The sequence below is a fragment of the Zingiber officinale genome, chromosome 10B (genome assembly GCF_018446385.1).
Source record: "Zingiber officinale cultivar Zhangliang chromosome 10B, Zo_v1.1, whole genome shotgun sequence".
Lineage (NCBI taxonomy): Eukaryota > Viridiplantae > Streptophyta > Magnoliopsida > Zingiberales > Zingiberaceae > Zingiber > Zingiber officinale.
The window spans coordinates 46,183,495-46,255,583 of NC_056005.1; positions in this window are offsets into that span (position 1 = coordinate 46,183,495).

Consider the following 72,089-nt stretch of genomic DNA (forward strand, 5'->3'; position numbering starts at 1 on the left):
GATCAGCCGATCGATCCAGATTATCACCCGAGCACAGTAGCAGTCTGGATCAATCCATGGATCGATCCAACAAAGAGCAATCGACCCAGTTCAGTCTGGATCGATTGGGAAGTTCAGTTTCGACCAAGAAACTTAGCAGATCAGCTTCTAGTCCATAGGGGATGTAGGATACACCTTGTATCCCTTAGATTACATCCTTCAATACATGTAGAACCAAGAATAGTTATCAGTTAGCAACTAAAATTTAAATTAGATCAGTTTTCCGCACAGTTAGCTCAGCATAACTGTAGTGATCGGCCTTACAGCCTAGTAGTAGAAGGCGGGTCGTTACAGAGTGGTATCAGAGCAGTGTTCCATACTTCCTACACACACATCAGCATTGTACCTACAGCTTCCAAGTAAGAATACCTCTACTTTAATTATGTCTTGCTTTCATGTTTATGGATAATTATAGCATGCTTATATATGATAGCTTTAACATGTTTATAGTAGCTAGTTAAACATGATAGTAGAAATTCTATAAGCATGATTGTATCAGTTATGTATGTCCTCTATGTCTTTAGAAATGGCACGAGGACGCCCAGCTAGAAGGGCACCAGCCACTGAGCCCCAGCATTAGGCAGGTAGTTCAGTGCCTCCCCCAAACCTTATAGCACTAGTGGCTCAGTTACAGCAGCAGCTAGCAGAACAACAACAGGAAATAACCACCTTAAAGGCTAGTCAGCAGAACACTCCCACTGCCACCCCGGAGCCAAACTTGGCAACACCAGTAGTCTTAGAGGTTCCACCAGTCCAGCCTACAACACCAGTAGCCCCAGCAGCAGTAGAGGCAAAGAGAGAAGCCTATTTGATCCAGTGGCAGAGAGTCAAGCCAGAGAACTTCTCAGGCACCAGTGAACCATGGGATGCACAAGCCTGGTTCAAAACACTGGAGAGTACGATGGAGCTTCTGGACTGGCCAGAACACGAGAAGGTGAAGTGCGCCTCCTTCTGTCTGACAGGAGATGCACGCATGTGGTGGGAGAGAATCAGAGCGAAGCGCCCAGTAAATCAGATGACATGGGTAGACTTCGAGAAAGAATTCTTTGAGTAGTTCTTTCACACGCGGGTCACAAACCGCCATTACGACGAGTTCACCGAGTTTCGCCAGGGCAACCTCTCAGTAGAGGAAGCCGTGAAGAAATTCAACAGATTGGCTCGTCTATGCCCTGAATTAGTCAGCACATAAAGGGAACGAATCCGGTTGATGCTCAAGATGCTGAGGTCGGAAATAGCAATGAACGTGACTGGTGGCGTTCATAGGCCACAAACCACAGAAGAGTTAGTGAGCAGTGCTCTAATCACTGAGCATTACCAGAATAGTATCAAGCAGCAGAAGCAAGTCCTCTCAGAAGCTAAAGGTCAAGGAGGCTCAGGCACTCAGAAACAGCAGGGTCACAGCTCTCATGGCTCTAACTGGAAAGGGAACTCCAGCAACAAGCGCAAACCAGGGAGTTACCTAAAAGGAGGGCCAGCCAGCAAGCAGCCCAGTCATCCAAAGTGTGCTACTTGTGGGAAATTCCACCCTGGAGTTTGTCGTAAGGGCACACGAGGATGCTTCGAATGCGGACAAGAAGGGCATATGGCCAAGCAGTGTCCGAACAAGGCCAGCTTTCCTCCACCACCGCCGATTCAGTATGGAGGCCAGCCAGTATAGTTACATCATATGCAGGCCGCTTTAGATGGTCCACACATCAGTCAGGGCAGATTAGAAGCCCCTCCAGCTACGACCAATGCGAGGATTTACTCACTCACCAGAGAGGACGTAGCAAATGCCTCGACAGTTGTCACAGGTCAGATTAGTATTTTACAGCAAAGTACAACTGTCTTATTCGATACGGGGGCAACCCATTCATATATATCCAGGGCATTTGCTGAGAGGTTAGCAAGACCTCCAGAGGTACTCAGTAGTCAGTTCCTGACGACCTTACCTTCAGGAGAAATCATGGCATCCACGCACTGGCTCAGAGCAGTGCCGGTCATTATAGCAGACAGAGAGCTCTTTTACGACCTGATAGTGCTTAATATGATCGACTACGATGTCATTTTCGGGATGGACTTCTTGATCAGATACGGCACCTCCATCGAGTGTCGTAAATAGAAAGTCATATTCCAACCTGAAGCAGAAGCACAGTTCGAATTCGTCGGAGAACCCAGGAGAAAAGCCAAGAAGTTTCTCTCAGCTATGAAGGCACAGAGGTTGATGGATTCAGGGTGTACGGGATTTCTAGCACACGTAGTCAGTACCAGTCAGGACAAGGACCAACCGCTAGCAGAGGTCCGAGTCGTATGTGACTACCCAGCAGTCTTCCCTGAAGAGTTACCAGGATTAGCACCAGACAGGGAGATTGAATTTGAGATAGAGCTCATTCCCGGTACCAATCCGATTTCTAAAGCGCCTTATCGCATGGCTCCAGCAGAGCTAAAAGAACTTCATGAGCAACTACAGGAACTGCTTGACAAAGGCTTCATACGCCCTAGTCACTCACCATGGGGAGCACCTATATTGTTCGTGAAGAAGAAAGACGGGAGCATGCACCTGTGTATAGACTACCGGGCACTGAACCAAGTCACAATCAAGAACAGGTATCCTCTTCCCAGAATAGATGACCTGTTCGATCAGCTAAAGGGAGCAGCAGTGTTCTCTAAGATAGACCTCAGATCAGGTTATCATCAGGTGAAGGTCAAAGAAGGGGACATATCGAAAACAGCATTCAAGACTAGATACGGACATTACGAGTTCGTAGTCATGCCCTTTGGCGTGACAAATGCTCCTGCTACTTTCATGGATCTTATGAACAGGGTATTCAGGGAATATTTAGATAAGTTCGTTATCGTGTTCATCGATGACATTCTTATCTATTCCAGAACTCAGGAAGAACATGTAGAGCACCTGAAAATAGTATTGCAGATCCTTCAGCAGAATCAGCTGTACGCCAAGTTCACAAAATGTGAATTTTGGCTAGATCAGGTGTCCTTCCTGGGTCACATCATCTCAAAGGATGGTATCATGGTAGACCCTAGTAAAATAGAAGCTGTGAGTAACTGGAAAAGACCCAAGAACACCAGTGAGATCAGAAGCTTTTTGGGACTAGCAGGTTATTACAGAAAATTCGTAGAGGACTTCTCCAGGATAACCTCCCCACTGACAGCTCTCACCAGAAAGAACAGAAAGTTTCAGTGGACCGAGGACAGTGAGAACAGTTTCAGCGAGCTAAAAAAGAGATTGACCAGTGCACCTATTCTAGCTCTACCAGAGAACACAGACAGCTTTGACATTTATAGTGATGCCTCTAAGTTGGGACTAGGAGCAGTGCCGATGCAAAATGGCAAGGTGATCGCCTACGCCTCCAGACAACTCAAGGATTATGAGAGGAATTACCCCACTCATGACCTTGAGCTTGCAGCAGTGGTGTTCGCTCTCAAGATTTGGAGACATTACTTGTATGGAGCTCAGTGTAGGGTGTATACAGATCATCAGAGTCTGAAGTACTTCTTCACTCAGAATGATCTGAATATGCGACAGCGCAGATGGCTAGAGCTGGTCAAAGACTACGATATAGACATCCTCTACCACCCAGGAAAAGCAAATAGGGTAGCAGACGCCCTCAGCAGGAAGTCCAGCGCTACCCTGTTATCTCTAGCAGCTATGTCACCGCCCCTACAGAAGGAGATCTCAGATTTCGGTCTCGAACTCATAGTCGGACAGCTCTCTGTCATGACATTAGAGTCTACCTTGCTTGGTGACATCCAGACAGCTCAGGAGCAGGATCCTGAAATTCAGAGAATCAAGCAAGGTTTAGCAGAATCAGAAAGTGGAGAGTTCAGAATATCAGATAGCGGGGTACTATATTTCGGTGACAGGCTATGTGTTCCAGATCAGGAGGAACTACAGAAGAAAATCCTAGACGAGGCTCACAAGACTCCCTATGCGATGCATCCAGGCTCCACCAAAATGTAACAGGACTTGAAGAAACGTTTTTGGTGGGCTGGGATGAAGAGAGACATCGCTCGATATGTCAGCACCTGCCTAACCTGTCAGAGGGTTAAGGCAGAACATCAGAGACCAGGAGGAGTTTTGCAGCCCATTCAGATACCAGAATGGAAGTGGGAAGACATTTCTATGGATTTCATCGTGGGATTACCCAGAACCACGAATGGTTTTGATACCATTTGGGTAATAGTCGACAGATTGACTAAATCAGCCCACTTCTTAGCTATCAGGATATCCTACTCCATGGAACAGCTAGCTCAGTTGTATCTCAAGGAGATCGTTAGATTACATGGAGTCCCACAAACCATTATTTCAGACAGGGACAGTAGGTTCACATCACACTTCTGGGAGTGTGTACAGTCAGCTTTGGGCATGAAGTTAAAATTCAGCACAGCTTTCCATCCTCAGACAGATGGACAGACAGAGCGAGTAAATCAGGTACTCGAAGATATGCTCCGAGCATGTGCCCTAGATTTCAAAGGAAGTTGGTGCAAATATCTGAGTCTAGCAGAATTTGCATACAACAACAGCTATCAGGCCACTATCGGTATGGCACCTTATGAGGCTCTCTATGGGCGGAGGTGTAGATCTCCAATCTGCTGGTATGAGAGTGGTGAACAGAAAGAGCTAGAACTTCAGACATATCTAGTGGCAGATACCACAGCAGCTATACAGCAGATCCGCCAGAGGATAGAAACAGCTCAGAGTCGCCAGAAAAGCTATGCTGATATATGGCGCAGACCTTTAGAGTTTTCAGTTGGGGATACAGTGTTCCTCAGAGTAGCTCCCATGAAGGGAGTAATGCGTTTTGGGAAGAAGGGCAAGCTAAGTCCCAGATACGTGGGACCATACCTTATCAGCAGAAGAGTGGGCAAGGTCGCATATGAGCTAGAGCTACCCCAGGAAATGTCAGCTGTCCACAATGTATTTCATGTCTCTATGCTGAAGAAGCATATCCCAGATGCCACCCAAGGGATTGAGCCCCAGTCGGTACAGATCCGCGAAGACCTCAGCTATGACAGTCGGCCTATTCAGATAATAGACCGAGCAGTTAAGAAATTGCGGAACAAGGAGGTACCATTAGTCAAGGTTATTTGGCACAGTCACACAGCAGAAGAGGCAGACAGAAGTACCCAGAATTGTACTAAGTTCGAGGATGAACTTTTTATAAGGTATAGGGGATTGTAACGCCCGAAAATTCTCAGAACTATTTTAGAAATATTCTATGATTTTTATAGAATTTTAGGATATTTTTACAGAATTTTTAGAGTAGCGGAAGTAGCAAAAATAAATAGAAAACGAAAATGGCCTACGCGGGAATTGAACCCGAGATCTATGGTTTACGAATAATTCTAGTAACCAGTTGAACCCAGCAAGGCCGTGCTGAAAGGAAAGGGAGACAATTTTATTTAAGTTAGAGTTGGGCCGAAATTACCACTTAATATAAATAGGAAATTATTAAGTGGGGTTTTATTTTGATCGGGATTCCTTCTCCTCAAACCCTCACCGACGCCACCTCTTCCTCTCCTCCCTCTCTCGGCGCCAACCACTAGCAAGGCTAGGGTTCCGTCCCAAGGGTCCCAAGGGCACATTCCGTCGATGACTTCGACACGAGGACGCTCCCCTCCGCGAGAGGAACGTGTAGACACGAGAAGATCGTCGAAAGGATCGTCTCCTCCGGAGATCTAGCGATTAGATTTGTAAGAAATCTAGCACAGGAGGTAAGAAACCCCTCACCTGCAGTATAAGTAGCTTCCATTTGGTTTTCTATGCATTAGTTTAGTCATATGCAATTTTTTCGACACATAGGGTGTATTTAACCCTCCTCGCAGGTTTAGGGATTTAGTGAGTACCTTTAGATGGGCCGGGCACGTCTTTCCCCCTTCAGTTGGAGGTTTTAGATGTTGTCGGGTGCCTAGAGGTAGTCTCCCTAATAGAGGGGAGAGTTTAAGCACACTAGATGTTCGATTAAATGATTAGCTCAGTAAAATGCAACTTATGCATTTTTAATAGCTCAGTAAATGCAATAGAAGCATTTAAAATAGCTTAGTTAGCCTTACTACAACTTTCGTGGGACTACGGTCCAATGGGTGGGCTCCCACAGTCGCCTCTAGGTTCAGACAACCTAGCACTAGGTTCAGCTAACTTAGTAACAGCAAGATAAGTAAATTCAGCTATATCGGTATTTTATTTTCAGTGGCACTGTACTGGACCAGATGTCCATTGGGTTGGGCTCCCACAGTCGTCCCTAGGTTCAGATAACCTAGTAAACCCTGCTAAATTCGGGACTTGCAAACCCGGGTCTAGTTAGGGATGCGCGCACAGCAAGTACAGTTGCCAGGCCCAAACAGCAACATGATTACTATTTTCACTTATTATGATAATAGCTTTCAAACTCGTAATCTAATTATGTGATTATAGTTTAAGATCAGCACTAGCTCAGTTTTAGCTCAGTTTCAATTTCAGTTTCAGCCTAGTTTTTCTAAGTTGATACTATGAGATAACTCCATGCTTAGATTTATTATGTATGCCATGTTTTAGCAAATTCAGTTCATGTTTTTAAATAGCATTCTTTAAAAGCATGTTTTGCATCGTTGCATGTTTTAGTGAGGTAGTTGGTTTCTTACTAAGCTTTAAGCTTACAGATTCTATTTCCCTTATATTGCAGATAAAGGTAAGGGAAAGATGGACTAGCAGAGGAAGCTGGAGGTCAATGCAGAGATGGTGTGTGTGGCAGGGACCTGGAATGAAGATCCTTAGGGAGTTTAGCAAATTAAGAACTGAGTTTCTTTCTTAAGACACTTTTCGGCATTTCTAGTGGTTTAAGTGCTATGAATTAATAAACCTTGCACTATGTCATGTTAGAATGCTAGTTATTAGATATTAGAATGTTTTCCATGCATTGTATAATTGTTGTGTGAGATTTTGGCACGAACTAGTGCAGAAATCAGAGTTTCAGTGCGAAATCAGAAACTCCGATCGATCCATGGATCGATCTGGGGTCCTCGATCGATCCATGGATCGATTGAGGGATGATTCCGCGAACAGAAGGCTTCTGGATCGATCAGCCGATCGATCCAGTCACATTCTGTCACGAACAGAAGGCCTCTGGATCGATCGGTCGATCGATCCAAGCTATTCCTCGCGAACAGAAAGGTTTTTGATCGATCATTGGATCGATTGACTAGGTTGGATCGATCAGCCGATCGATCCAAATAAAGTCCCGTGCACAGAAGCACGCTGGATCGATCACTGGATCGATCAGCCGATCGATCCAGATTATCACCCGAGCACAGTAGCAGTCTGGATCGATCCATGGATCGATCCAACAGAGAGCAATCGACCCAGTTCATTCTGGATCGATTGGGAAGTTCAGTTTCGACCAAGAAACTTAGCAGATCAGCTTCTAGTCCATAGGGGATGTAGGATACACCTTTTATCCCTTAGATTACATCCTTCAGTACATGTAGAACCAAGAATAGTTATCAGTTAGCAACTAAAATTTAAATTAGATCAGTTTTCCGCACAGTTAGCTCAGCATAACTGTAGTGATCGGTCTTACGGCCTAGTAGTAGAAGGCGGGTCGTTACAATATCCAACATAACACTCTATAACAACACTTCGGTCTAACCTCACAAGCGTATAGTCATGAGTCTAAATAACATACAATCGTCTAGCACAATATTTTCTACCCTACACTATAGTATGATCTGACTAACAATAAGCACAAACCATATATAAAAATCTAACATGAAGAATCATGATACTACATAGATATAAAATGGATCATCTCTAAGGTCATGCAATACAATGTCAAGCTCAAGAGATAATATGAATAAAGTCAAGATATGCAACTACATGCTACCTAATCAATATATTAACAGATATAATCATGCAGTAAGATTAAAGATCTAAAGAAGTTAAAATAAGAACTACCCACCTCAACTATAGAATATCCTATCGATCCTCGAGTCAAAAGGTCTGCCTCGAGCTTGAATCCTGCAAGTATAAGATATGAAGGCAAATCTAAGCACTAGTGTAATCCTAATCATAAAGTCTAATCAGTTTATCAACTTCATTGATTAGTTCATAACAACAACAACAACAACAACCAAGCTTTTTCCCACTAGGTAGGGTCAGCTGTATGAATCCTTTTACGCCATTGAGCTCTATCTTCTATTATATCATCATCTATATTTAAATAAATTTTATCCTGTTTTATTGTTGCTAACCAAGTTTTTTTTGGTCTTCCTCTTCCTCGTTTGATATGCATGTTTATCATAGTTTCACATCGCCTAACTGGAGCATTTATTGGTCGTCTAAATACATGTTCGTACCATCTTAAACGTGTCTCTCGGAGTTTTTCCTCAATAGATGCAACTCTGACTTTCTCTCTAATACTCTCATTTCTTATTTTGTCCATCTTCGTATGTCCACACATCCACCCTAACATCCTCATCTCTGCAACTCTCATCTTCTGCTCATGTGCTAGAGTCATAGCCCAACATTCAACTCCATATAACATAGCAGGTCGAACTGCGGTTTTATAGAACTTACCTTTAAGTTTAAGAGGTACTTTACGGTCACATAGAACACTCGACGCTCCCCTCCATTTCACCCATCCTGCTTGTATTTTATGTAAGACATCTCTCTCAATCCCTCCATCATTTTGTAAAAATGATCCTAAATATTTAAATCTCTTGGTTCCGGGTAACTCGTCCTCTCCTATCTTAACAATTGTTTCATTACTTCTAATATTACTAAACTTAAATTCCATATATTCTGTCTTTAATCTACTAAGCTTAAAACCTTTCCCTTCTAGTGTTTCCCTCCAAGATTCTAGCTTAGCATTTACTCCTTCATGTGTCTCATCTACCAAAATAATATCATCTGCAAACAACATGCACCATGGTACTGTGTCTTGAATGTGCGCAGTGAGTTCGTCCATAATTAGTGTAAAAAGATAGGGACTTAGAGTTGATCCTTGATGTAACCCTATCTTTATTGGAAATGCTTCAGTTACTCCCCCTGAAGTCTTTACTCTGGTCGTTACATCCTCATACATATCCTTAATTAGTTCAATATATGTTACGCTAACACCTCTCTTTTCTAAAATTCTCCATATAATTTCTCTTGGGACTCTATCATAAGCTTTTTCTAAGTCAATGAATACCTTGTGTAGATCTTGTTTTTGCTCCTGATATTTTTCAATTAATTGTCTAAGAAGATGTATAGCCTCTATTGTCGACTTTCCAGGCATGAACCCAAATTGATTTTCTGTCACTGTGGTCTCCTTCCTTAATCTTTTTTCTATTACTTTTTCTCAAAGTTTCATAGTATGACTCATTAGTTTAATACCCCTATAGTTTACACAATTTTGTATGTCTCCCTTATTCTTATATAAGGGAATTAGAGTACTTATCCTCCATTGATCATGCATTTTTTTCATTTTCAATATCATGTTAAATAATTTTGTAAGTCATTCAATAGCTTGTTTCCCTAAGCACTTCCATATCTCTATCGGAATATTATCTGGTCCAACGGCTTTTCCATTATGCATCTCATTTAAAGTTTGTTTTACTTCTTAAGTTTGAATTCTACGATAAAAATTAAAATTTCTATCCTCATTTGACCTAATTAAATTATCTAAGTTAAGTTGGTCACCTAAACCTTCATTAAAAAGTTGATGAAAATACCGCTTCCACCGCTCTTTTATTTCTCCATTATTTACTAATACTCTATTACATTCATCTTTAATACATTTTATTTGGCTAAGATCTCTTGTTTTTCTTTCTCTCACTTTAGCTATTCTATAAATGTCTCTTTCCCCTTCTTTTGTATCCAATTTTTGATATAACCATTCAAAAGTTTCATTTTTTGCTTCACTCACTACTTTCTTAGCTTCTTTCTTGGCTATTGTATATTTTTTCAAGTTTTTCTCATTCTTACAAATATATAATTCCTTATAAGCTATTCGTTTTTCCTTCACTTTCTCTTCTACTTTCTCATTCCACCACCAAGATTCTTTATTTAGTGGTGCATGTCCCTTTGACTCACCGAGTACACTCTTAGCTACTATTTTCAACTTTGATACAATCTTATTGTTGGATTTTTCGGGCTGCAAAAATTACTTTTTTTGTGTTGCGGAAACCCCGAAACCCCATGCCACGGATCCGTGCAAAGATTAAAATTTCATATACATGTTTCTAAGCCTAGATCTACTTTAGATCTACAAGATTAAGAGGTTTACCCTTGATGCGAAGCCCTTCACTTAATCCCGCTCGTCCAAAGTTCGCCGAATCTCGAGAGTGTCAAAATAGACACTCCTCTATGTGTATCCACACAAGCAAGAGATGGAGAGACCAAACAAAAGGTGTGCTAGCACCTTTTTAGGGTTCGGCCAAGGGAGGAGAGGGAGAGAAGAGAAGAGCTTGAGGAAGAAGATGACTTGAATGAAAAATCAATTCAAGGTTGTAACTCCTCTAAAGTGGTCGGCCACCTTTCAAAAAGGTTTATATACTCCATGGAATTTCAAGAGTCAAAAACTCTTGATCTCCCTCATGAAGTGGCACACACATGTGCTAGCCTTGATGATGTGGCACATCACCATTAGCCACTTAATGCCAACTCACCAATGAGGTGGCAAATGGTCAAGTCAAACTTGACCCTTCATCTTCCTCTCAAGTCAAGTCAAACTTGACCACTTCTCTCCCTTAGTTGATCTAATATAACCATTGGTTCAAGTCAATTTTAATTTAATGAATCTCTATTCATTGAATTAAATTATTTAAATGAGTCTAAGTCTAAATTAAACACATGAACCAAATTGAGTCCAACTCAATTAGCCTAATTTGGATTACTCTTAATCCAATTTGGTTCATCACTTGAACATAAGCCTTTAGGTTCATCAAATGAACCTAATCTCCATCTAATTGCCCTATGTGTGTGACTCTATAGGTTCTTATAACGTTGGCAATGCTCCTAACCTCATTTAGAAGCATAAGTAATGAGCAGTATCTAGCAACACATCATTACTACCCAAGTTATAAGAATGTTGAGATCCAACATCACCTTGTGACTACTAATTGTGACTCCTCACAATATATGACAAGTGTCCTTCTATCCTTGACATCTAGATTAATCAATGTGAGGCATAGACTGTGTCATCCTCTAATCAATCTAAATCTTGAATCCCAAGTAGACTCACTCAATCAAATGAGCTCAATATCTCATATTGACTCATTTGGGCATGGTCATGCACTTTGTGGTCTCACTCTATCAAGAATATCGATGTCACCCCCGTCATATAGGAGGGATAGATCCCATCTACATCACTCACATCCCTCTGCATAATTTGTTACATACCCAGTAATCGCCTTTATAGTCTACCCAGTTACGGGTGATGTTTGACGAAGCCAAAGTACGTAACTCCTTATGTAGGGAACCATGGTGACTTCAGGTCCAAGGACTAGTAGTCATACTAATAGCCACATGAGAAAGTATATGACACTCATATAACGATCCATGATACTTTCTCATGGCGGGTCATTCAGTATACATTCTCCAATGCATACCCATGTGTCAACTTGATATCTCTATATCCATGACTTGTGAGATCAAGTCATCGAGTTGACCTACATGCTATTCTCATCACATTAACATTGTCCCTGAATGTTAATACATGACTAGGAATGATTAAGAGTAGTGTTCCCTATATCATCTCACTATCGATTCAACCAATCGATTGATATAGGTAAGAACCTTCTACTCAAGGACGCTATTATACTTAGTTATTTGACACCAATACAAGTAAGTATAATAACCAAAAATAAATGTCTTTATTTATATACAAGAATATGATACAACAATCATCAAATGATTGGCTCTAGGGCTCTAACTAACACTTATCCCATGTTGTATTAGAGTCATCATATATTTCACCTAATGCTTGTACTTCTACCTTCTCCTTAAATATATGTTGCTTCCCATCCTTTAACTTCCACCACTTAATTATAGGAATTGTATATATTTTATTTCTATATACTATGTTTGAGGCATATATCCAACACTACTATCCTATGTTGGGTAGTTAAGCTTTCTCCAGAGATGACTTTATTTACAAATCTTTCTATCCTTTTTCCTAACCATAAGAAAGTCAATTTGAGATTTATTATTCCCACTTTTGAATGTGACTAAGTGTTCTTCTCTTTTCTTAAAAAACGTATTAGCTAATATAAGGTCATATGCTATCGCAAAATCTAATATAGTTTTCCCTTCCTCATTCCTCATTCCAAATCCATAACTCCCATGTACTCTCTCATATTCCTCATTTTTCACTCCGACATGCCTATTTAGATCACCTCCTATTAAAATCATTTCATTTGGTGGAATATTTTGTAATATTTCATCTAAGTTCTCCCAAAATCTTGATTTGGTAGCTTTATCTAATCCTACTTGTGGTGCATATACGCTAATTATGTTCATAGTTTCTTTTGTCACTATTATTTTAAGAGTTATAATTCTATCTCCTTTTCTAACTACTCCTACAACCTCATCCTTTAACAACCTATCTACAATAATACCCACTCCATTTCTTGCTTTACTCTTTCTAGTGTACCATAACTTAATACCCGAGTTCTCTATCATCTTTACCTTCTCACATGCCCATTTTGTCTCTTGTACATACAAAATACTAATTTTTCTCCTAATCATCATATCTACTACCTCCATTGATTTACTAGTGAGAGTTCCTATGTTCCATATTCCAAATCTTTGATTATTAGTTTTCCTATCATATTTGTTCTTATCTAACCAATGGTGTGAGAACTCTTGCTTATTTAACACTACATCCAAGTTCTCATGGAGATGTAGCGGTCCTTGCTGAGACGTTACAGTCGGACCTTGTAACGCGAACTCTTGCATATTTATCACTACACTCGAGTTCTGGAGATGTAGCGGTCCTTGCCGAAACGTTACAGTCGGACCTTGCAACACGTTCCTTCCGGGGAACAACCTAGCATTAGCACAATAGTTTAATGGATTCATTCATTGAATATTTGTCATAGTTTGACGCTGGCTGGCAACCTAATGCAACCCTCCTCCTTTATCCGGACTTGGGACCGGCCATGACCGGTCATCATGGGCGGAGTTCATTGATTAGTTCATATGTTAATATATTAATCCCTTATAGTCAATCAATAATTCCATTAAGTATCAAGTTAATTAAGTAAATCAATAACTCGATTAGTTCCTAACTAATATTAACTCATTTATCCCATTAATAATTCAATTAATTATCAATCCTACTGATCACTAATTTATCACTAAAATTGAGAAATCTAGTAATTAAACTTATCGTTAATTAATCAATTAGATCTATTAATTATTATCTACTCAATAATTAATCAATGTAAATAATTAAGGTTACCCTTGGTTTTTGGCTCCCTCGTCGGTGAAGAGTTTTTTGCGGCAGGTGATCACTGGAGATGCCAAGGTCGGGTGTCGACAGATCCGAGTAGGCGGCTCATGGTGGTAGCAGCTAGCGGTGCCACGATGCACCGGTGATTTGAAAGGGTGCCCAACTACTATCCGTAGTAGTTGTGCACAACAAGGGAGGAAGGGAGGAGGGCGCCTAGCATCTAGGCAGTGTAAAGGATGTAAGGATCTTGAGTACAAAACAACACAAGCGCAGCATAATAAATAACAAGATCTTTCTAGAAGATCCTGAAGGATCGAAAGATACGATCGAGGGGGGGGGGGGGAGGGGGAGGTGAATATCGCATGTTAAAAACTTTTCTTTTGCTTGTAAAATAAATCAGAATAAGCAGTGGAAATCACAATGAAAACAATATAGATGACACAGTTGGTTACTTGGTTCGGAGCCTAGGTCAACTCCTCCAAGATTCGTTGTAAAATACGATGCCTAAATAATAATTAAATAATAAGGTTTAATAGGCTAATAGCCTTAATGAAATTTTTAGGCTACCACTCGATCCCCTCCCTCTGCCCTAGCGACGACCTAGTTCCGCGGCTACCACTCAATCGACCGCAGTTATCCTTGTCGGGTCACGCCACTCCGATCACCTGACACAGGCGCCCTTCACATGAGTCCAAATCGGCAATGTTGCATCCACCGCTGTTGCAAGGGTCAAGCCATTGGTTTCCCTAGGTTTTAATCCACCACAACCTCCTTCTTTCATGCCCTAGCATCACCACCTCCATGCCATCACCGGCCGTGGTGTGAGCCATCGCATCTCAATTTTCTCCGATCTTCATCGCCGACCTGCTTTCCTCCTAGAGCCGACACCGCCAGTTATTGCAGACCACTGTCGATCAAGAGAGGGATGCCACTGTTTTACCTCTAACGGTTGCCAAGAAGCCATCATTGGTGCTGAATGGAAGAGCAGGACAACCATCAAGAGGATATCTCTATTTCCCCATTGTTGCATCTAGGATCTTCATAGAGCTGATGCAGATTTGAGTGGGGAGCTCCTTGTTCGTCGTAGATACACTTCAGAACTCCACCGAGCGGCTGTGAATCAAATTAGGATAACAAAACTAAACCTAAGTAGATAGTGAGTAGTGCTTAATTGTTAATCTTGGATCTAATTATGGTTTTGAGTTGGTTAATCTACACTTAGTTGTTAGTTGGGATTGATTTGGTGATGCAGTAGATTTAGAATTCGATAAAATGTTGATGAAGGAGATTTGATTTCATGGTATACGGTGGTTTGGTTAGCTAGCGGATTGGTTGATTTAGAGGAGTACATGATTGTATCAGAATCAATAGATTGATATTATGATTAGTGGTGATGGGATGGATTCATACAGTTCCTTGTTGGCGGCATTAAATAGGTTTTAATTAAGGATTCATGGATGAGAGTAATTGAAGTAATTAATGATCGATTTGAATAGGGTTTTTACTGTGGGATTAGATTTTTGATTTAGCTAGTTGTTGCTTATCTGATTAGCTAAATTGTACATCACGTAATTTGCAGGACGTTGATTCGAGACGAGCGTCATGACGTGGGTTTTAGTTTTATACGATCGACAGATAAAGGCGAGTATTTCTTGCTTTATCTCTTTACCACATTGATCTTGGTGCATGAGCTAAATGTTCAGATAGTTACTATGTTCATCTTGACTCCACTCTTATTTTTTTCCTACATTTGATACTTCCACTCAATCTTTGAGCTACTTGTTTCTGTATCTATACAGTCTCTCATTGCTATCTATGATATTTAGCATATACCAACCACCAGATAATAGATACTGGATATATAGATACCAGATACCATGTTTACTTGCTTTGACTACTATTTATTCATGTTTCTTATTGAGCATGCTGGCTTCATATAGCATACCTCTTTCTGTTTATATATATATATATATATATATATATATATATATATATATATATATATATATATATATATATATATGATGATTGCTATATTTTTTGCATCATGTCATTGCATTCATGCCAGCGACCATGTCTCCCTTGTGGCTGAGATGGTCGTTGGCTAGAGCCGCACGCTCGGCCACTCATGGTAGTGGTAGCTGGAGCGTGCCGCTTATCCTGACGTGCTCCCACTTGCTCACTCATGGGTAGTGATAGCTGGAGTTGCGAGTAGCAGGGATCCCCGCCGTAGATGTAGCTAGTTAGCTACTATGTAAATGTCCCCTCGGCTACTCGAGAGTAGTGGTAGCTGGAGTGGTGTACAGTCTGTCATTGTCCCAGCCTCTCGACCATACAGGGGTTATGGTACAGAGGGGTGGGCGGGAGTGACCAACCGTGCATATGTTGTTATTATTATACCTGCTGATGTTGTTGCTTACTTATGCTACTATTGTTTATTTATGTTGTTGTTGCTTACTTATGCTGATATGCTCACATAGGTTGAGATATATACCTGAGGTATGGGTTTAGACACTGGTTTGCTTATTGGTAATATATATACCTCACATGTTACCCATGTAGTTATGAGCAGTACTGTAGCAGGTCTTTGCTACACCTGACCTTCTATTACTAGCCTAGGATATAGTTTCAGGTATGGACACTTATATAATATCACTGTTGTATCTGCTATTTTCCCGACGAGAGTGTATACCTTTGTATCTCTAGTTCTTTATTATGTTCATACACTATCTATCTATTACCTATTGAGTCTTAGTACTCACCACCCCGTAAACTGATTTATTTCGCCAGGTAGCAGGTAAAGGATTTATGGAGTCGCCTAGAGATCTTGTCCGCCAGTCCCATGTCACATCGATCTTCTCCTTTCATTAGTGTTTCCTTTCCTATTATTGGTTTTGTACTTGTTCTTATATTTGTGTATTCTTGTTGACCTCTGTAAGTGTACGGAAATGTCGTAACTAATAATAAAAGATATTGAATCCACAGGAACTGGAATAAGCACTAAAGATGTCTCAAAGCGAGTTAGTTAAACAACCAATCAATTGATTTACAAAGTCTAAGTGTAACTATAAAATGTAAACAAAGAAATGAAAGAATAAGAAACAAGAATAAGGGCAATGATAAAGGTATGTTCTAGGAGTTTTGGTTTCTTTGTAATGTTATTCAATGTAATGATCTACCAAATCTTATTTCTCAAATGTCCATCATTTGTAGAAGGTTGCCGGTTCCCTCTTGCAATAGACAACCGGCCTAGGACTGAAATGTTAGTTAGAGCCCTAGAGCCAATCATTTGATGATTGTTGTATGGACTCATTGTATCATATTTCTTATGTATATAAAGGCATTTGTTTATGGTTATTATACTTACTTGTATTGGTGCTAAATAACTAAGTATAATAGCTTCCTTAAGTAGAAGGTTCTTACCTATATCAATCGATTGGTTGAATCGATAGTGAGATGATATAGGGGGCACTACTCTTAATCATTCCTAGTCAAGTATTAACATTCAGGGACAATGTTAATGCGACGAGACTAGCATGTAGGTCAACTTGATGACTTGATCTCACAAGTCATGGATATAGAGATATCAAGTTGACACATGGGTATGTATTGGAAAATGTATACTGAATGACCCGCCATGAGAAAGTCTCATGGATCGTTATATGAGTGTCATATACTTTCTCAAGTGACTATTAGTATGACTATTAGTCCTTGGACCTGAAGTCACCATGGCTCCCTACATAAGGAGTTACATACTTTAACTTCGTCAAACGTCACTCGTAACTGGGTGACTATAAAGGCGATTACTGGGTATGTAACAAATTATGCAGAGGGATGTGAGTGATGTAGATGGGATCTATCCCTCCTATATAACGGGAGTAACATCATTATTCTTGATAGACTGAGACCACTAAGTGCATGGTCATGCCCAAATGAGTCAATATGAGATGTTGAGCTCATTTGATTGAGTGAGTCTACTTGGAGTTCAAGATTTAGATTGATTAGAGGTTGACACAGTCTATGCCTCACATTGATCAATCTAGATGTCTAGGATAGAAGGACATTGTCACATATTGTGAAGAGTCACAATTAGTAGTCACAAGGTGATATTGGATCTCAACATTCTTGTAACTTGGGTAGTAATGATGTGTTGCAAAGATACCGCTCATTACTTATGCTTCTAAATGGATTTAGGAGCATTGCCAACATTACAAGAACCTATAGGGTCACACACAAAGGGCAATTAGATGGAGATTAGGTTTACATGATGAACCAAGAGGATTAGGTTCATGTGATAAACCAAATTAGATTAAGAGTAATCCAAAGTAAACTAATTGAGTTGGACTCAATTTGGTTCATGTGTTAAATGAGTCTAATTTGGACTTAGACTCATTGAGCCAATTTAATTCAATGAATAGAGATTCATTAAATTAAAAATTAACTTGAACCAATGGTTAGATTTGATCAACCATGGGAGAGAAGTGGTCAAGTTTGACTTGACTTGAGAGGAAGATGAAAGGTCAACTTTGACTTGACCATTGCCACTTCATTTGTGAGTTGGCATTGAGTTGGCTAATTATGATGTGCCACATCATCAAGGCTAGCACATGTGTGTGCCACCTCATGAGGGAGATCAAGAGTTGTGACTCTTGATATCCCATGGAGGTTTAAAAGCCTTCCTTGAAGTGGCCGGCCACATTACACTCTTGTGTGAGTTTCATTTTGGTTTTGTAACCTCCTTCTTCCTCCTCTCATCTTCTTCTCCCTCTCCTCCAGCTTGGTCGGACCTTCAAAGGTGCTAGCACACCTTTTGTCTGGTTTTTCTCCACCTAATCGTTCGTGTGGATACGTATAGAGGAGTGTCCACTTGAACACTCTCGAGATCCGGCAAACTTGGACGAGCGGGATAAGCGAAGGGCTTCGCATCAAGGGTAATCTCTCTACCATGTAGATCTAGAGCAGATCTAGGTTTAGAAACTCGTACACGTAATGTTTTTGAAATTATTTTCTTCGCACAGATCCGGTGGCATAGGATTTCGAGGTTTCCACAACGTAAAAAGTGATTTTTACGGCTCGAAAATCCCAACAGTGGTATCAGAGCCACGTGCGAAGCGTGTGTGAGTTTCGTTTGTATTTTTATGAAAAACTACATATCTATAACTTTCTGTAAGTTTATGATTTTTATGTATTTTATGTTGGACCTCGTGGTAGTTTTGATGTGATCAACCAAGTTGGTTAGGTCCTACGTTGTGTTTGATCCTTGTGTCTAGTGTGCAGGAACTTAGGAGCACAGGAAGTCGAGCAGAAAACGTAGCTAGAGAGAAGGACGGCACGGGAAAGGAGCCGACGGGCTCGGTGCGTCCGAAGGACGAGAGAGCTGCGAAAGAGTACTCTGGTGGGCGTGAAGAGCGTGTGCAGCGTTCGAGGGACGTTAAGCCGGGACGGAAGGCTGCTCGAGGAGAAGGTCGAGAATTGGGTTCGGGTGAGCCCTATTCTGGTTGGCCGCAATCACCCAAAAGATCGGAGCATTAGAAGCCAACGCAAAAGAGCTGGAAAAGAAGCTATGCTGGATAAACAACTCAAGGCGCCTTCAAGCTGCCTTGAAGGTGCCTTCAGCTTGAAGGCACCTTCAAGGCTGATGAAGGCGCCTTAAGCCTGGTCGAACAGACCATTTGCGCAGCGGATAAAGTTTTATCCGCTGACCGAGCTGGAGGCGCCTTAAACCTTGTTGAAGGCGTCTTGGACCCTCGGGATAGGATTTCTAGGACCTATATAAAGGCTCCTGGAGCTAGGAAATAATCAACAACTCAAGCATCCAACTTGTAATCAATTCCTAGCAACTAAGTGAGCGTTCTAAGTGTAAAAAGACTTCTCCACCTACAGTAAAGGAGATTCTGCTAGTGGAGCTTTTCATCGCCCTGGATTAACAACCTCCTTAGTTGTAACCAGGTTAAATTCTGTTTTACTTTATTTTCCTGTTTTATTTGTATAGTTGCTATTTATTGAGTTGAAATCCGAGGAGGGTATATTTTATTTTTGTTTTCAGCAATTCACCCCCCTCTTGCCGGCCTCCGCTGCACCAACAATTGGTATTAGAGCCTGATCGCCTCAGAAGGACTAACTGCCAACTGAAGCACTACGATCAAGATGATGGCCGGAGTGAACATCCATCCCCTGAAGTTCGACGGAGACTTCGCCACATGGAAGCTCAAAATGGAGGTTTTTTTTAAAACTAAATTTGACATTCTTTTAATAATGAAATATGGCTATGCAGTTCCGAAAGATAAGGAGGAAAACACCTGGACAAAAAAGGAACAAGCAGATTTCGTCGCCAACGGAAAGGCTGAGTTCCACGTACTCAGCGTTCTGCCGCCTCAGGAGGTAAATCGGATTGGAAGCTATGACTCCGCGAAAGATCTCTGGGAAAAATTCCTGGAGCTTCACGAAGGTACCTCGGATGCAAAGCTAGCGAGGCGCGACATCCTCCGGACCCAGTTGACGAACCTCCGGATGAACTAAGGCAAGAAGGTAGCGCAACTCCAAGCAAGGATCAAAGAGATGATAACTCAACTCAACAACCTTGGAGAAGAAGTAACGAACTGGGACTCGATCCGGTACACGCTCAATGCCTTTTCGAGAACTCCCGATTGGGCTTCCTTAGTAGATGCGTACTACATCTCTAAGGATTTCGAGGTAAGTATCTTAGAACAATTGTTTTCGATTTTTGAACTTCACGAATCTCGAGTTGCAGAGCCCACTGGAGTAGAGAAAATCAGTCAGAACATTACCCTAAAGGTAAAAGTAAACGGTTCTGACTCTGAAGCCTCGGTCAACGAATCTGAACCGACACTACTGGTAAGACGCTTCAATAAGTTTTTCAGTACTAATAAATTTAAATCGCAGAGGCATCATCGAAAGAAGAGGACGGTTCGTTGCTACAACTGCAACGAAGAGGGGCACATCAAAGATGACTGCCCAAAACTAAAGAGAAAGGAGAAAGAAAAGGAAAAGTCAAAATACAAGAAACCAGAACCCTCCAAGCACAAGAACCCGAAAGCTACTTGATCAGATTCGTCATCCTCTGAGTCAGACATCGAAGAATTCTCGGGGTTAGCACTAATGGTGAACCATCAACCGGAAGAAGACTCAAGCTCAGACATGAGCATGGATGAAGGGGGAGGTTCATCAGAAGAGGAAAGCTACAATAAAGGGGGAGCATCACCGAGTCAGGTAAGTAAGGTACGCAATTTAACCCCAACTCAGTCTTTTCGCTTTATTAAAGCACTTTGTAAAGAGTTAGATCAATTAGAAAAAGAAAATGAGCATTTAAAATTAGAAAATGCAAAGTTGAAAAATGAAATTGAAAGTTTGAAACATGATGCATGCTTAAATAAATTTTCAAACTCAAAATTAAGAATTTATGGAAAATTAAACTGGTACATTAGAAGCCATCAGGGTCAACTTAGAAAAGTGCCCAAAATTTATGTACCCACTAAATATCTGATTAATCCAGTAGGAAGGAACCTTTATTGGGTTCCAAAATCTGTGCTAAATTAATTTCTTTTAAGTTAAAAGCTTTAAAGAGAGAAAATTAAACATTTTCTTTATGAAGGCTTTGTCTAAGGAAGTGGTTGTTGCTCCAATAACCAAGAAGGCCTAGAGCCTTGCCACGACCTGGAAGCTGAAATATTGAAATAAAATGTTTAATTAACTTTCTGAAAAAGCATTAAAAACTAGAATTAAATAATGCTTTGAAAGTTTATCAAACATTTTTTAAATAAACAAAAATTTTCTTTTACTTAGAAATTTTTCTTGAAAATTCTAACTTAAAATTTTTTTTCATTTTAGTTATAAATTTTTTCCTGGAGAAATTCTAAAAAACTTCATTTGGCTTAGAAATTTTTGGGAACATTCAAAAAAAAATATTCATTTTTGCTTAGAAAATTTTTCTAAAAATTCAATTTAACTTAGAAATTCTTTCTAAAAATTCATTTTTGCTCAGAATTTTTTCTACCTTAATAATTTGCTTAATATTCTCTTATTGGTACCCCATTTTTTGTTGTGATCAAAGAGGGAGAGAAAGGTACAAGTTTAGGGGGAGTTAGGAAAATTAAAAATTTTTAACATTTTTTACTAAAGTGTGTTGCAATTTTATTTATTGCAAACTTATGCTTAATTATGTTAGTTTAGTAATTTCCTTTAAAATTACTATTTATGTCTATTTTAACCCTAACTTGAACTTGGGTTGATGCACATCAAAAAGGGGGAGATTGTTGGACCCCGTGGTAGTTTTGATGTGATCAACCAATTTGGTTAGGTCCTGTATTGTGTTTGATCCCTGTGTCTGAGTGTGCAGGAACTTAGGAGCACAGGAAGCCGAGCAGAAGACGCAGCTAGCAAGAAGGATGGCACGGGAAAGGAGCCGACGGGCTCGGTGTGTCCGAAGGACGAGAGAGCTGCGGAAGAGTACTCCGGTGGGCGTGAAGAGCGTGCGCGGCGTTCGAGGGACGTTAAGCCGGGGCAGAAGGCTGCTCGAGGAGAAGGCCGGGAATTGGGTTCGGGTGAGCCTTATTCCGGTTGGCCGCAATCACCTAAAAGATCGAAGCATCGGAAGCCAACGCAAAAGAGCTGGAAAAGAAGCTGTGCTGGATAAACAGCTCAAGGCGCCTTCAAGCTGCCTTGAAGGCGCCTTCAGCTTGAAGGCGCCTTCAAGGCTGATGAAGGCGCCTTAAGCCTGGTCAAACAGACCGTTTGGACAGCGGATAAAGTTTTATCCGCTGACCGAGCTGGAGGCACCTTAAACCTTGTTGAAGGCGCCTTGGACCCTCGGGATAGGATTTCCAGGACATATATAAAGGCTCTGGAGCTAGGAAATAATCAACAACTCAAGCATCCAACTTGTAATCAATTCCTAGCAACTAAGTGAGTGTTCTAAGTGTAAAAAGGCTTCTCCGCCTACAGTAAAGGAGATTCTACTAGTGGAGCTTTTCATCGCCCTGGATTAACAACCTCCTTGGTTTTAACCAGGTTAAATTCTGTTTTACTTTACTTTCCTGTTTTATTTGTATAGTTGCTATTTATTGAGTTGAAATCCGAGGAGGGTATATTTTATTTTTGTTTTCAACAATTCACCCCCTCTTGCCGGCCTCCGCTGCACCAACATTTTATGGGTATTTTTCTTATAGAAGCGAAGCAACAAGTGTTTGGACACTTGTAGGCTTCGACGACCGAGAAAAACCTTCCAAAACGGCAAGGTCTCGCCCAAACAAATTTATTTTTGTTTGGGACAGTGACTTAAGGTGCTGTAGGATCGCTTAGGAATACTCACAATGGTTATATCGCAAGTAGGGGTGTTGCCCCTAACCCCGCAAGGGGCTTTGTTTCGCGGTTGCGCCCGAAAATCGCTAATCGGGACCGTCGGGAAGTTGCGACTCATTAAATCGTAAAAATATTAGAAAAATTACAAAAATTTATGGAAATCACATAATTTAGAATTATGTATTATTTTTTGATGGTCATAGCCCAAAGAACCCAATTTGATTGGAAATATATGCTGTAATTCATAATATGGCCTGCGCGCCATTTTGTGTGTTTGCGCGTGTTGTACTTGATTCGCGACCTGCGCATCGTGCTCTTCTATTTATATTCCTGTTGTAAAATATTTTTAGACTTGAATATAACTCGAGTTTTACCTTTTTGTAATGTACAAAATGAGGCGGTGGAAGGTCCACTCGAGGAGGAGTTACGAGGAGGGTGCGAGCAACACATGGCGGTCAAAGGGAGGAGCTTGGAGAAGCTATTGACCCTAGGTTGACCAACCGATCTTCTCATTGGCTTGAGAAGATCATAGTAGGGCCATGACTAATCACAAAATTTAATTAATTGCTTGTGTGTGTGTATGTGATGCATGCTAGATTTGTAATTAATTAGTGCCTTAACGATTAGATTCGATCTAAATCGCGTACTTGATACACATCGTCGATTAGATTAGATCTCAATCGCGTTAACTCAAAATGTCTACCATGCCATGATACCCATCACTACCTCGATCACATGTTGTTGTTGAATCTGCCAAAGCAGAGCAACGCATATTATCTTGGTAGGGTGCGGAGGGACAATCTTGGTTCCGCCTATCAACGCATGGGTGAGTACAACTCAATTAGATTGAGTAACTAGTTAACTCAATAGGATCTAGTTTAACTATAGACATTTTTCCAATGGTTGGTAGATAGGTCAAAATCACATTTATATTAATTCTTGGGTACTTTAGCCAAAGCTAACTCAAGTTTTAATATATATGCGGATCTTGATCCTATAAACAAGAGTTACATAGAGATGTAATTGGTAATTAGTTACCTACCAATCATACTATGTCTTGGGCAATTTAGCCAAAGCTAACTCAGGGCGTAGTATGATGTGGATATTGTCCCACATGAATTATAGTTGGTTAGAATCTAGTAGGTGTGGTTTGACCACTTCCATGACTTGATTCTACAAAAGTTCTATAATTAAGTGGGAGCATCATTTAATTAAAGGCCTAATTAGATGATTAATTGGAATATGATATTTATTTTCTGCATGTTTCTGTTGTAGATTATCATGTCGTCAAACATGAACTCCTTCTCCCTGTGTTCTGTCCTCGATAAGGACAAGCTCAATGGAGCTAACTTCCTGGACTGGTACAGGAACCTGAGAATAGTTCTCACTCAGGAAAGAAAATTGTACGTCCTGGAGCAGCCCATTCCCGAGGCACCTCCTGCCACTGCCACGCGAGCTGATCGAGATGCTTACAAGAAGCATCAAGATGACGCATTAGATGTGTCATGTCTTATACTCGCGACCATGAACACTGAGCTTCAGAAGCAACACGAGTTGATGGGCACTTATGATATGGTTAAACATCTTCGTCAATTATATCAAGGACAAGCGATGCACGAGAGATTCGAGATCTCTAAGGCACTATTTCAGTGCAAGATGCAAGATGGGACTCCCGTAGGCTCATATGTACTCAAAATGATTGGGTACATAGAAAACCTACAGAGGTTGGGATTCCCACTTGGCCAAGAGCTGGTCACTGACCTGATCTTGCAATCCTTGCCAGATAGCTATAGTCAATTCGTTCTAAATTATAACATGAACAAAATTGACAAGTCATTGCCCGAGCTACTTATCATGTTAAGAACTGCTGAGCTCAACCTTAAGAAGGTTAAGCCCAATTCCATTCTGATGGTACAAAAGCATAAGGGCAAGGGCAAGCCCAAAGGTAAGGGAAAGTCCCAAGCTAAGGGTAAAGGCAAGGCACTGAAACCCAAAGGAGGGGTTGCCAAGGATGCTACCTGCTTCCACTGCGGTCAGACCGGGCACTGGAAGAGGAATTGCAAAGTGTACCTGGAAGATCTTAAGAAGAAGAGAAGTGAGACTTCTACTTCAGGTATATATGTTATAGAAGTCAATCTATCTATTTCTTCATCATGGGTATTAGATACCGGATGTGCTTCTCACATTTGTACTAATGTGCAGGCGCTGAGAAGTAGCAGGGCATTGACGAAGGGCGAGGTGGACCTATGAGTAGACAATGGAGCACGAGTTGCTGCAGTTGCTGTAGGAACTTATTCTCTATCTCTGCCCTCTGGGCTTGTATTAGAATTAGATGAATGTTGTTATGTGCCTGCTTTGACTAAGAACATTATATTAGTTTCTTGTTTAGACAAGAAAGGCTTTTCATTTATAATAAAGAACAAATGTTGTTCAGTTTATTTAAATGATATGTTTTATTGTAGTGCACCTCTGATGAACGGACTCTATATTCTAGACCTTGAGAACCCTATCTATAACATAAGTACCAAGAGGATCAAGTCAAATGACATAAACCAAACCTATATCCGGCACTGTCGCTTAGGTCATATAAATGACAAACGCTTATCCCAGCTCCATAAAGATAGTTTGCTGGACTCATTTGATTTTAAATCTTATGAGACATGCGAGTCATGCCTACTGGGCAAGATGACCAAGACTCTCTTTAGTGGACACAGCGAGAGAGCGACTGACTTGTTAGGACTTATACATAGTGATGTATATAGCCCTTTCAACTCACTCCTCCTGGAACACCACTGTGGAATGGTGTATCCGAAAGGAGGAATCGTACCTTATTAGATATGGTACTGTTGGTGCGGGAAGCATCCGACGATCGAACTCGTGTTTTGATAACGACAAAGAATTCAAAGTTAAGATGTTTTTTAGTCTAACAAGTCTACTTGAGGATTCCAGGAAAGTCCTAGCTGCGGTTAGGCAAAGGGAAAACCCTAGGGGGCGGTAACTCTAGGTCATAGGGGGTGGTAACCCTATGCGTAAAGTCTTGGCAGGTTGATGGCTTTAGGCAAAAGTCCTAGGGGGTGGTAACCCTAGGTGAAAAGTCCTGGTGTCGCGAACCAGGTGAAAGACTGGACTAGCCGGGGAAGCGGATGTCCAGCAGAAAGTCCGGAAGCATCGAGTGCTGAGCAAAAGTCCAGTCGATCTGGAGGATCGACTGGCAACAGGTAAATCTCCTGAGTGGAGTAGGTGAGGACGCGTTCCCCGAAGAGGGAACAGTAGGCGTCGGGTCGACCTAGGGCTTCCGGCTGGAAATCCAAAGTCAGACTCGGACAGTCCGAAGACTGTCAATTATTACTTACTGTGTTTTATCAGATTCTAACATTGTCTTGCAGGGTATTTTGCTCGGACTAACCTTTGTTTGCAGGTGAGGAACCTGCTGGAAAAAGGCTGTCCGGGCGCCCGGGATGGATCCGGGCGCCCGGAACAGGTCCGGGCGCCCGGGACCAAATTCTATCCCCTGCGCGACTTCGCCACGTGGAGCATCCTGGTTGGTTGGCCACGTCACACTCCAGGCGCCCGGAAGGGATCCAGGCGCCCGGAACCGCATATAAAAGGAGGGTTGAGGTGCAGCTTAAAAAAATACAACGAATTCTAAGTGATCTTTCATCAACACGCTGCTCCAAAAGACGCTCTGAAGTACTACTACAAGTGCCCGACGACCCGAAGCTTCAGAATTAGCATTTCTTGTTATCGGTATAATTTTTGATAGCTTTTATTTGTACTCATTATTGTAATCTTTTAACGAGCTTATAGTTGTTGCCCACCGGAAGCGATCAAGGATCGCGGGCCTTCGAGTAGGAGTCGACTTAGGCTCCGAACGAAGTAAAATCGACCTGTCTCTTTGTGTTGTCTCTTTATTTTATTTCCGCTTATTCCGCTGCACATTTTAACTCCGATAGTTTTCCGATAATCGAACGAAATAGCCACGAGCGCTATTCACCCCCCCCCCCCCTCTAGCGCGTCTCGATCCAACAGGTACGATCTATGATGAGTCACACAGATCTTCCTATGTATCTTTGGGGCTATGCTCTGGACATAACAGCCTTTATACTCAACCGAGTTCCATCCAAGGCTGTGATAAAGACACCATATAGGATATGGACTGGGAGAGATGCCTAGGTGTCTTTTATGAGAATTTGGGGTTGTAAGGCTTACGTTCGACGTCAAGTCTCGGAAAAACTGGGACCCAAATCCGATAAATGCTTTTTTATTGGATATCCCAAGGAAACGAAGGGATATTACTTCTACATTCCCAGTCAACACAAGGTAGTTGTGGCTAAGACGGGGGTATTTCTAGAAAAGGATTTTGTTTCTAGAAAGACTAGTGGGAGTACGTTCAATCTTGAAAAAGTTCGAGATATGGATCATAGCACTGAAGTCTCGATGGAAGTTGAACTGGAACCATAAAGTATTATGGATGATGATGTTGTTCCACAAAGAGTTGAGGAACAACAACTAGTTCAAGTAGACCTACCTCTTCGCAGGTCTGATAGGGTACGTCGTCAGCCTGAGAGATACTCATTTCTCGTGTCTGACCATGATGACGCTGTGCTCATTGAGGATGAGCCTACCTCCTATTAGGAAGCTGTGATGAGCCCAGATTCTGAGAAATGGCTAGAGGTCATGAAATCCAAAATGGAATCCATGTACACCAACCAAATATGGACTTTGGTTGATCCACCTGAAGGGGTAAAACCCATTGGGTGTAAGTGGGTCTTTAAGAGAAAGACTAACATGGATGCACTTATTTATAAGGGTCGCTTGGTACCTAAAGGTTTCAAGCAAATTCATAGTATTGACTATGATGAAACCTTTTCTCCAGTAGCGATGTTTAAGTCCATTCTGATCATGCTTGCTATTGCAGCATAACACGATTATGAGATCTGGCAGATGGATGTGAAAACTATGTTTCTGAATGGAAACCTGCTCGAGGATGTGTACATGACACAACCTGAGGGTTTTGTAGATCCACAGCATACTGATAGAGTATGCAAGCTACATAAGTCCATTTATGGACTAAAGCAAGCTTCTCGAAGCTGGAATCTTCGATTTGATGATGCGATCAAATAGTTTGGTTTTATCAAGAATGAAGATGAACCCTGTGTCTACAAGAATGTTGTAGGGAACACAGTTGTCTTCCTTATATTGTATGTGGATGACATACTACTCATTGGGAAAGACATCCCTTTGCTGTAGTCTGTCAAGACTTGGCTGTTGGGTTTTTCGGGCCGCGAAAATCACTTTTTCACGTCGCGGAAACCCCGAATCACCCTGGCCAACGGATCCGTGCGAAGAGTATAGAACAAAATTTACGAGTACAAGTTTACAACTTAGATCTACTCCTAGATCTACATGAAGAAAGATATATACCTTCGATGCGTGCCCTTCGCGTATCCCGCTAGTCCAAGGTACGCCGGATCTCGAAGTTGTCAACGTAGACAACTCTCTAGTGATATCCACACGAACAAGGTGTGTTCTCTAACACACAAGGATGGAGAAGAGAACACCCAAGTATGCTAGCACTTTCTAGGGCTCTCGGGTAGGATTTAAAAGGGGAGAAAGGAGAGAAGGGAAAAGGAATCTCACATACTCCTCTAGGTACCCTCCTTTGTGACCTTCACTTCACCCTTTCAATTGGAACTCAACACATTCCTCTTCACCTTGCTTGAAACTCTCGGCCAAGAAGGAGGAGAGGGAGAAGAGAATGGCTAGAGGAAGGAGATGAAATGAATGAGACTAATGAATGAAAATTCATTCTCCCTCATTCACTTGTGTGGCCGGCCACATGAGTAACTCCCACTCATTTAATGTGGCCGGCCACATTAATGGGAATGGAGGCTTGTAACCTCCATGATGTGGCATACCATGATGATGTGGAGCATCATCATTGGTCCACATCTTGCCATCTCACTAATGATGTGGCAATTAGTCAAGTCAAACTTGACTCTTCCTCTTCCTCTCAAGTCAAGTCAAACTTGACCAAATCTCTTCCATGGTTGATCTAATCTAACCATTTGATTCAAGCCAACTTAATATAATGAATCTAATTCATTAAATTAAGTTGATTTAATGAGTCATAATCTAAATTAGACTCATTGAATACATGAATCAACTTGAGTCCAACTCAATTAGCCCAATTTGGATTACTCTTAATCCAATTTGATTCATCAAATGAATCTAATCCTCTTGGTTCATCATATGAACCTAATCTCCATCCACTTGTTCTTTGTGTGTGACCCAATAGGTTCTTGTAACGTTGGCAATGCCCCTAAACTCATTTAGAAACATAAGTAATGAGCGGTATCTAGCAATACATCATTACTACCCAAGTTACAAGAATGTTGAGATCCAACATCACCTTGTGACTACTAATTGTGACTCCTCACAATATATGACAAGTGTCCTTCTATCCTAGACATCTAGATTGATCAATGTGAGGCATAGACCGTGTCATCCTCTAATCAATCTAAATCTTGAACTCCAAGTAGACTCACTCAATCAAATGAGCTCAATATCCTATATTGACTCATTTGGGCATGGCCATGCACTTCGTGGTCTCACTCTATCAAGAATACCGATGTCTCTCCCGTCATATAGGAGGGATAGATCCCATCTACATCACTCACATCCCTCTGCATAATTTGTTATATACCCAGTAATCGCCTTTATAGTCCATCCAGTTACGGGTGACGTTTGACGAAACCAAAATACATAACTCCTTATGTAGGGATCCATGGTGACTTCAGGTCTAAGGACTAGTAGTCATACTAATAACCACATGAGAAAGTATATGACACTCATATAACGATCCATGATACTTTCTCATGGCGGGTCATTCAGTATACATTCCCTAATGTATACCCATGTGTCAACTTGATTTCTCTATATCCATGACTTGTGAGATTAAGTCATCGAGTTGACCTACATGCTAGTCTTATTGCATTAACATTGTCCCTGAATGTTAATACTCGACTAGGAATGATTTAGAGTAGTGTTCCCTATATCATCTCACTATCGATTCAACCAATCGATTGATATAGGTAAGAACCTTCTACTCAAGGACATTATTATACTTAGTTTATTTGGCACCAATACAAGTAAGTATAATAACCAAAAACCAAATGCCTTTATTTATATAGAATATGATACAATAAGTCCAAAATACAATCATCAAATGATTGGCTCTAGGGCTCTAGCTAACATTGGCTAGGGACTTGTTTCTCAATGAAGGACTTAGGTGAAGCATCCCGCATTCTAAGCATGCAGATCTATAGAGATAGATATACGAGATTGCTTGGCCTAAGTTAGAGTACATACATTGATAAGGTATTACTTCGGTTTGTCATGCAGAACTCCAAGAAGGGATTTCTGCCGATGTCACATGGTGTGAGTCTTTCGAAGACTCAAAATCCTTCTTCTAGAGAGGAGAGAGACCACATGGATTAGATCCTATATGCTTCAGTCATAGGATCTATCATGTATGCCATGCTATGTACTTATCATGATGTCTTGTATACTTTGAGCATGATGAGCAGATACGAGTCAGATCCAGGTGAAAGTCACTAGATAGCGGTCAAGAATATTTTTAAGTACTTGAGAAAGACTAAAGAATATTTCTTGATATATGGAGGCGATGACAAGCTAGCAGTAAAGGGTTACAGTGATGCTAGCTTCCAAACTAATCAGGATGATTATCGATCGTAGTCTGGGTTCGTGTTTTGCATAAATGGTGGTGTTGTGTGCTGGAAGAGTTCGAAGCAGGACAAAATTGCTGATTCTACAACAGAAGTCGAGTATATTGCTGCATCAGAAGCAGCAAAGGAGGCAGTTTGGATCCGTAAGTTCATTACTGAGCTTGGGGTGGTTCCTAACATAGCTGATCCGATTGAGCTCTATTGTGACAACAATGGAGCAATTGCACAGGCTAAGGAGCCTCGCTCACACCAGCAGACCAAACACATACTATGGCGCTTCCATCTCATTCGAGAGATTATCGATAGAGGAGATGTGAAGATTTACAGAGTATTCACAGAGGCTAACATCATAGATCCCTTGACCAAGGCTTTGGCACAAAGAAAGCATGATGGTCACACTAGGTCATTAGGCCTTAGAGCCTACACTGATTGGCACTAGTGCTAGTGGGAGATTGTTAGTTAGAGCCCTAGAGCCAATCATTTAATGATTGTTGTATGGACTCATTGTATCATATTTCTTATGTATATAAAGGCATTTGTTTATGGTTATTATACTTACTTGTATTGGTGCCAAATAACTAACTATAATAGTATCCTTAAGTAGAAGGTTCTTACCTATATCAATCGATTGGTTGAATCGATAGTGAGATGATATAGGGGACACTACTCTTAATCATTCCTAGTCAAGTATTAACATTCAGGGACAATGTTAATGCGATGAGACTAGCATGTAGGTAAACTCGATGACTTGATCTCACAAGTCATGGATATAGAGATATCAAGTTGACACATGGGTATGCATTGGAGAATATATACTGAATGACCCGACATGAGAAAGTATCATGGATCGTTATATGAGTGTCATATACTTTCTCAAGTGACTATTAGTATGACTATTAGTCCTTGGACCTGAAGTCACCATGGTTCCCTACATAAGGAGTTACATACTTTGGCTTTGTCAAACGTCACCCGTAACTGGGTGGATTACTGGGTATGTAACAAATTATGCGGAGGGATGTGAGTGATGTAGATGGGATCTATCCCTCCTATATAACGGGAGTGACATCATTATTCTTGATAGAGTGAGACCACTAAGTGCATGGCCATGCCCAAATGAGTCAATATGAGATGTTGAGCTCATTTGATTGAGTGAGTCTACTTGGAGTTCAAGATTTAGATTGATTAGAGGATGACACAGTCTATGCCTCACATTGATCAATCTAGATGTCTAGGATAGAAGGACATTGTCACATATTGTGAAGAGTCACAATTAGTAGTCACAAGGTGATGTTGGATCTCAACATTCTTGTAACTTGGGTAGTAATGATGTGTTGCTAGATACCGCTCATTACTTATACTTCTAAATGGGTTTAGGAGCATTGCCAACGTTACAAGAACCTATAGGGTCACACACAAAGGGTAATTAGATGGAGATTAGGTTCATATGATGAACCAAGAGGATTAGTTTATGTGATGAACCAAATTGGATTGAGAGTAATCCAAAGTAAACTAATTGAGTTGGACTCAATTTGGTTCATGTGTTAAATTAGTCTAATTTGGATTTAGACTCATTGAGACAATTTAATTCAATGAATAGAGATTTATTAAATTAAACACTGACTTGAAAGAATGGTTAGATTTGATCAACCATGGGAGAGAAGTGGTCAAGTTTGACTTGACTTGAGAGGAAGATGAAAGGTCAAGTTTGACTTGACCATTGCCACCTCATTTGTGAGTTGGCATTGAGTGGGCTAATTATGATGTGCCACATCATCAAGGCTAGCACATGTGTGTTCCACCTCATGAGGGAGATCAAGAGTTGTGACTCTTGATATCCCATGGAGGTTTAAAAGCCTTCCTTGAAGTGGTCGGCCACATTACACTCTTGTGTGAGTTTCATTTTGGTTTTGTAACCTCCTTCTTCTTCCTCCTCTCATCTTCTTCTCCCTCTCCTCCACCTTGGCCGAACCTTCAAAGGTGCTAGCACACCTTTTGTTTGGTTTTTCTCCACCTAATCATTCGTGAGGATACGTATAGAGGAGTGTTCACTTGAACACTCTCGAGATCCGACAAACTTGGACGAGTGGGATAAGTGAAGGGCTTCGCATCAAGGGCAATCTCTCTACCATGTAGATCTAGAGTAGATCTTGGTTTAGAAACTCGTACACATAAAGTTTTTGAAATTATTTTCTTTGCACGGATCCGGTGGCATGGGATTTCGAGGTTTTCGCAACGCAAAAAGCGGTTTTTGCGGCTCGAAAATCCCAACATGAAATATATCTAAATTCGATCAATTAGGAATGAACCCTATGTTGTCCTTACACGGGCTTGCCTGTCACGTGCGTCCCTTGAAAAATCAACTTAGAAATCACTACTTCTCAATCTCATTAGATATAAAGATTAATGCATATAATCTATCCTACCCTCTTGAAATACCTAATTTCCCCTTCAAGATTACCCCTCAAACGTCCTTACATGGGCATGTTCCTGTCACGAACGTCCCTCGGAAAATTGAATGAGAAATTACCTCTACAAGATCCACAAGATATTCAAACATTTAATCAAGCATGGTAATTAAGCCCTAATCACAACAATCCACACAAGAAAGAATAGATACAAAACAGGGCAAAATCATAGAAATAGGAATCTTGGCAAATCCACAAGAGTTTACATCAAATATTCATTACAAATACTCTCTCCTATTAGTTAGAGCCCCAGAGCAAATCATATTATGATTGTTGTATGGACTCAATGTATCATATTCCTACATTTATAAAGGCATTTTCGTTATGGTTATTATACTTACTTGTATTGGTACCAAATAACTAAGTATAATAGCGTCCTTGAGTAGAAGGTTCTTATCTATATCAATCGATTGGTTGAATCGATAGTGAGATGATATAGAGAACACTACTCTTAATCATTCTTAGTCAAGTATTAAAATTCAGGGACAATGTTAATACGACGAGACTAGCATGTAGGTCAACTCGATGACTTGATCTTACAAGTCATGGATATAGAGATATCAAGTTGACACATGGGTATGCATTGGAGAATGTATACTGAATGACCCGCCATGAGAAAGTATCATGGATCGTTATATGAGTGTCATATACTTTCTCATGTGGCTATTAGTATGACTATTAGTTCTTGGACCTGAAGTCACCATGGTTCCCTATATAAGGAGTTGCATATTTTGGCTTCGTCAAACGTCATCCGTAATTGGGTGGACCATAAAGGTGATTACTGGGTATGTAACAAATTATACGGAGGGATGTGAGTGATGTAAATGGGATCTATCCCTCTCATATGACGGGAGTGACATCATTATTCTTGATAGAGTGAGGCCACTAAGTGCATCGCCATGCCCAACAATATGAGATATTGAGCTCATTTGATTAGAGTGAGTCTACTTGGAGTTCAAGATTTAGATTGATTAGAGGATGACACGGTCTATGCCTCACATTGATCAATTTAGATATCAAGGATAGAAGGACATTGTCACATATTGTGAGAGTCACAATTAGTAGTCACAAAGGTGATGTTGGATCTCAACATTCTTGTAACTTGGATAGTAATGATGTGTTGCTAGATACCGCTCATTACTTATGCTTCTAAATGGGTTTAGGAGCATTGCCAACGTTACAAGAACCTATAGGGTCACACACAAAGGGCAATTAGATGGAGATTAGGTTCATTTGATGAACCTAGAGGATTAGGTTCATGTGATGAACCAAGTTGGATTAAGAGTAATCCAAATTAAACTAATTGAGTTAAACTCAATTTGATTCATGTGTTAAATGAGTTTAATTTAGACTTGGACTCATTAAGTCAATTTAATTAAATGAATAGAGATTCATTAAATCAATTGACTTGAACCAATGGTTAGATTTGAACAACCATGGGAGATAAGAGGTCAATTTTGACTTGACTTTAGAGGGAAGATGAAAGGTCAAGTTTGACTTGACCAATGCCACCTCATTTGTGAGTTGGCATAGAGTGGGCCAATGATGATGTTCCACATCATCAAGGATAGTACATGTGTGTGCCACCTCATGAGGGAGATCAAGAGTTGTGACTCTTGGTATTCTGTGGAGTTTAAAAACCCCTCTTGAAGTGGCTGGCCACTTTAAGTGTGAGTTGCAATTTTTGTGCTCATTGACTCCTTCTTCTTCCTCCTCTCATCTTCCTCTCTCCCTCTCCTTCACCTTGGCCGAAACCTTCAAGAGTGCTAGCACACTCTAAGGTTTCTTCTCCACCTTTTGATCGTGTGGATACACATAGAGGGGTGTTTACTTGACACCCTTGAGATCCGGTGAACTTTGGACGAGCGGGATAAGTGAAGGGCTTCGCATCAAAGGTATAACTTCTCTAACATGTAGATCTAGTGTAGATCAAGGATTAGAAAACTTGTACATGTAAAATTTTAATCTTCGCACGGATCCGATGGCATGGAACTTCGGGGTTTTCGCAACGCAAAAAGCGGTTTTTGTGGCCCGAAAGTCCCAACACCTCCTTCCTAGAACAAGAGATCTAATCCATGGAACAAGGAAAGAATCCAAAATAAGAAGAAAAGATAAACATCTTGATCCCCAAATCCAAGAAAGAAAGGGAAGAAAAGCTTATCTACGATGAAGAACCGTCTTCGGATCCAATCCTCTCTCCCAGGAGTCGAAACATTGAAGATCCGCCCTTAGAATTGTTGAAATCCCTCCAAGAAGGTGGAGGAATGCCCAAATCTTCAATTCCCCCCAAAAGGGAGAAGATCCCCTTTGAAATGAAGAAGAAACCTTTAAATAGAGGGGGAAATCGGGCACCACACGGCCCCAGGACCTGGCCGTGTGTGGGACACGGCCAGGCTCACTTCCCTCTCTGCCTGTCTCACACGCCCGTGTGTGAGACACGGCCATGTCTGGCTCTGCCACTGCACCCCTTACACGGTCGTGTAGATCCACATGGCCTGCGCTGCCTTCGGCTCTGGAAACCCTGCACGGGTCGTGTGAAGCACACAACTAGGGCATCCTTGGCCTCTGGAATTGTTGAACGGGCATTGTGTAGCACACGGCCAGGGCATTCTTTAGCTCTGGAGGGCTTGTACGACCGTGTAGTGTACACAGCCTGGCTTCCTCTAACTTCCCATCTTGGCACGGTCGTGTGAGGTTCACACGGCCAAGGCCACTTTCTTTCCTGCTGCAGTCACACGGGCAGTGATCCACACATGGTCTGGGCAACCCCCCATGGTAGGGTCGTGTGGCTCACAGGGCGCTTGTGCCTTCCTTCCTTGTTCAAGTGTCAAAATCTTCTCCAACTTCGACTCCTGTGTACACAAAATGCACAAAAGCATATCTCCGAATAAAAAGAGTAAATATGCAAAAAGGAAAGCTGGAAGTATAAAAATACGTAGACAAAGCATGTGCAAAATATGTGAATGTGCGTCAAAACATGCTAAATAAGTGTATACAATCTACGCACATTAATTCTTTTATATGGAGTTTTGTTTTATGGTATCTTGTATTTGGTTGGGTGATGATGTGTCAAGCAGAGTCGGCTCGTAGTGAGTTATTTTGTTCATTTCATGTTCGTTATTTTGTGATTTTCGCTGTGCTATGTTTCAACCGAGTGGGTTGCATTATTAACTGTATGGTTATGCTATGTTTCAGCCATGTGGGTTGCATTATTAACTGTGTGGTTGTATGTATATTCCAACCATATGTGGCTGATGTATTTTGTATATATGTATGCCTCAGATTGTCACCAGTACAAGGGAGATGCTGCCAAAATTTTTCGATAGGGACTCCTCTGGGGGCGTTACAATTTATTAGTATCAGAGCCACAGGTTTACGAGGCCTATTTATTGTGTTTTGGTATTCTGTGATTTGGTTTCTTGATGTGACTTTTTGAGTTTTTGGACCAGACAATAACAGGAATCTCCAAGCTATGGGAGGTATGTTTACAGATTGTTATCTGACATTTCTGTTTGTACATGCATAGTTATTCTGATAGTTATGTCATGTATTAGTACTCTTTTGTTAGTATCTGTCTAGTTATTTGTATCATACATCACATGTGTTGGGTCAATCACTGATCATGGTTGACCCTACTAGAGATCAAGGATTACAGTCTCATGGGATTTCCTTTACCATAGCACCAGTATTATTAGTTTCTGTTATCACTAGTTTAGTAGTGGATAGTGCTACTAAATATCATGTTGTTTCGATTAGTAGAGGACCGATGTACCCTAGTTGACTTGCTTAGTAGAGTATTAATCTACTCTAGTTGGTTCGGTCTATAGAGGACCAATTTACTCTTGATGTTTTAGTTAGTAGAGGACCGATTTACCTTTGTTGACTAGATCAGTAGAAGACTAATCTATTCTTGTCGGTGTAGTAAGTAGAGTACTGAGTATTTTTATTAATTCGGTCAGTAGGGGACAGAATTACACTATTTCATGAAGATTCTGGCCTTTGGGTTATTTATGTTTGGTTAGAGAACCTGGAAGACACATTTGAGTACATGACTCATACAGATGTAGAATGGACTGAATTAGTCGCATACCATTGTTGGTTTGATTAGTCTGTAGATGATCGATGTATCATATTCCATAGAGACTTTGACCATGGACTGTATGTACCTGGTAGGATGACTTAGAGGGTACACTTGGATAGATGACCTCCATCGATGTGGAAAAGTGTAGAGCTAGCTGCTTAACACTTACGTGATACATCCATTGTATAGGTGTATGAATTGGTGAGTACATGCAGATATATAACTTGTACTAGTGCGGAAAAGAAGATGTTAGCTGCGTATCCTTTACGTGATCAGGCATCACGTGAAGAAAGATGCAGAAGACGAATTTGAGAACAAAATATCTCTTGGTGATTGTTTTAAGGATTTTTAGAGAGAGAGTACCTGTCTACTTCCTTTGGAAGCATAACGGTTTATAAGGTGATGGTCAGTTGACTCACCTAACATTGTTCCATGGGAGATCCAGACTCGTGGACCGATTGGATATAGTTAGATATCCTTGATGATACCTAGAGATATATAAGCCTCAATAATGCAAAGGAGGTGGTGTTAGTTGCTTAACATCTATGAAGTTCCACCATCACCGAGTGGGAATATCAGATGATGGTGTTCGAGGAGCAGAGTGACGATCGACAGTTATGTCGATTGGCTATTTGTTAATAGTGCTTCTCTACCCTTGTATGCATTGCTCATCACTAGAGGTTACTGAACCTCAGGTGGAGTAATCGTAGTCGGATGCATTACAAGACAATAGTTAGTTGACTCAACTAGTATTGTTTCCATAAGTAGCTCAAGATCTTAACCACATGATCATTAATTAAAGGTCTTGAAGTCTATAATTCAGATCAGATATTCGATCTTTTATCGATAGTTATCGGAGGACATCTTACGGATATGATTATGAGATTTGTGGTGATGTTCTCTGATTTGTAGACTCTTAGTCAGGAGGTTGAGTGACCCTTTGGACTTTGGATTGTCATTCCTTTACTATGGATTTTTGAGTATTTGGAAAGGAATGAGATTCGACATACTCTCTGGACATTTTTTGAATAAGATTAGTAGAGTTTTCATACTTATATCTTATGTATTAATCGTACTTCTACCATTTGGAGATTGACCTTTTTCCTAATCATCGGGACACCCTTGGATTTCAGTTGTGATACACTTTTGGTAGGATGGTAATATATTTCTACATATTAATTGTAGCCCATGATGAGGGCGGATCAATGGGAAATTAGGCTGGTGAGTACATGACTAGTCTGTCTCATTAAAGATATACGATAATAAATTTCCCCACTGGAAATTATCCCTGTAGTGGTACAACATAGACGTGCAATGTTGAACCAAGTTGGATATATCTAAGTTTGTTGGTAGTGAGGGTTGAAGGATAGATGCCTTTGTGTAGAAGGCTATCGGGTATGATTGATGTTGACAGTAACATGAAGAGTAGCATGTCTGTGATATCTATGGATGTGGTAATTTGTAGTTGGTGATCAGATTTTAGACTTGTTGTCGAGGATCTTACGTTGAGAATGCATGTTGTACGGATGTTATGAGTCTTTGGTTTTACCATTTAGGCTTATAATACCCTAGAGGTTTTCATGGACTCGATGTATTTGGTATTTCTAGGGGGTTTAGATCAATTTTCATTATCTTCATTGACGATGTTATGATCTATTCCCGATCTAAGGTGGATCACGTACACTATCTTCGCATAGTTCTAGAGATGTTTCAACGGGAATATCTTTATGCAAAGTTTTGTAATGCACATTTTGATTGTCTTCTGTGGAATTTTTGGGGCATATTGTCTTTAGCAGGGGTATATCAGTGGATCCACAGAAGATAGAAGCTATTACCAGTTGGGAGTAGTTGTAGTCTATACAAGAGACTCGCAACTTCCTTGATTGGACTGGATATTACCAGAGATTGGTTGAGAGTTTCTCCAGCATTGTTATGTCGTTAACTGGACTGTCTAGTAAGGGTATAGAACTTTCATGGACAGATGCTTACGAGACTAGTTTCAGGAGTTGAAACAAAAAGCTGATAAATGCACCCGTCTAGTTCACCTTCTAGTGTAGACAGGTTTGTACTCTACACAGATATATCATACTAGGAGTTGGGTGCAGTTCTAAAGCAGCATGGTCGAGTAGTTGCATATTCTTCTCGACGACTAAAAGATTTTGAGAAGAATTATCCGACTCATGATTTTGAAGATAGTAGCCACCATTTACATGTTGAAAATGTGGTGACATCATTTATACGGGACTCATTATTTTCGTGAGAGATTATGTGTGTTCCAGAGTTAGATCCGGTCCGAGAGGAGTTACTTCAGGAAGCACATCAATCCAGATTTACGATACGTGTCGTTATACTGAGTCTTGAAGCATCCCTACTGGTTAAACAATAGGGGAAAGACATTGCAAATTTTGTAGTTCGATGTCTAGTATGTCAGCAAGTGAAGGCTGAGCATCAGATATTAGCAAGATTATTTCAGTAGATTCGGATACTGGAATGGAGTTGAGTGCATGTTATGATGGACTTTGTTGTGGGATTACCCAAGACATGGAGAGGATATGATGTGTTTGGTAATCATTGATTGGTTGACTAGATTTTTTTTCCTTTCTATCGATCTGTAGAACAGATTCTTTGGATCGAGTAGCAGGGCTTTACTTTAGAGAGATTACTAGATCTCGTGGTATGTCTCTGAGTATTATATCAGATGGAGATCCGTGATTCACATCACGGTAATGACAGATTTTATAGTAGACTTTAGGTTCGGAGCTTCGCTTTAGTACCGCTTTCCACTCTCAGACTGATGGATAGTTTGAGCGCCCTATATAGATGTTGGAGGATCTGTTGATAGTAGATTATGGATTTCAGAGGTAGTAGATTCTACCCACAGTTGGCTAGATAGCAGTGTGTGAGTAGCGGAAGTAGGGTGAGCCATAAACCACAGAGTCATCACTTACAATTGGATATTTGTTCATGATACTTGGATGGAGTGGTTTATGAGTATATTGCTTGGTTGTTACCCTTAGATGAAGATCCATAAGTTGAACAGTAAATTTAGGGACCAAATTTTTATTAGTGGGGGAGAATATAAAATATGATGCCCAAATAATAATTAAATAATAAGGTTTAATATGCTAATAGCTTTAACGGAATTTTTAGAAATTTTTAGAAATTTTTCTGAAATTAATCGGAGCTCGTACGACGTATTTAGAGGGGATGAACTTATGGCCTCGAGAAAAGCCTGTGTGGAATACTCGGAAGTGGGAGTTGATTGAGGAATCAACTTAGGGTTTAATTTATTAAAACCTAAGTTATTGATTATAAATTTTATTTAATCTTCCTCCGCACACCGCCTCTCCCGAACCCCTCTTCCTCTCCTCGTCTCCTTCGCGAGCGATCTCCGACCAATCCACCGCCGTCGGCATCGAGAGACACTACCCGAGCCGACGCCGCCCGACCCCCACTCCTCTCCCTTCTCCCTCACTGTGGACGTGTTCCTGTCGCTACCCCGTGCCCTAGCCTCTTCTCTTCACCTTCTCCTGATCCCCTCCCTCTTCCCTAGCGCCAACCTAGTTCCACGACTACCACTCGATCGGCTACAGTTATCCTTATCGAGTCACGCTGCTCCGATCACCTGACACAGGAGCCCTTCGCGTGAGGCCAAATCGGCGATGCCGCAGCCACCATTGTTGCGAGGGTCAAGCCACTGGTTTCCCTGGGTTTTAATCCACTACAGCCTCCCTCTTTCATGCCCTAGCATCACCACCTCCATGCCATCGCCAGTCATGGTGTGAGCCATCACATCTCAGTTTTCCCCGATCTTCATCGTCGGCCTGCTTTCCTCCTAGAGCCGACACCGTGGGTTATTGTAGACCACTACCGATTAAGAGAGGGATGCCACTGCTTTACCTCTAACGATTGCCAAGAAGCCATCGTTGGTGCTGAATGGAGGAGCAGGACAACCATCAAGAGGAGATCTCTATTTCCCCATTATTGCGTCTGGGATCATCATCGAGCTGATGTATATCCAAGTGGGGAGATCCTTGTTCGTCGTAGCTACACTTCATAACTCCACCAAGCGGCTACGAATCAAATTAGGGTAACAAAACTAAACCTAAGTAGATAGTGAGTAGTGCTTAATTGTTAATCTTGGATCTGATTATGGTTTTGAGTTGGTTAATCTACACTTAGTTGTTAGTTGGGATTGATTTGGTGATGTAGCTGATATGTGTAGATTTTATACACTTGCTTACCATGTTTTGACGCACATTCTTATATTTTATACATGATTTAGCTATGCACTTTCATGCTCCTTACTTTACTTTTGGCATAAATACTTTTCTTTGTTCGGAGATCTGCTCTTGTGTGTTTTATGCTTTCAGGAGTCAAATTTGGAGAATAATTAATGTTCGTAGCCAATTCTATGATCAAACAAAGGAAAATGACTTTGGCAATGTGCAAAGGGGAATGGCCCTGGCTGTGTGGTGATGACAGGGTCGTGTAGCCTCAACAACAAGGGAGAGCGCCTTAACCGTGTGAAGCTTACACGGCCGTGCCACCTTTTCAAGCCCGCAAGTACACGATCGTGTGTGACACACGGCCGTGCAGCCTTTCCAGAGCCAAAAAATGGCATGACCGTGTGTGCCACACGGTCGTGCAACACTTCTGGAGATAGAAATTGGCTAGGTCGTGTGGATTTGCACGGCCGTGTAAGCGGACAGAAGCAGAACATGGCATGGATGTGTGAGGGTCACACGACCATGTGACCTTAGCCGAGAGGAGGAGCGCCCTGGCCATGTGAATCTCACACGGCCGTGTCGTGGGCCGTGTGGCGCCCAAATTCCCTCTTCTATATAAAGGGTTTCTCCCTCTTTGAAAGGGGGAGGCTCTCCCTTTGGGGAGATTAATTCTTGGGCGCGATTTCCACCTATGAGGAGGCATTTTCCGTCCAAGATTCGACATCCAAGGGCGGTGGATTGGTTACCGAGATCACTCGTCGTATTGAGATAAGCGTTCCTTTCTATTTTCTTGATTTGGATCGGAATGTCTTTAATCTTCTCATCGTCGATTCTTTTCCCATTCTCTATGGAGTAGATTCTTTTGTTCTAGGATGGAGAGAGTATTGGTGATGTAAATTGATGTAAGATTCATCGATTTGCCATCTTCTTGATTCAAGGATGTTGTTATGTTTTGTATTAATCAATCTTGTATGGATTGTTATGTTTTGTACCCTAATACCATTCTTGATTGGTTGTTTATATTTCTTGTGGAATCTTTTAGAAGAATTCTCTAGATTGTATTACCACGGGACGTCGTGGCAGGGATGCCCCATTAAACTGACATTTAGGAGATTACTTTAAGGGGATGAAGCAGGGATCTACAAAGAAGTAGGATGGATTGATATGCTGAATTCTATATCTTATTGTGGATTGATTAGTGATGATATTTCTTTGTTCTATGACCGCGGGGTGTTGTGACAGGGCTGCCCCATTAAACGGACTTCATAGGGATCATAACTATTTGATTGCTTAAGGTTTAGATATGAGTCCTTGATCGGTGTTTTCTACAGGAATAACCGGTGACTTCTTGTAAACACATTTCAATTGAGGATAGGATTTGTAGATCGCTTTACATTAATGAGTATCACTAAGAAACAAAATCTCCTAGAACCTTCACAAAAATAAGTTTCTGCATTTAACTTTGACTTCTAATCTTTAGTTGTTTCTTGAGACATATAATCTCTTCACGATTGTTTAGCTAATTCACTTTTGAGACATCTTTAGTGCTTATAACCAATCCCTGTGGATCCGATATTCTTTTATTACTGACGACGTAACCGTACACTTGCGATGCGTAATAAGTTTTTGGCGCCGTTGCTGGGGACTGCGTCTATAACATTAGAGATTATCATTTGAGTTAGACTAAACTTTTCTTTTCTTGTCTTACATCTAACTTGTAACTAGTTTTCTAATTCTGTTTTGCATTCTTTCATTACATTATTTCATTTCATCTATTTTTTTCTTTATCATTTCATTCATTCATTGTATTCATTGATCTTTAATTCTTTTTGTAGACTAAATTCTTTCTATTCTTCTCTTTTCTTTGAATTCAATTCTTTAATCTTGTTCTTGTATGCGAAGGTCTAACTTTGTGGGAGATCTACTTCCTCTTGATCCTGAGATTGATAGAACATTTCATAGAAGGAAAATCTTGCAAAGACTTTAAGAATAACAGGAGCAACTCAAATATGACATTTAGATCATTGAAAGATTATGGAGCCCCAAAGTCTGTTCTAGAACTAGGCTAATTGTTCAACCAGAAATTAAAGCTAGAAATTTTATGCTTAGACCATCCTTCATCTCAAAAATTTAGCAGGATCAGTTTGGGGGATTGAAGATGGAGAACCCTTACTCACACCTCATGGAGTTCCACAGATATTGTAATATAGTGAAATATGAAAAAGTTCCATCCGATGTTATACGATTATTGGTTTTTCCCTTAAGTCTCAAAGATGCTGTGAAGAGGTGGTTTAATACTTTGCAACCTCAGAGTATCAGAACTTGGGATGAGTTAGATTAGAAGTTTCTAAACAAATATTTTCCATCACAAAAGACCATACAGTTGAGAAATCAAATTATGAACTTTAAGCAACTTGATAGAGAGGAATTACATCAAGCTTGGGAGAGATATTTATCTCTTTTGCATTCATGCCCACATCATGGTATTGAGGAATGGCTAATTATACATTTATTTTATGTTGGTCTTTCTTTCAAAAATAAGAGTCAGTTGGATTTAGCATCTGGAGGATCTCTCATGAAGAGAAGCTTGGATGAAGCATATGAAATAATCTACAGGATAACAACAAATGTTAATGATTGGTCAGAGCAGAACTTAACAACTGTTTTGCTTAGTGTATGTGAAGATGAGCTTGAGGGAGGCATTACTTTGAATCAAGCGGATTTTCAAAATTTAGCTCCCTGGTGTTGTGAATCTCTATCAAAAATGTTGGGTAAAGGGATATCATCAAAAGAACCTTTTGAAAAGGAAGAATGTCTTGATGTTTACGAAGATGATAAAAATATAGAGATGGTTTTGGAAACTGAGGAGAGTCAAAAAGAGGAAATAAAGATGGTAGAGCAAGACTTAACTCTGCCCGAAATTATACCACCACAGCTTGAGTTAAAGTTGTTGCCCCCCAACCTCAAATATGCATTCCACCAAATTCCACTTTTCTAGTTATAATCAATGCAAATTTAACCGAGTTAGAAACACAAAGATTGCTTGAAGAGTTAAGATTGCATAGGAAAGTCATTGGGTACACCATTGATGATATTAAAGGAATTAATCCCTCTCTTTGCATACATAGAATTTTACTTGAGGAAGGATATAAAAATTCAATTGAACATGAAAGAAGGTTGAACCCAAATTTGAAAGAGGTGGTAAAGAAAGAGGTACTTAAATTTCTGGATGTTGGAATCATTTATCCTATTTTAGATAGTAAATGGGTGAGTCCAGCGCATGTAGTTCCAAAGAAAGGAGGAATGACTGTGCTCAGAAATGAAAATAATAAATTAGTTCCAACACGAACAGTTACGGGGTGGCGAATGTGTATTGACTACAGAAAATTGAATAAAGAAACTAGGAAGGATCATTTTCCTTTACCGTTCATAGATGAGATGCTTGAAAGACTAACAAAACATTCATACTTTTGTTATTTGGATGGATATTCAGGTTTTTCCAAATTCCAATTCACCCTCAAGATCAAGAGAATACTACATTTACATGTCCTTTTGCAACTTTTGCTTATCGATGTATGCCATTTGGACTTTGTAACACCCCAGCTACTTTTCAAAGGTGTATGATGGCAATTTTTTCAGATTTAATAGAGAAAATCATGGAGGTATTTATGGATAACTTCTCAGTTTATGGGAATGATTTCGATTCTTGTTTATAAAATCTCTCTATAGTTCTTCAACGGTGTGAAGATGAGAACTTAGTATTGAATTGGGAGAAATGTCACTTTATGGTTAAAGAAGGAATTGTTTTGGGGCATAAGATATCTGAGTGTGGGATTGAGGTAGATCAAGCTAAAGTGGAAGTAATAGAAAAGTTACCCCCACCAATCAATGTAAAAGGAGTAAGAAGTTTTTTGGGGCATGCTAGATTTTACAGGCGGTTTGTTAAAGACTTCTCAAAAATTTCTAAGCCACTTACAAATTTGTTGAATAAAGATGTTGAATTTTGTTTTGATGATGATTGTATTGAAGCTTTCAAAAAAATTAAAAGTGCCCTTATCTCAGCCCTAGTAATCCAAGCACCAGATTGGCAACTTCCATTTGAAATTATGTGTGATGCTAGTGATTTTACAATAGGAGCAGTTCTAGGGCAAAGAAAAAAAAATAAGATTTTACATACAATTCACTATGCAAGCAAGACACTTGATGCAGCTCAAGTAAATTACTCTACCACAGAAAAGGAATTCCTAGTGGTAGTTTTTGCAATTGATAAGTTTAGATCCTATCTTGTTGGTTCAAAAGTGATAGTTTACACTGATCATGCGGCCATTCGATATTTGCTGGATAAGAAGTATGTTAAACCAAGACTTATCAGATGGATTTTACTTCTTCAAGAATTTAACTTGGAGATTAGAGATAAGAAAGGGATAGAAAATGTAGTGGCAGATCATTTATCTAGAGTATGGCAGAATGAAGAAAAGAATATAGAGGATGGTATACCCATTAATGATATTTTTCCAGATGAACACCTATTGGCACTGACTTGTGTCAAAACACCTTGGTATACAAACTTTGTAAATTATTTAGCAAGTGGAGTTTTCCCCCCAAATTTTTCTAGGCAACAAAAGAAGAAATTTCTTTCGGATGTTAAAGATTATATTTGGGATGAGCCACTTCTTTATAAGAAATGTAATGATGTGATCTATAGAAGGTCTATACCAGAGGATGAAGTTAAGGATATTTTGTTTCATTGTCATTCTTCATCATATGGAGGACATTTGGGATATTCAAAGACATCTGCAAAAATTTTACAAGTAGGATTTTATTGTCCTACTCTTTTCAAGGATACAAAGGATTTTGTGCAATCTTGTGATCAATGCCAAAGGACGGGAAACATTTCTAGAAGAAATGAAATACCACTAAACTACATTCTTGAAGTTGAATTATTTAATGTTTGGGGAGTGGATTTCATGGGACCTCTTCCTTTTTCATATGGAAATAGGTTTATTCTAGTGGCAGTAGATTGTGTATCAAAGTGAGTGGAGGCTATTGCTTCACCTACAAGTGATGCAAAAACGGGCATTAATTTGTTTAAAAAGATAATCTTTCCATGGTTTTGTTGGTTAGTCCTAGGAAAATCGTACCGGCTCTACTGTATAAAAATTTTATACAAGTGTCGAACCTTTCCTTAAATAACCTATTATGTTCTTTAGAAGTTAAATTAGGAATCCTAGACGGAACTTAACATCATTGATTCCAAATTTAACTTATTTGTTCTTAATGGTTTAGATTTGGATTGCAAGCGGAACTTAACACTATTGATCCAAATCCACCTATGTTATTAATTCCATTAAATATTAATTTCTAAAATTGGCTTCCAGGATTGCATGGTGAGGCACATGGCCTTCTTGGATATGGGAGCAACCACCACTGCCTAGACAAAGCCTTTTAAGGAAAGCTAATATTTAATTTCCTTAAATAACTCTAAGTTTAACCAAAAAGAACAATCGAATCATAAATTCAAAAAACAAAGAAAACACAAACTCGAAAACAAATTCGAAAACTAGATCTAATGCCTCTTGTGTTTGGAATTCATACAAAAGAAATATAACTAGTATGAAGCGGAAATTAATTACTAATTATACCTTCCTTTGTATGCAACGACCTCTTGATCTTCTACCGTATTCCTCTTCTTATCCCGGACGTTATGTGAGCAACAATCTACCGAGATGAGAATCCACCTAAGCCACCTTCTTCTCCAAGTAAGATTTGGCCACCACAATAACTCCATGAAAGGATGAGGTTCGACCACCACCAAGCTCCAAGGGATGATAGGAAACAAAGCCTTCTTCTTCTTCTTCTTCCTCAAGTAAAATCCGACCACCAACCAAGCTCCTAGAGAAGTTGCCACCGGCCACAAGAAGACGAGAAGAGGGAGAAGCTAGGGCCGGCCACCAAGGAGGAAAAGAGATGAAGAATATAATAGAGTCGTTAGCAATGAAGGTACCTCTACCCCCTCTTTTATAATCCTTGGTCTTGGCAAATAAGGAAATTTAAATAAAAAACTTCCTTAATTCTTTTGCCATGAAAAGGGAAATTTTAATTAATTAAAATCAAATTCCTTTTCTCAATTACAATGGTCGGTCACCTATTAAGCTATAAACAAGGAGAGTTTTAATTAACACAAGAATTAAAACTTCCTAATTTATTTCTGGAAATTTATAAAAAATTTCTCCAATAATTTTTCCCTTCATGGTGGTTTATAAAAAGGAATTTTTATAAATTAAAATCTTTCTTTTAAACATGTGGATAAAAAGAAAGTTATCTTTAAAAATTAAAATCTCTTTCAATCTACAAATAAGGAAAGATATCAAATCTTTTCTTAATCTTTTGTAGAAACTTATAAAAGAAATATTTAATTTTTAAACACTCTTTTAAATCATGAACATGGTTAAAAAAAAAAAGTTTTCTCAAAATTAAAATCTACCTTTCAATCTACAAATAAGGAAAGATTTCAAATCTTTTCTTAATCTTTTGTAGAAAGCTATAAAAGGAAAGATTTAAATTTTAAACTCTCTTTTAAAACCATGGAATTAAGAAAAAATTTACAAATAAAATCCTTTTTAATATGATGTGGTCGGCCACATCATGCTTGGACTCCAAGCATTGGCCGGCAACCAACTTGGCTCAACCTTTGGGTCTTGGTCGGCCCTAGCTTAGGTTCCAAGCTAGCTTGGTCGGCCACCAAAGAGTGGGTAAGAAGGTGGGTATAAATCTCTATATACAAGAGGCTACGATAGGGACCGAGAGAAGGAATTGGTTTTGGTCTCCCGATGAAATTAAGCATCCCGTGTTCGCCCCGAACACATAACTTAATTTCATCAATAATAATTCATTCCACTAAAGAACTATTATTGAACTACCGCACCAATCCCAAATTACATTTTGGGCTCCTTCTTATTATGAGTGTGTTAGTCTCCCTGTGTTTAAGATAATGAATGTCCACTAATTAAATGAGTTACTGACAACTCACTTAATTAATATCTTAGTCCAAGAGTAGTACCACTCAACCTTATCGTCATGTCGGACTAAGTCCACCTGTAAGGTTTAACATGACAATCCTTATGAGCTCCTCTTGGGACCATTCTCAACCTAGATTACTAGGACACAGTTTCCTTCTATAATCAACAACACACACTATAAGTAATATCATTTCCCAACTTATCGGGCTTATTGATTTATCGAGCTAAATCTCACCCATTGATAAGTCAAAGAAATAAATACTAAATATATGTGTTTGTTATTATATTAGGATTTAGAGCACACACTTCCATAATATCTAAGGTCTAGTTCTTTTATCAAGTCAGTATAAAAAGAACTTACCTTAAATGGTCCTACTCAATACACTTAGAGTGTACTAGTGTAATTTATTAGTCAAGATAAACTAATACCTACTTACACTACGACTATACCGACGGTTTGTTCCTTTCCATCTTAGTCGTGAGCAATTGTTAATAATTTATAAAGAACTGATAACATCATCTTCTGTGTGTGACACCACACACCATGTTATCTACTATATAAATTAATCGAACAACTACACTTAACAAATAAATGTAGATATTGACCAATGTGATTCTTATTTCTAAATATATGCTTATACAAAAATCTAGACTTTTAGTATACACTCTAACAGGTTTGGCGTACCTAAGGCAGTCATTAGTGATGGAGGATTACATTTTATAGAAAGGCAGTTTGAAAACTTGCTCAAGAGATATGGAGTAAGCCACAAAGTAGCAACACCCTATCATCCACAAACCAATGAGCAAGCTGAGATATCAAACCGTAAAATCAAGGCTATATTAGAGAAGATAGTCTCTACTTCACGAAAAGATTGGTCATTAAAGTTAGACGATGCTTTATGGGCATACTGTACTGCTTATAAAACTCTCATTGGTATGACTCCATTTTGATTAGTTTATGGAAAGCCATGTCATCTTCCAATTGAATTGGAACATAAAGCTTATTAGGTGATTACAAAACTAAATATGGATATCAGGTTGGCAGGAGAAAAAAGAAAACTCCAGTTAAATGAGCTTGATGAATTAAGGATGGATGCTTATGAACACGCCTGATCTTATAAGGAAAGAACAAAAAAATGGCATGATCAACATATTTTATGAAGAGATTTTAAAGAGGGAGATTTAGTCTTACTATTCAATTCAAAGTTAAAACTTTTTCCAGGAAAACTTAGGTCACGATGGACAGGTCCATTCAAAGTAAAAAGGGTTTATCCTTTTGGAGCAGTGGACATTTGGAATGAAGAGTTGGGAATTATTAAGGTTAATGGTCAACGTCTCAAGAGATATGTACATGGTATGAGCTTAGAAGAGAACAAAAATTGTACTTCTCTAAACCTCGCCCTCCATATCAAGGAGATCGGTCGAGCTAAAGACCTTAAACAAGCGCTTCTTGGGAGGCAACCCAAGGGTTTCTTTAGTACTTTTCAGTTTTAGTTTTTCATTTCACTAGTAGTACTTTTAAATTTGTGTTACATTTGTTTTCAGGTTGTAATTTTGCTTCCATGAGCTGGCCATGACTACTTTATAGGCATGGAAGCATTGGAGAAGTCGAGAAGGAGCAAGGTCATCTAATACAGGGCAAAATAGAGCTCGGTCATGTATTATACACGGCCGTGTATAACTTGCAGAGAAGGAGGGTGCATGGTCCATGATAATAAGACACGACCGTGTAAGGGCTCCCGAGAGTAAAAATTGATTGGTCATGTCCCACACATGGTCGTGTGATGATTCCAAAAGAAGAGACGTGCTCAGTCGTGTCCCACACACGGCCATGTAAAAATTCGGAGGAGAAATCTGCATTGCTCGTGCTATCCAGCACGGTCGTGTAAAGTCACCCGAGAAGGAGAAGAATCAGGTCGTGTCCTAGACACTGCCATGTGAACTAAACCGAGAAGAAGATGGTTGTGGCCGTGCAAATTGGCACGGCCATGTGGACTAACCCGAGAAGGAGAAGGATGAGGTCGTGTCCCACACACAGTCGTGTGAACAAGACTGAGAGGAAGATTGTTGTGGTCGTGCAAATAAGCACGGCCGTGTAGGTATACCCGAAGAGGGGAATGTGTGGTCCGTGTAATTTTACACGGCCGTGTAAAGATTAAAGCATGACCCATCCCAAATTTTTAAAGAAGCTAGGGCACAGGGTGTGTGGCTCACACGGTCGTGCCCGCCGCACACCCTCCTCTTCTTCTCCCTCCTTTCTAATTTCCTTTTCCCTAGGGTTTCAAACTACTTTTTCTAATTTCTTCCTCTCATTCTTCCTTCAAATGATAAATCTTTCTAACCTCTACCATGTCAAATGTGATCAAGGAGATTTCATCTACAAGGAAAGGGAAGGAAAAGATGCTTGCCGCAAAAGAAAGAAACTCTTGTTTCAGAGGTATTTCTAATAACTTTGGTATTATCTTTTCTAGCAATGAACAACAACTTAGATATTCTTCTTTATGTAAACGTTCTCTCTTGAGTACCAAATTTGTGGATGATACAACTTTGGATACATTAGGGTTTAGGGATGATATAACTTGGTTATTTGGAAGGATAGGTTGGGGTGGATTGATGAATATGAAATACCCAACTTATTCTAGAATTGTTTTTGAAATTTTAAGCTCTATAACAGTTGATAATGTAGAAGGTGAGGGGACGTTAAAATTTCATTCATTAAATGAAGATTATGAATGGACACTGAATGATTTTAATACTTGCTATGATTTTCCTAAAAATGATGTTTGTACAATTTTACCCGAATCTGAAAATTCAAACTTTTGGTAACAAATCTCTGAACAATCACATTTTAACCCTCACAATTCTAGAGCTCCTCACATTATTAATCCCATTTTTAGATATATTCATTTAGTCATGAGAAACATTATATTTGGACGAGAAGACAAAGAAGGATTAGTAAGACTTATGGATTTGTATTGTCTATGGGCAATGGTTGAAAATGTTGCAATTAATTCTGGTTATTTCTTTCTTAAACATTTAGTAAAATTAGGAAAATCATATTCTACCACACCTATTGTTTTAAGAGGATTGTTAAGTCAGATAGCTTTAGTGTTGGGGTGTGATCTAGATGAATTAGAGGTGATTGATGAATCTTATAGATTGGACTTAAATTCATGTTTAGCAATGAAATTGATAAGGCATGAAGAACATGGATATAGTCTTCTTATTAAAAATAATTTCCCTCTAAGATTGCCCAATCATGATCTTACTACTATTCATGTTAAAAATAATTGGCGGTTAATATTAGCAATTTAGCAATCTAAACCATTGTCAACTTTAGTTTCAAAAAATGTTCCTTCGGTTAGTCATGAGGTCCATAGTTTTAATTTTCAAGAACTTCATTCTGTTTTGGACAATATTCATAATGACTTAGACTCGACTAGCAAAATTCTTACAAGTAGAGAACATATGGAAGAGGGACAATTTAAAAAATTGCAAGAATATTTTAAAATTGAAAGAGAACTGTGTGATAAGATTTCTAAAATCATGAATTCTTATAGGGCTCAAATGGAATTTAATGAAGATTTTCGAAGTAATATGAGATTTTTACAAGATAACTTAAACAAATTGTTTGAATATCATAAATTTTTTAGAGATGAAGTAAAATGGTTTATTAATGCTTTTCCTTTTCCCCTTCCTGAGTTTCCTGAACTTCCACCTCTACCACTATTTTGATTTCATCGGGATGATAAAAAGTTTAAGTCTGGGGGGTGGTTTGTAACCTGAAAATTTTTACATTTTTTTTCAATTTTCTGCACTTTCAGTTTTTAGTTTTGTATTTATTTTGCTTTGTTTGGATCGTTTTTGATAGTCATTTGACTGTCTTTTGAAAAGTTTTGTGCCATTCGTATTAAAGAAACATCAATCCTTACTTTTATGCTTACTGTTCAAAAGTAAAATTATTAGCACATTCTTTATCTTGATTCATGATATTGTAAATAATGCTAGCATGTTTAGTGTACCTCTTTTTCTCTATCTTGAGTAGCATGATATGAGCTAAGTATCATATAGAAGTAAGTTTGAGTTTTGGCTTAACCTTAAGGATCTTATTTTCACTTCACTTTACTTGAACTTGAATAGTTGATATCATTGAAATAGTCATGATTCATCCTATTTGTTTAGTACTTGGTTTCCATGGTGATTTCTTAAACTTTATTTTGGTTACTGGATGAGGCTCGAATCTTGAAAGTTCATTTGGAAAAATCAAAATATTCCAACTTTTGTGCCTATGAACTTATGTGTTTAAGTGTTGCACAATGCAATCACTTAGTGTAAAAAAGGTGCATGATGATGAAAAAAAAAGAAGAAAAAAAGTGTTGAAAAAAAGGGATATAAAAAAAAGTTGTCATGAGTGGAAACTAGCAAGTCACCCCTTTGAGACTGAGTTAGGTTACTGGGGAAATGACTTCTATGGTTCTCCTGATATCGAGCACGCCTATGAGACCCTGGGTTGATTGAGAAATATGAATCAAGTGTGTGGCAGGTAAGTGCCTATCACCAGAAACATTAGGAACTCAATTGGATGGTGACTGAGTGGACAGGTGCTGAGTAGCTATCTAGCTACATAGTGAAGGGGGTCCCTACTACTCACAACTCCAACTACTACTACCCATGAGTGGTTGAGTGTGGCATGATAGGACAAGCGTCATCTGCTCCAACTACCATTACCCATGAGTCGTCGGCATGCATGCAATGACATGATGTGCAAGATGCAACAGTCATCACATATATAAACAGAAATCAGGTATGCTACATGAAGCTAGCATGCTCAACAAGGTTTATAAACAAACAGAAATCAAAGCAAGTAAGTATGGTATCTAGTATCTACTAAATATCATGGATAGCAATGTGAGACTGTATAGATATCAAGTCGATTATCTCAAATTTTGAGTGGATAAGTATCAAGCATAGGAAAAATACGAGTGGAGTCAAGGTAAGTATAGTAACTATCCAAATATAAAGCTCATGCACTAGTGTCAAAGTACTAAAGAGACAAAGCAGAAAGTACCCGCCTTTATCTATTGATCATGATAAACCAATTCCATGTCAAAATGCTTGTCTCGAATCAACGCCCTACAAATTATACATATTGTATAGTTTAGTTAATTACATAAGCAACAACTAGCTAAACCCAAAGATCCAATCCTAATTTGATTAGGTAACCATGTTTAATTCCGCCTAATGATCCAAATCCAATTAGATAACAAGTTCATCCTTAATCCACCAATCACAATATCAATTCGATGATTCTGATAATGATCATGAAATCATCTAACTAACCCAACAAATCCAATTAAGAATGATATATCCACATACTCACCAAATCTATCCATTAATCAATCCAATTCTAATTAATTAACTTCTATAATTAATTAACCTATCATTCAATCCATTGTATCAACTACTAAACATGATACGGAAATGAACGAACCAACCTACCCAAAATCGGAGACTCTACTCTTATCTCATAGCCGGAGATACTTGCTGTCAAGAAATGGTGGATCGCTCTTAAAAAGTGATGCTTGAATCTACAATGGAGTTGTTGATCTCTGACACAAACACCCCAAATCAACACTAAGTCTAGATCCAGCACTTAAATCATATGATAGGCAATAGATTACCTCAAATGTGGCAGCCCATAGCAAGGTACACTCAACATTGATGTCGCTGAAGTCATCTGATGACCTGCTATTGGCCAAACATAACCGAGCATCCCTTCCAAAGGTCCACAACAAGGTGTCATCTCCGATGAAGCCTTGTTGCATGTGGAGGAGAAGGAGACGATGCCAGCTAGAGCAAAAGTAGGCTCGATTGCTCGTAAGATCCAGAGAGGAACTTGTCATCAACTTATAACAAAGGAATCTGATGGCGTTGCTAGGCTAAGCTCAGCATTGTGAACGGATGGTGATGCCCTAGTGCGAGGAGGCAGCGATCGTCAAGTGATGTCAATCGAATCATATGACAGTGTTGATAGACACACATGAGGGAGAAGAAGAGGAGATTGGGTGAAGGCTGGCACTGATGTTGCTGATTTACTCCCTTGTAAAGCTCCGATGGTAGATTTGTACTGGAGACACAGAGGGGAGGAGGAATAAATCGGCATCGGGTGAGGAGAAGGGGATTGAGCGGAGCTTGGATCTAAAGAAGAAAAATAGGGAGAAATGAAACCTTAGTTTAATTTATATACCTAGCTTTAATTAAATCCAACTTTAGGTTAATTAATCCAATCAACACCCACTTAATTGGGATATCTAAATAGGCTTTCACCTACCCCTAATAGATTCATCCCCTTAAAACGTGTCATACGACCTCTGTTTAAATCTCAAAAAATTTCTAAAAATTTCCTAAAAATCCAATAAGGTTATTTCTCTAATAACACTTATTATTTAATTGCCAGATATTACAGTTTATTTGAGCGTGGATGCCTTTGCTGGGTCTAGGGCACCTCCACACAACTCTAAAGCACCTCCTCGCACCTCTGAGGCACCTCGGACATTGTTCATCTGAGTCTTGTTTATATATTTTAAGCCTACAAAATGCGTTAGTCTAAAAATAAAGTATAACCTACAAAACAGAATTGGCACAATATAAAATGGCATTATTAATTAGATCCTATCTTATCAAGACTCAAATCTAGTCATGGCCTGAGCTTAAACTTCTAAAATGGCTTTAAGTTGGATCAGCGCCTATAGTCACACTAGGACTCATTCTCACTAGATCACTCTTCTCTTGTGACTTACCTTCACTTATCATTTGCAGTCACTTGACTTACCTCTTGATTCACCAAGTCTTTCTACCAGTTGTGAGATCCATAGATCCAACTAAACTTCAGTCGGCTGTCAAGTCCCACAAACTTAGCTAGACTTCCTACTAGATATCAGGTCATACCTTGACCTATCTAGACCTCATACCAGTTATTAGGTCCTCAAACCTAATTGGGCTTCAACCTTGTGTTAGGTCCTCTAGACCCATCAATTCCTACACACTTGGTAAAAGTATCAGATCATATAGAATATAATTTTAACCATTTATCATTCATCAAAATCAAAGTTCAATTAGTAGTGCTAACTACAATAGCAATCTTTCCTTTTTGATATAACGACAACCTAGGTTAAAATTAAAAAAATATATACAAAACAATAATAGCATGATTAAGAGAAAAACTAAAAGTAATGATGTTCATTCTCTTAAGCTTTGGATTTTCAACATTTTCTCAGTTTTACCCTTACTATCCTTCCCTTTTGTCATTCATCAAAACATATACAAGCAAACAATAAGCATTTCTATCACTAAACTTTTAGATAAAAATAGTGAACAAGTATAGGGTGTTAGTTCTATTTTCAGGAGAATTTCAAAATACTTGACAAAATATTCCAAAATATTTTCAAACTATTTTTCAAAGTGTTTCAATGCATTGTTTAAAAAATTATGTCAAAAGAGAGTTTTAAAGGAATAAAATTTTCATATTTGCAAGGATATTTGAAAAGAATTTTCCAAGAAAATTTTGTAATTAAACATTTTTCAAAGATTTTCAAGAAATTTTTCCTAAGACCTTTTTCATTTCAAAAGATGCATTCTAAAAAATATTTTAAGGCATTTTTCAAAAACACTTTCTAAGTCATATTTCACAAGTAATTTTTAAGGAATATATAAAAAAACTTTTCAAAAAAAAATGTGTGCCTATTTTCAAAAGTGTTTTCCTAGAAATTTTCAACATAAATAATTTTTCAAGTAAATTTTCAAAAAGTTTTACAAGTTCTCATAGTTTCAAATATTGCAAATACTAATTTTTGAATGGATTTTCAAAGAGTATTTTCAAAATATTTATGAGACTTTTCAAAAACCAAAGATTTTTCAAAAATACTTGTTTATTTTCAATCCATTTTCAAAATATTTCAACCATTCCTACCCCTAGACCTTACACCTCTTGTTAGCTACAAGAAGCTCTACCTAAGTATCTAGGGGAATTAGTGTTGGGAATACTTATTTTTAGAAAATATATTATTTACAAAAACTACATAAGTATTTTCTATTCACTCATTTTAATTGCTAATTAAGTTTAATTAATTTAATAAAATAAAATTGTTTATATATGGTGTGTACTATAGGAGTTAAGATGCTAATTATACATACGATGTAGAGTATACTGTTAGGGTCGAAATGTACTAGAGGGGGGTGAATAGCTCGTCGTGCTCGTCGTTGCTTGCTTCTTGGTGATGATATGCAGCGGAAAATACAAGAAACACAATTACAACGCTAACACAAGGATTTACTTGGTATCCACCTTAAGAAGAGGTGACTAATCCAAGGATCCACACACACGAGCACTCTCCACTATGAAAATACTCCTCTAAGGTAACTACTGAAGGCGGAGAAGCTTGTACAGGACTCACACACAAAGATACACAAGAAGGACAAACTATAAGCTGATAAAACAGTATACCTTACAAGATTTACATGGTAGAAACCCTAGCTTGCTTTTCCCTTCTTGTTTGGAATGCCCCTTAACCTTGGAAGTGCAAGAATACCTTGCTCCAAGAAGCTTCAAGAACTGGTGGTGAGCTCTATGGAGAAATTGCTGTGTGTCGGAGAAGAATCGGGCTGCAGCCGTGTAAGCTCTGCGAAGAAGAACGTTCGCCAACAGATATAATCTGCAACAACGGTCGGATCCCAATCAATTGGATTGCATCTAATCGATTGGGGAGGCTTTCGATCGATCGGTCGATCGATCGAGAGCGCCTCTGTGCTCTATGGAAATCACCTGAATCGATTGCCCGATAAATTCAGGGTTCTCGCATGATTTCTTGCGCTCCAATCAATCACCCGATCGATTGGAGGCTCCCAATCGATCGAGTGATCGATTGGGAGGGCTTCTGTGTGCGCGCTAATTCTCCCCAATCGATCCGTTGATCGATTGGGAGAAGATTTTGTCATGACACCTCACCCAATCGATCAATCGATCGATTGGGCATGATTCAATCGATCGGTTGATCGATTGATTCAACTTGATTTGCCCTAATCAAGTCCCAAGCCCCTAAAACCCAACATATGGTCAACTATGACCTGTTGAGACATCATGCCTAGCATCCGGTCACCCTTGACCTGCTAGGACCTCCTCACTAAGTGTCTGGTCAATCCCTTTGACCCACTTGGACTTTTCTCCTCGTGCCAAGTATTCGGTCAAACCCTTGACCTACTTGGACTTCTCAATATTCCACGTGCCTGGCTTCACTCACCAGGACTTCCCTTCTGTCTAGCTTCACTCACTAGGACTTCCCATTTGCTTGGCTTCACTCACCAGGACTTTCACCTAGCTTCACTCACTAGGGTTTCCCATCTGCCTGGCTTCACTCACCAGGACTTTCACCTAGCTTCACTCAGTAGAATTTTCATACTGCCTAGCTTCACTCACTAGGTCTTTCACCTAGCTTCACTCACCAAGATTTTTCAACTACCTGGCTTCACTCACCAGGACTTTTCCTCTCCCTAGCTTCACTCACTAGGTCTTTCACCTGGCTTCACTCACCAAGATTTTTCAACTGTCTGTCTTCACTCACCAGGACTTTCCATCTACCTGGCTTCACTCATCAGGACTTTTCAGTCAAGTATCCAGTCAGTCTTGACCTACTTGACTCTTCTTCACATCTAACTGGCCAACCATGACTAAAGGAGAATTGTGCCAACAATCTCCCCAAATGAACGATTACACTTGCAATCTCCATGTATTATCAGTCTCCATGTATTGTCAAACATTAAAACCCAAACATCAAGACTCAAGCTTGAGTCATCTCAAGCTTAGTCAACCAGGTCAACCTTGACCTAGGGAATATTGTACTAACAATCTCCCCCTTTTTTATGTTTGAAAATACATTTAAGTAGGCTAATCCCATAGCCTCAACTTCCTTTATGCCAAGGCATGAATGAGGGTTTCCTTCATTCTCCTCCTTTCCTAGAGGGCAAACTCCCTCTTTAGGTAATGAAGGTCTACCTTAAACCCTACATTCTACCCCTATTGCCACACATCAAAAAGAGCTCTCCCCCTGAAGAGTTACTCACTGTTGTTCACAATTTCACTCGTTGTTCACAACACTATAATGAAAGTTCCATACCCTTCATTATCTTCAACACTCACCCTTGAGTGTTAACCAATCCAACAATGAAGGTCTCATACCCTTCACTGTATTAAATGCTCACCCTAGAGCATTATTCTACGTTATGATGCTCATCTTAGAGCATCCATAACCCCACAATGAAGATATCCACTCTCCATTGTTCTTCAACGCTCAACCTTGAGTCATTGTCTTTCTAAACGAAGGTTTAACCACCTTCAAAGGTTTTGAAAAATAATTTTCATGTCCTTAAAGAGTAACTCCCCCTAAAGACATGCTTTAAACTTTTGTCATTACACCAACAATGACTTGAAATTCCCAAATCTTTAGGAAACCCAAAATTTAGAAGTTTTGAGGTTTAAAAATTAAAAAATAAAACCAAACCTCAACCTAAACTTCTACTTAGTCTTCCTTAACCAATCCAATCTTGTTTTCATCATGAAAACTCCCCCTAAATGTAAACAAATGTGTTTTGAGGGGGTAGGAATGGTTACATGGATAAAAAGGGTTTAAACAGCTGAAAACAAGCTTTCCCAGCCAAAACCACCGTGTCAATCGCTCAATGGATTGATTCATACAGTGTGGATCGATTGGTGGATCGATCCAGCGAGTTTCTGCTCGCGAGAAAATCCCTCTCAATCGATCGCCCGATCGATTGAGGCACTTCAATCGATTGGGTGATCGATTGAAACACTGAAATTCTGAAATTCCATTTCAGTGAATTTCAGAAACTCCCTAAAAATTTTATAAAATTCTAAAAATCATGAAAATTCGTGTAGACATTACTTAAGGTATACACTATCAAGGAAAAATAGCTTTCTATGAAAATACTTTCTATTTTCAAAGATTGACACAATTTAAAAACTTGTAAAAACTTTAGTGTTTTCTTCAAGTTTGTGTCTAACTTTTCAATGATTATTACTATCAAAAGATAATCTTCACCAAGGTTTTCCAAAGTGTATTTGAAATCATTTTCAAAATTAATATCCAACCATGTTATTTGGGCTCAATGCACATAACTTGTACATTAGCTTTCCCAATGATTAGAAAACACATAACTATGTGTTTTGATGAACCTAAAACTCAACTAGATGTACTAAATCAACATCTTGAGTTTTGTTCATCATCCTAACATTTCACTTGTATCTAATTTGCACTAAAACACATACAAGTCACCTTCTAAGTCTTTGTGAGATGTAAAGTTTGATTTTGCCCTAAACTAGGGATCATGCATTTCTATCTAGGTATTTTAAGAATTTTGAACATCCACCAAGAATGTTACTTGTTAATAAATGTCATTTGTTCTTAATTGCAAGGAATTAAAAGTGATGCATGATGTGTTATGGCATATGATCCTGTCCGAGCGCTGAGTCGACGGACGCTGGGGACGTGGCACGCTCCGCTATCTTTGACTAGTGGTGTAGATCTCCGGTGAACCTGCAAAGAAGCCGAGCCGGGAGGGGTTTCCCGGCGACGGCCCTCCGACGCTCAAGTCAGGCAACAAGAAATGAGAGAGGCAGTGTAACTGTGGCTACAGTAAGGGATCGCGCATACCTTCGTCGACGTCTGGGGGTCCTTATATAGGACCCCAGGGAGGCACGGGCACGCTTCTCTATGTGTGCACGCTTCCCCAAACATACCTTAACGAGCCCCTATCAGAAAAGTACCTCTGGCGCCATTCCACGATCGTCTGAGCATATCCCGGATGTGACGGTGGAAGCTTCCACCGTATGATCCTGTGTACGGCTCGGCCGCCAACCCTGCTGCCTATCAGCGGCAGACGTCTCGAGGATGATGTTATCCCCTATCTCCTTTGTCCTCTTGCGCTTCCTGTCTGTTCCAGGGCCGAGCGGTTCGGCCGCTCGGCGGGCATATCACTTCTGCCTCGGTCGTATGCTTGGATGAGATTGCTCCTGCCTGTCTTTGTTGCCTTGTGCACCAGCCGAACGGACAGCCCACTCGACCCTGAAACCTTTTTACCTTGAGCATCGGAAACCCGACCCCTAGTCGGGTTGTCTTTCATTCGGCTCAGGGGGGTCCCGGTCGGTCGGCCATCTCAGTCCGGTCGGTTGGGTAGCCGGTCGGCCCTCTCAGTCCGGTCAGCCCTCTCAGTCCGGTCGGTCGGGTCTCGGGGTTTAATCTCTTAACCTTTGACCCCCACGTGTCGTTGACCTTCTGCCAGCGAGGGTCCCTCGTCCTTACCACCGGATCACATGCCTCCCCCTCAAGTCTAGTTAAAGGAGGCGCTAAGTCCGACTGACTGAACTGTCGGCCGACCTGAGCGACACCGCCCTGCCACTCTAGAATGTTCCTCCTCACGGCCGCTCGGCCTCTTCCGAGCGCTGGCTTTGCTGCCGTGTCGACGGTGGTACTGTTCAAGATACACCGCATTCCTCTCCGCCCGAAAATTTTTTATTATTTTTATTATCCCAAGCAGTCTGAGCTGGGTACCTATCTATTCCAGGCTCTGCCCGGTCTAGTTTTCTTTGATAAACTTCCCTCCTCCAATAAACACTGGAAGGAGTATTACTTTTATCTTCGTCTCCCCGAGCGGGCTCCCTTCCGAACCAAATGGCAGGTCGGACCACCTACTTCTCCCGAGCTAAAAAGATTTAAGACCCGACCGGACTATCTCCAGGCCGCGAACATGCTTGCCGGTCTGAAGCTCGATATCAACAAGCTTCTGCCTGAAGGCGTGCTGTATATATTCGACCTGAGTCTGAGCCGTACTCCACTCCCGAGCAGCTTCGGTAAGAATTTCACTTGCGCATGTACTTTGAGTGCTAACTGATTTTCTTCTTTTTCCTTTGCAGCAAATATCGGCATGGAGTCCGTGATGCTCGGGATTTTGAAGAGGAAAGCTGAGGCGCTTGAGGCGGCAGCCGCCAAGGAGATGGAGCAACTGGGCATCACCCCGGTCAGCTCTCATGAGGGTGAGAGCGAGACAAACACGGAAGAGTCGGCTGCTCAGGCCTCCCCCGTGGAGGTGACAGGAGGCGCTACGTCAAACAGGGAACCGGCCGTCTAAGAAGAAGGCTCCGATCGAGAAGGCGAGCGCCCGCTCAGACAAAAAAGGTGACGGACGGAGACACCGTTGCGGTCGGCTACTTCTGCTGTTCGTGTATCCGACCGGGCGGGATCCGATTCTCGTGGGAAAACCCCAATGGTGGAGGTATTATTCTCCGATCGGACTACGTCTCAATTAAACCTGCCTGCTAACCCTATTGAGGCTGTGCCGGTCAGCACTCTTCCACCTGCTCCCCGCCGGGTCCAGCGCTCGGCTATTTTGTCCAAGTTCTCTACCCCGGCCTCTGCTCCCTCTGCATCTGCTCACACGTCTCCCGGCCGGAGCCGCACCATCAGGGCCACCCTGCACCTTCCCACCGAGGAGCTTTTGCCCGAGTCTGATCGGTCGACCGTGCCCGAGCATATGATCACCATGAAGGGGCCCCTCGCCAAGATGTGGGCCAATGCTCGGGCCCGTGTTGCGATGATTCCGCTCAACAACCTGGCCAATAGCCAAATGCAACAGGCCACTGGGGTAAGTGTGTTTTCTTCCGAAGTCCTTTACGCCCTCTTTCCGATCGGCTATCAATACTCCTGTTTATGTCAAAGATGGGTGGAAGAGATCGTTATCGCCAATCGACTGGCCATGGTGGATGAAGAGCTGAAGAGGCTAAAGAGTTCGGGCGGCCCATCCTCCCAGGGCCCCTCATATGTCGAGCTGCAGAAAGAGCTCAAGAAGACCAAAGATTTGTTGGAGGCTAAGCAAAAGAAAACGGCCGACCAGGCCTATACTCTGGCCGAACTCAAAAAATAGGTCGAAAGTCTTGATCGAAAAATAAGCCTTGCCACCGATCGGAAGAAGCAGGCTATCGCCAATCTAGATAAGAAAAACGTTGAGGCGCGGGGCCTGGAGCAATGAGTTAAGGAGTTGATGGAGCAGCTGGACGGTGAGAAGAAGGGCCGCTCGGAGGAGGCGACCAAATGCAAGGACGAACTGAAGACCTTGCAGGAGGCTCTTGATGCTTCCCGAGCTACCTTCAAAGAGTATCAAGAGGTCGAGCCAGGCCGGGTCACAGCCCTGAGGCTGCAGCACATCCGCTCGAACGAATTTTCTGAGAAGGTCTGCGAGTGGATGTATACTGCCTTTGAGTTGGCCATTGCCGCCATGACGGACTATCTAAAGTCCAAGGGTCAGCTTCCCGACTCTGCTACCATCCCGGCCAAGGACTACGCGGCGCTCCTTTCTTCCATCCCGAAGACCATTTATGACTTCCTTGAATAGTGTTTTTTGTAATCATTCCGACCGGCTCTAATGGCCTGAATTTTAATGAAGATATGTCGTCTTCTTGTTAGCTTGCTCTTTTTCTTTTCTCGTTAAATCGCCAATACCTGTGTCTTCCGATCGGATCACGAACTACCGTCATTTGCGTCCCCCACCTTTCCTTCTCATTAATCGTCTCTCGTCCTGCTCTCTAAAGGAATCTTTCACGAAGTATTTTTGATAACTGGGCCGCTCGTCTGCACACACCCACCTCTTCAAATGGAGTTCCAGTTAGATGTTCGCGAAGTTCCTTTTGTAATCTTGACCTTTTGTAACTTGGCCAATCGGCCGCTCGGCTCACAAGCCGACCTTTTTAGTATCTTCTTGCCGACCAACCCGGACGGAAGTACGTTATTATTTTCTTCTTGCCCCTAAGAACAAGGCTTGTCGATTGCTGGTGTTTATCACCGAGCTGAAGCCCGCATGACTTGTCCCGCCCAAGCAAGACAGTCTTTCGGCCGGAGGGTTTATAGTCGCCGATTCGACTCTAAGATTTAACGTCGCTGCTCGACAGTCTTCTGGCTGGAGGGTTTATAGTCGCCGGTTTGACTCTAAGATTAAACGTCGCTGCTCAACGGTCTTTAGGCTGGAGAGTTTATAGTCGCCGGTTCGACTCTAAGATTTAACGTCGCTGCTCGACGGTCTTCTGGCCGGAGGGTTTATAGTCGCCGGTTCGACTCTAAGATTTAATGTCGCTGCTCGACGGTCTTTTGGCCGGAGGGTTTATAGTCGCCGGTTCGACTCTAAGATTTAACGTCGCTGTTCGACAGTCTTGAGGTTGGAGGGTTTATAGTCGCCAGTTCGACTCTAAGATTTAACGTCGCTGCTCGACGGTCTTCAGGTCGGAGGGTTTATAGTCACCGGTTCGACTCTAAGATTTAACATCGCTGCTCGATGGTCTTTAGGCCGGAGGGTTTATAGTCGCCGATTCGACTCTAAGATTTAACGTCGCTGCTCAACGGTCTTCAAGCCGGAGGGTTTATAGTCGCCGATTCGACTCTAAGATTTAATGTCGCTGCTCGACGGTCTTCAAGCCGGAGGATTTATAGTCGCCGGTTCGACTCTAAGATTTAACCTCGTTGCTCGATGGTCTTCAGGCCGGAGGGTTTATAGTCACCGGTTCGACTCTAAGATTTAACGTCGCTGCTCGACGGTCTTCAACAATGAGCTTACAACTTGGATAATATACGCCCGGCCGAACGGCACGGGGTCTTCGCCATCGAGCCTAAGGCTCGGATAATATACGCCCGGCCGAACGGCACGGGGTCTTCGCCATCAAGCATATGGCTCGGATAATATACGCCCGGCCAAACGGCACTAGGTCTTCGCCATGCCTTCCTACAGCTACCCGCTGGGCGCACAATGCTCATGCCTTGGAGGAGAAATTGATGGGGAAACCCAGATCGATATGATCCTCCAAACACTACCTAGAAGTTTTGAGCAGTTTCGCCTGAACTATAATATGAATAAGAGGGTTTATTCATTAGCGGAACTACTGATAGAACTTCAAGCAGCAGAAGGATTATTTCGTCACAATGCTCAAATTCACTATGCTGAAAATGGTTCTACTTCTAAACCGAAAGGAAAGAAGAAGAAGAAACAAGCTGGTTCAGCAAAGAAAGTGAATAAATCTCAGAGTACGGGATTTAAAGCTGGAGTGAAGAAGCCGAAGGGCAAATGCTTCATCTGCAAGCAGGCAGGACATTGGAAGGCGGACTGTCCTCGTAGGAACCAAAACAAAGGTATATCTCATGCTCTAGTTGTTGAAACATGTTTAGCGATGTTATCTACCAGCACCTGGTGTGTAGATACGGGAGCCACTGATCATGTCTGCAATTCCTTGCAGGGGTTCCAGGAAACCCGACGACTATCTGAAGGGGAGATTACTGTCCACATGGGCAATGCTACTAAGGTGGCAGCTGTTGCAGTGGGAGACGTCTACTTGTCTTTTAGTAGAAATAGAAATTTGGCTTTAAGAAATTGTCTTTATGTACCCAGTTTTAGAAAGAATTTAATTTCAGTTTCTAAACTGTTTTTAGATGGATATTCAGTTTCTTTCAGTAACGATGTAGTTATTAAAAGAAATAAAGTGATTATCTGTTCTGGTGCATTAGTTGGCAATTTGTATACTTTAAATCCAATTTCTTCCACAAAGCAAAACATGAAAATTTATAACTCATCTTCTAATTCTAATAAGAGAAAAGAACCTTCAGAAATGAACCAAGCATATCTTTGGCATCTAAGACTTGGTCATATTAATTTAAGTAGGATTCAGAGGCTTATAGCCGATGGACTTTTGAGTTCATTAGAGTTGGAAAATTTTCCAACTTGTGAATCTTGCTTAGAAGGTAAAATGACCAAGAGGCCGTTCAAGGCCAAGGGGTATAGAGCCAAAGAAGTGTTAGAGTTAGTTCACTCTGATTTGTGTGGTCCTATATCTGTCCAGGCAAGAGGAGGTTTTGAATATTTTGTCTCTTTCATAGACGATTATTCAAGATACGGATATATTTACCTAATGCGTCGCAAGTCCGAGTGCTTTGATAAGTTCAAAGAATACAAGGCTGATGTGGAGAAACGATTAGGTAAAAGTATCAAGACACTACGATCTGATCGTGGTGGCGAATACCTCTTAGGAGAGTTTAGGAATTACTTATCGAGGTCGATTCAATCCCAATTGTCTCGCACTGAACACCCCAAATGTAATGGTGTAGCGTAATCGAAGGAATAGGACTCATGGAGATGGTTAGATCAATGATGAGTTATTCAATTACCAAATTCGCTTTGGGGATATGCTCTGGAAAAAGAAGATATGTTCCGAACTTAGTACCTTCTAAATCGCTTTCTTCTACTCCCATAGAATTGTGGAATGGCGAAAACCCGTCTAAGACATATTCGGATATGGGGTAGTCCAACACATGTGCTAAACCAGATGTTGATAAGTTAGAATCTCGTACAGAAGTTCGCGTGTTTGTAGGATATCCCAAAGGAACGAAAGGTGGTTTATTTTATAGTCCTAAAGACCGAAGGTCATTGTTAGCACCAATGCCCGGTTTTTAGAAGAAGACTATATAATGGATCACAAGCCCAGTAGTAAAGTTGTTTTAGAAGAACTTAGAGAGGACATGTCTACTTCAGTACCAACAAGACAAGATGAAGTACCACAAGAGACTGCAACACGTGTCACACATGATACACAACCACGAGACTGTGCCTCGTCGTAGTGGGAGGGTTGTAAGGCAACTGAAAGATTCATGTTTTGGGAGAGTCTTGGACTTGGTCCCGTAAACATGAACCCGATCCACAAACATATGATTAAGCACTCCAAGATATAGATGCAAGATCTTGGCAAAAGGCAATGAATTCGAAATAGAGTCTATGTACTCTAATAAAGTCAGCTTGTAGAACCACCGATGGTGTAAAAGCCGTTGGATGCAAGTGGATCTACAAAAGGAAAAGAGGGATGACGGAAGGTAGAAACCTTCAAAGCTAGGCTTGTTGCGAAGGGTACACTCTAAAGAGGGAATCGATTATGAGGAGACCTTTCACCGAGCCATGCTTAAGTCTATCCGGATACTCTTATCTATTCGCTCATATGGATTATGAGATTTGGCAAATGGATGTCAAGATGCTTTCCTTAATGGAAGTCTTGAAGAGAACATCCATATGAAGCAACCGTATGGGTTCATTGAAAAAGGCAAAGAGCATCTATTGTGCAAGCTCAATCGGTCCATTTATGGATCAAGCAAGCTTCAAGATCTTGGAACATCCGGTTTAATGAAGTAATCCAACCATATGGATTTATTCAAAGTCCGGATGAGTCTTGTGTATATAAGAAGTGTAACGGAAACGTGGTGGTATTTCTTGTACTATACGTAGATGATATTTTGGTAATTGGCAACAATGTCAAAGTATTATCAGACGTAAGGGTATGGTTGTCCAAACAATTTGATATGAAGGACTTAGGAGAATGTGCACACATTCTTGGGATCAAAGTTATAAGGGATCGTAAGAAAAGAATGTTGTGTCTATCCCAAGCTTCATATATAGATACAATCCTTGCTCGTTTTAGCATGCAGGATTCCAAGAAAGGTTTCTTACCTTTTAGACATGGAGTAGCTTTATCTAAAGAGATGTCTCCAAAGACATCAAAAGAGATAGAGGACATGAAAGCAGTTCCTTATGCTTCGGCTGTAGGAAGCCTAATGTATGCAATGCTATGTACGAGACCTGATATTTGTTTTGCCGTAGGCATGGTCAGCAGATATCAGAGTAACCCTGGACAAGGACATTGGACTGCGGTAAAGCATATATTAAAGTACCTGAGAAGGACTAGGGATTATATGCTAGTATACCAAGCAGATGATTTGCTCCCTGTGGGTTACACGGATTCAGATTTCCAATCAGATAGGGATAACAGTAAGTCTACATCAGGCTATGTGTTTACTTTAGGAGGTGGAGCCATTTCATGGAGGAGTGTTAAGCAGAAATGCGTTTCGGACTCAACCATGGAAGCTGAATATGTAGCAGCCTCTGAGGCAGCTAAAGAAGCAGTATGGCTCAGGAGCTTTCTAATGGACTTAGATGTGATTCCTGGTTTGCCCAAAATCATCACAATTTATTGTGATAATAGTGGTGCAGTTGCAAACTCGAAGGAACCACGAGCTCATAAGGCAAGTAAACATATAGAGCGCAAGTACCACCTGATACGAGATATTGTGAAGCGAGGAGAAGTTGTCATCACCAAGATTGCATCAGCGGATAACCTGGCAGATCCTTTCACTAAGGCCCTTCCGGCGAAAGCTTTCGATCGGCATGTGGAGGGAATGAGAATCAGATGTATGGTAGAAGATATGGCAACTTAGTCATTAGTATAAGTGGGAGATTGTTGGAATGTATACTGAAAGCCTAAGCTTTGTAAACATTTATTATGAATAAAGAATCACATTTGGTCTAATTGTCTACATTTGTTTGTAGTTGTTCATTTAATTTATATTGTAGATAACATAGTATGTGGTGTCACATACAGAAGATGATGTTATCAGTACCTTATAAATTATAAACAGTAGCTCACGACCAGAATGGAAAGGAACAAACCATTAGAAGGTCGTAGTGTAATTAGGTATTAGTTTATCTTGACTATATAATTACACTAGTACACTCAGAGTGTATTGAGTAGGACCATTTGAGGTCGTTTCTTTTATACTGACTTTATAAAGGAACAAAGACCTCAGTTATTATGGAAGTGTGTGCTCTTAATCCTAATATAATAACAAGCACATATATTTGATATTTATTTCTTTAATTTATCAATGGGTGAGATTTAGTTCGTTGAATCAATAAACCCGATAAGTTGGGAAATGGTATTACTTATAGTGTGTGTTGTTGATTATAGAAGGAAACTGTGTCCTAGAGATACTAGGTTGATAATGTCCTCAAGAGGAGCTCATAAAGATTGTCATGTTAAACCCGCGGTGGACTTAGTCCGACATGACAATAAGGTTGAGTGGTACTACTCTTGGACTTAGATATTAATTAAATGAGTTGTCGAGAACTCACTTAATTAGTGGACATTCGATATCTTAAACAGGAGACTAACACACTCATAATAAGAAGGAGCCCAAAATGTAATTTGGGATTGGTGCGTAGTTCAATGATAGTTCTCTAGTGGAATGAATTATCGTTGATAAAATTAAGTTGTGTGTTCGAACGGGATGCTTAATTTTATCGGAGACCAAAACCAATCCCTCCTTACGGTCCCTATCCTAGCCTCATATTTATAGAGTACTATACCCCCTTATACCCGCCCATAGGGGGCCTGCCAAGCTAGTTTAGGAATCAATCTAGGGTCGGCATATATTGGGTGGCCGGCCCTAGCTTGAACCCAAGCTAGTAGGGCCGGCCAAATAAAATTAAAAAAGAAATTTAATTTTAATTTTTATTATTATGTGGAAGATATATTTTAAAGAGAATTAAAATTAAAATATCTCTCTTGTAAAAGATCTACAAAAGATTAAAGAAAGAGATTAGATCTCTTTCCTTATTTGTAGATTGGAAGAGATGTTTTATTTTCTCTTTAAAATTATTCACATGTTAATAAAATTAAAATTATAGATATTTCCTTTTATTAACCATGAAGAGATTTTAAAGAGAAATTTTATTTTTTAAAATTTCCGGAAACAAATTAGGAAGTTTTAATTGTTGATTAAAACTTGTCCTCTTTTGTATTCCAATAATGTGGCCGGCCATCACAAATTAATTGGGAAATTTTATTTTATTTCTCTCAATTAAATCATGACAAGGAAATTAAGGAAAATTTATTGTAATTAAATTTCCTAATTTACCTAGGCCAAGGAATATAAAAGAAGGGGTGAGGTGCCTTCACAAGACACAACATCTATTATTCCTCTCCTCTTTTGTTCCTTGGTGTGGCCGACCAACCTCTCCATCTCTTCCTCTTGTGGTGGCCGAACCTATCCTTCTTGGAGCTCTTGTGGTGGCCGGATACTACTCGGAGAAGAAGAAGAAGAAGAGAGAAAGCTAGCATCTCTTGGAGCTTGGTTAGTATTTTGGTTTTTCTCCTTGGTGAAGCTTTTCTTTGTGGCCGAACCTTGCTTGGAGGAGAAGAAGGTGGTTGGTGGTTTCTCATCTTGGAAGATCGTTGCCCACACAACGTCCGAGGTTAGAAGAGGAATACGTAGAAGATCAAGAGGTTTTTCTACAAGGTATAACTAGTAATTTCTATTTCGCATCATGCTAGTTATTTATGGAAATAATACCAAATACAAGAGGCTTACGTTCTAGTATTTCAATATGTTTTTCCAAGTTGTGTTCTTTTGTTTCTTTCTTTTCCTTGTGATTTGATTGTTCTCTTTGGTTAACCTAAAGTTATTTTAGGAAATTAAATATTAGCTTTCTATTAAAGGTTTTGTCTAGTCGGTGGTGGTTGCTCCCATATCCAAGAAGGCCATGTGCCTCGCCACGTCAGTACTGGGAACCTTTTATGGAAATTAATATTTAATGGAATTAATAACTTAAGGAGACTTGGGTCGAACGTGTTAAGTTCCGCAGGAGATCCAAGTCAAAACCTAAAAGAACAAATAGATTAAGTTTTGGATCAAACGTGTTAAGTTCCGCAGGAGATCCAAAATTTAATTTAAAAGAACACATGGTAGCTAGGAAAAGGTTCAGACCTTTGTACAAAATTTTTGTACAGTGGAACCTATAGGCTTTCCGAGTAGCAACCAACAGTGCGGAAGGCCCATAAGACTCCCGGTAGCTCATCTACCCAGCTTCCTCCCATGTGGTCGAGTCGAGCCCGAAGAATTCGGAGGATCTCCTGGTTGGCTACTTCGGCTTGACCGTTGCTTTGAGGATACACCAGACATGAAGTGTTGCTCAATGTCATATCCCTTGCACCATTTCTCGAGCTGCTTTCCGATGAACTATTGCCCATTGTCCGACACGAGCCGACGCAGAATGCCGAACTGATATATGATGTGTTGCCAGATGAATTTCTTGACCATATGCTCGGTTATCTTGGCCAATGGCTCAGCCTCCACCCACTTGGAGAAGTAATCGACGGCCACCAATAGAAACTTCCGTTGTCCGGTCGCCATAGGGAAAGGTCCTATGATGTCCATGCCCCACTGGTCGAACGGGCAAGACACTGTGAACGCTTTCATTTCCTCCGTCGGCTTATGCAAGAAACTGTGGTACTTCTGATAGGAAAGACACGTTGCGACGGTCTAAGCGCCGTCCTCGTGTAGAGTTGACCAGAAGTATCCGGCTAGCAGGATCTTCCTAGCCAAGGACCGGCCGCCCAGATGACCTCCGCAAGATCCTTGGTGTATCTCCTGGAGAATGTACTCTGTGTCTTCCGAACTGACACACTTCAGCAGAGGTCGGGAGAACGCCTTTTTGTAAAGTTGATCTCTGATGAGCGTGAATCGACCGGCTCTCCTCCTCAGTAGCTGAGCTTCTCCCCGATCGAATGGCGTGGCACCTGAGCGCAGAAACTCCATGATGGCTGTTCTCCAATCGCTCGGGAATGTGAGGCCTTCCATCCAGTTCACGTGCACTACCAAGGATACTTGCTCGATTGGTTGCTGGATGACGACCGGCGATATCGAGCTTGCGAGCTTGGCTAATTCATCTGCCGCCTGGTTCTCCGCTCGAGGTATCTTCTGGACCACCACCTCGGTGAAGCTGGTCTTGAGTTTTTCAAAGGCCTCCGCGTACAACCTGAGTCTTGCATTGTTTATCTCAAAGGCACCCTTGAGTTGTTGAGCGGCTAGTTGGGAATCTGAGTGGATCACCACCCGGCTGGCTCCAACATGTCGTGCGGCCTGCAGTCCGGCTATGAGGGCTTCGTACTCTGCCTCATTATTTGTTGCCCGATAGTCCAGCCGGACGGACAAATGCATCCGCTCTCCCCGAGGCGAAAGTAGCAGGATCCCAATTCCGCTTCCAAGCCGAGTGGACGATCCGTCCACATATATTTTTCATCTAGCTTCGGGCTCAGGCTTTTGTACCTCAGTCATGAAATCTGCCAAGGACTGTGCTTTGATCGTCGAGAGGGGTTGGTATTGGATGTTAAATTCGCTTAGCTCCGTCGTCCACTTGATGAGTCGTCCGGATGCTTCAGGGTTCAAGAGTACCCTTCCCAGCGGGCTATTCGTCATTACAATAATGGTGTGCGCCAAAAAGTAAGGGCGCAACCTCCGAGCGACAAGGACCAAGGCGAAAGCCAACTTCTCGAGACCGGTGTAGCGAGACTCAGCATCTTTTAAGATATGGCTTAAAAAGTACACAAGTTGTTCTTTGCCGCTCGGCCTTACTAATGCTGAGCCCACAGCATGCTCAGTTGAAGATAACTAAATGCGGAGTGGCTCACCTACGGCTGGTTTTGCCAACACGGGTAAGGAATTCAGGTAAGTCTTTAGTTCCTCGAATGCTCGATCGCACTCCTCGTCCCATTGAAACTTGGTAGCTTTACGCAGAATCTTAAAGAACGGCAGGCTCCAGTCGGCGGTCTTAGAGATAAACCTTGACAGCGTCGTTATCCGACCGGTGAGACGCTGTACCTCTCGAAGATTTCTGGGAGGCGGCATGTCTTGCAATGTCTTTATCTTGCTGGGGTTCACCTCTATGCCTCGCTCAGTCACGATGTAACCCAGGAAACGCCCGCCTTTTGCTTCGAACAGGCACTTCTGAGGATTAAGCTTGACTCCGTATCTTCTTAATGTTTGGAAGGTCTCCTCCATATCCGCATAGAGATCGGCC